The sequence below is a fragment of the Hemibagrus wyckioides genome, linkage group LG18, assembly GCF_019097595.1.
Source record: "Hemibagrus wyckioides isolate EC202008001 linkage group LG18, SWU_Hwy_1.0, whole genome shotgun sequence".
Taxonomy (NCBI): Eukaryota; Metazoa; Chordata; class Actinopteri; order Siluriformes; family Bagridae; genus Hemibagrus; species Hemibagrus wyckioides.
The window spans coordinates 10,015,142-10,086,728 of NC_080727.1; the positions used below are offsets into that span (position 1 = coordinate 10,015,142).

The 71,587-nt window shown below is 39.5% G+C and overlaps 2 protein-coding genes and 1 long non-coding RNA gene across 5 annotated transcripts; 2 read left to right on the forward strand and 1 right to left on the reverse strand.

Annotated features, from left to right (window-relative positions):
• The first annotated feature begins 11,413 nt into the window (after positions 1–11,413).
• dipk1b (divergent protein kinase domain 1B) lies at positions 11,414–24,856 on the forward strand. Its single transcript, XM_058414764.1, has 5 exons — positions 11,414–11,898; positions 17,612–17,746; positions 19,948–20,055; positions 20,499–20,642; positions 22,094–24,856. The coding sequence occupies exons 1-5, from the start codon at positions 11,788–11,790 to the stop codon at positions 22,904–22,906; spliced, it is 1,311 nt and encodes a 436-aa protein (XP_058270747.1). The 5' UTR covers positions 11,414–11,787; the 3' UTR covers positions 22,907–24,856.
• Positions 24,857–34,544: 9,688 nt separating this feature from the next.
• Positions 34,545–35,201, forward strand: LOC131368891 (uncharacterized). Its single transcript, XR_009207213.1, has 3 exons — positions 34,545–34,761; positions 34,901–34,942; positions 35,123–35,201. It is a non-coding gene; the product is annotated as an uncharacterized LOC131368891 (long non-coding RNA).
• Positions 35,202–37,785: 2,584 nt separating this feature from the next.
• On the reverse strand, positions 37,786–52,550 carry ppp1r26 (protein phosphatase 1, regulatory subunit 26). 3 transcript variants are annotated; one of them, XM_058415571.1, is made up of 4 exons: positions 52,403–52,550; positions 46,827–50,144; positions 40,117–40,213; positions 37,786–37,970 (listed from the first exon to the last, which is right to left on the reverse strand). In XM_058415571.1, the coding sequence occupies exons 2-4, from the start codon at positions 50,078–50,080 to the stop codon at positions 37,899–37,901; spliced, it is 3,423 nt and encodes a 1,140-aa protein (XP_058271554.1). In that variant the 5' UTR covers positions 50,081–50,144; positions 52,403–52,550; the 3' UTR covers positions 37,786–37,898. The 3 variants fall into 3 exon arrangements, with proteins under 3 accessions (XP_058271554.1, XP_058271551.1, XP_058271553.1); XM_058415568.1 differs by lacking the exons at positions 37,786–37,970; positions 40,117–40,213; positions 52,403–52,550 and adding an exon at positions 52,222–52,361 and having other exon boundaries at positions 45,595–50,144; XM_058415570.1 differs by lacking the exons at positions 37,786–37,970; positions 40,117–40,213; positions 52,403–52,550 and adding an exon at positions 52,117–52,253 and having other exon boundaries at positions 45,595–50,144.
• Positions 52,551–71,587: the final 19,037 nt, after the last annotated feature.

Consider the following 71,587-nt stretch of genomic DNA (forward strand, 5'->3'; position numbering starts at 1 on the left):
ATTTTTTATTTCATTTCATTGTCTGTACCGCTTATCTGATCTATCCTCGGGTCACGGGGAGCCTGTGCCTATCTCAGGCATCATCGGGCATCAAGGCAGGATACACCCTGGACGGAGTGCCAACCCATCGCAGGGCAACATTGGAAAATGTGTCTTATTATATTATTAGTAAAACTGTGCAACTGTTCATCTGAGATGCTTTTCTGCTCACCACAGTTGTACAGAGTTGTTTTATTGGTTATTTGATGTTAGAATTGACAGCAGATCCATGTCTGCAATTGCATCCCATGTGGACTCACATTTCACAGTGCTTAACCAAAGCCTTTTCCCCTATCTGAAGGGTAGTTACTATAAACAACTGTACACTGTTCACTCTAGTTCACTCTAGTGATTTGAATGTGGGTTGTTTAAGTCATATTCTTGTGTGTTGTGATGTCATAATTATACAAATACATCATTGTCATTGCCACCACATGCCATGTTCAAAGCCACTAAGATCTGATTTTTCTCCCATTCTAGTGTTTGATGTGAACAATTACTGAAGCTCCTGAAATATTATTTTATTCATTGCATAAATGTAATCTTTTGCAACAGTTACATTTGAAAAATCTACTGTGGGTTGAAAATAATAATTTGCTTTTTTGCTGCCACATATGGAATTGCAATGTATTGTGGCATGAGCAAATTGAATGCACATAAGACACACGCCATTTTTTGGCTCATAGTTGTTTGGGAAATGCCAGACCTTTTTCTCCTTGAAATGTACTTGTGGCTAAAAACCCTAGAGCAGAAAAGCACTTGATCCTGCACAAGGATGCTGATGCTGATGCAGCGAGCAGTGCTCATTTATATTTGAATTAACAAAATATGCTATAACTAAGGAGGCACTAGAAGAAATCACTGCAGTACTGCTTTGATTGTACAAAGTGGTTTATCTTCAAAGAAGTGTAGACATAAATGTATACAGCCCTTCTATTAGTCTTGTAAATCCTTAACAAAAGGAAGAATGCTGCATGTAAGAATGCTGTTCACTGTTTTCAGCTCAGCATTAAATACAAAACCCAGAATTCAACAGAAATTGGTCAAAGGTGAACTTGCTTGGCTTCACTGCCCCTGTCTGCAAATGCAGCCTTGGTTTCAGGACTGAACAACCACAGACTGGATTGCATGAATCACCTACAGCACCAAATATTTCCAGGACTGGCCACAAGTACTCCCTAGGGCTATGATCTCAGCCTATTGCTGTACACACTGATGACTGAAACAAAGCTAAAACTGCTTAATCCTACTTTTGGATGATACTACAGTAGTGAAACTCATCAGCAATAAGAGGTAGAGATGATGTCAGTTCAGTAATCTGGCTCTTAATGTTGGCATGATGATGATTTGATTATAGATTTTAGGAAAACTAAAACTTTTCAGGAATGCATAAGTTTTATGAATCTACACTATGTTGCCAAACGTTTTGGGACATCTGCCTTTACATACATATGAACTTTAATAACATCCCGTTCTTAATCCGTAGGATTTAATATGGAGTTGGGCTGTCCTTAGCAGTTATAACAGCGTCAACTCTTCTGGGAAGGCTTTCCACAAGGTTTAGGAGTGTGTTTATGGGAATTTTTGACCATTCCTCTAGAAGCGCATTTGTGAGGTCAGGCACGTTGGACGAGAAGGCCTGGCTCGCAGTCTCCGCTCTAATTCATCCCAAAGGTGCACTATCGGGTTGAGGTCTTTATGGACCAATGCAGTCAGGCAAGTACCATTCTCCTGGCAACCGCCAAACCCAGAGTCTGGATTACCAGACAGAGAAGCGTCTCCCCTGCTCTAGAGTCCAGTGGTGGCGTGCTTTACATCACTGCATCCAGTGCTTTGCATTGCACTTGGTGATGTAAGGCATGGATGCAGCTGCTTGGCCATCAAAACCCATTCCATGAAGCTCTCTATGCACTGCTCTTGAGCTAATCTGAAGGCCACACGAAGTTTGGAGGTCTGTAGCTATTGACTCTGCAGAAAGTTGGTGACTTCTGTGCACTGTGTGCCTCAGCTCTGTGATTTTACATGGCCTGGCACTTTGTGGCTGATGTGCTTTTGTTCCCAATTGCTTCCACTTTGTTATAATTCCACCAACAGTTGACTGTGGAATATTTACTAGTGAGGAATTGAATTCACTGAGCTCCTGAGAGCTAGAGACTTAGAGATAGTCCATGCTCACCACACAGAGATGTCATTAAGACTACAGTATGGACCTGCAGTGTATCAGACCACAAGACCCTAAGGTGGATGGTGAAAACAAGACAGAATAGCATAGGGGTCTCTCTGCCTCAGCTGCAGGACATTTATAACAAGTGCTGCCTCAGTAAAGCCACCAGAACTGTAGCAGACCCCTCACATTCTCTCACAAACTCTTCTCAGCCTATTATCTGGCAGAAGATGCTGAAATTATCCAGAACCTTTCCACCAGATTTATTAAAGATAGCTTTATTTCACAAGCTGCCAGGGCTTCAAACAACAAACTGCCTTGTCACTCTATCCTGTGGAAATATCATATCATATTCACATCATATCTTATTCATTATCATTCCATATTCATAGATCATGTGTTACTCAGAAATATCATTAACCTAACTAAACAGTATTACCTTTCATGCAACAACAACACAACAGACAACTTACTCAACACCCATAGAATATGAAGTTTGGACAATAACTTCTATTCTGTTAGTTGTATTGAATAGACACACTCTGCACACACTATTCCAGGCACCATGCTTTATGTTTTTATGCTTTATAGCATCACTAAAAGTTTAAACCCCTGATCCTTTCACTGGACTTATTGCTCATTTTGCCTTATCATAATTACAGTCTGGAGGTCTTTAACTCTAATATACACAAATGAACTCAGGAGCCAAACCCAAGGTAATAACAAGGAGCCCATCTTTAATTTCATAGATAGATTGATAGATTGATCCACAATGCTGAAAACCCTTTTGGGTACTTTGGACCAGTGATCTATTATGAACTTTTATTGCCACCTGTTGTTCAAAAGACAGACTGCACCATAATTTATGTTATTCAAGCAACAAATCAATTTATTCAATCAAAAATATTTACGTAGCACTTTAATAAGAATAGCACATGCACATCTGCTTGTTAAGGCAAATATCCAAAGCATAACATGATGCAGATACAGAGCAAGAGCTTTATTTACTGTTCACATGAAACATCAGAATGGGGAAAACCACTGCACCACTGCATTAGAGGTTTGAGCGTTTGAGAAACTGCTGATCTCCTGAGATTTTTTTTTTTTTAATAAAAAACAGAGAGTTCAGTCTAACAACAGAAGACCACTATAGACACTGGGTACAGCACGTCTGGAGAGCATAGTCCTCATTACTGAAGTGGTTGTGAGATTGAAGTGATGCATGATACAGACCACAAAACCATCCTCAGTTTTCCTAACCAGACACAATGGGCACTAGAGAATCAAACTAGAGTCAAAGTTCCAACAGGGACCATTTCTTTCCTTTCATACATGTATTGGTTTATTTTATTGTAAGTCTATCCTTATTCAAAGCGCAAAATCTTAATGAAAATTCAGCTTTCAGCATAGTTTACCTTGTTAAAGTGTTAGCAATCTTTCTCCAGCATTTTCATATAAGGTACACACTGTTAAATCACCACCAGGCTCCTGGAACCAAATGTGGTGAGATGGTTACTTGCTGATCCACTCTGCTCTTTGTTGAATCTGCTGTTTGTGATCACTGAGTACTTGGCCTTGGGAGGTTACAGTTGTTTGGAGGGTGTGCACTTTGGCTGAATCCATGGAAGCCTTCTGTAGTTTATTGGGACAAAGGCATAAAATCAAAATAGTCAGGAGTTAAAACCCTCAAAGAAATCACCAAAACAGGAATAGATTCAATTTACAGGAGATGGACAATGAAACTGAAACCAAATTGTTGGTGTTCAACTCACAGGTGCATCTCTGCCTAGGGCAATGTTGGCATACCACCACAAAGGACAAACCACATTCAACAGGAGTAACTGTCACTGCAAGAGAAAGTTGTGTGAAAGGGAGGATTGTATGCAAAAAAAAACATAAAACCACAGCTACCCATGCCAATGGCAAATGTCAGTTTCAGTGGTGCCAGAAGAGGAAATTGTGGGCTGTGGACAATGTGAAACATCTATTGCTCTATGATGAGTCCACCTTCATATCTGGAAGAGTTATGGTGTGGAGAAACTTCCAAGAAGCTTACAACCCAGACTTGTGTGCACCCAGACTTAAGAAAGGGGGTGGACCAGTGAAGGGTAGGGCTGCAATATCATAACATTTCCTAGGCCCACTATTTTTCCACTACCAAGGAATACCGAACCATTCTGGAGGACCATGTGTTCCCAATGGTTCTAACATTGTACCCTGAAGGGTGTGCAATGTATCAGGATGCTACAGCACCAATACACACAGCAAGGCTGGTGACAGAATGGAAGTAAATCTGAACATCTCCCTTAGCCTGCACAGTCACCAGATCTGTATATTACTAAGCCATTTTGGAGTGAGTTAGCAAATGTTTTCCTTCTTTTCCACTGTGCAGGACTTGTCAATGCCAAGAAGAAATGATGCTGTATTGGCTATAAAAAATGTTAAACATGATCATTTTTATTCTATGTTTCTATATTTCTGTATAGCTGTTTTGATACAATGTCCATTGTTAAAAGCGCTATACAAATAAATTGAACTGAATTGAAAAAGAAGCGCTAATTCATAGTAATAAATTATTGTTTTAAAACCTGGTGTTTCAATTTCATTGTACAACCCATATACAGTCAAAGAACAATGTTGATATACTGGGCAGGTATCTCAAAAATAGCAAATAAATAGGAAAATAATGTTGGTTCAAAAAGGCAAGGCAAATCAAGAGAAGAAAAGGTAAGGTCAATCACAGAGAACTGATCCAGAAAATATGGCTAAGAACCTACAACAGTGCAGCCAAATGGAAGGCTTTGAACTAGAGTTCAAGTTCATTTCCTTGATATAACATGAAATAGTAGGTATAGACAAACAAAATATTAAGCAGGTGGTCATGATGTTATGCCTGGTCTGTGTAGAGCCATGTAAAAATTGTTTACAGCCTAATTTTAGTGTGACCTGCTTTTAATTTAGGTTCAATACACATTGATTTAACCTGATTAAGGTCACAGTGGACCTGGAACTTGGCACATATGTGAAGGATACACCCTGGATAGTACATTACAGACCACAATGCAATTGCACATACTCCTTCATACCTCTGCTATGTAACGTAGTTAGTGCAGCTTTTGAGATGAAATAGTAAATATAGTCAGAGTTAGTTAGACAGACATTTATGAGCTACCACAAAAGCCAGCTGTACATATTGCACTTGCAGAATAGTCTACTGTCATACTTTGAGATGTGTCAACCACTGAGTGTCTGGCAGGTTGCCTCCAGATCCTTTTCCAGTTCCAACATTTTCTCTTGATATTGATTTGAAACATTCAAAAGTTGAATAGAGACTAGAAATATGACATTTTTAGAAAAACTGGCTTCTCTCATTATTTTCATAGTTTCAAGACTTTCCCAAGTGACCAAGTGTGCAGCTGCATGTGCAGATGATGTTCAAGTTACAAAACATCACAGACTGGAAAAAAAAGATCCTACACTTGAATGGAGGGAAGAACAGCATTAAGTTCAAGATTGGCAATTACAGACCAACCACAGATGAGCAGGATGTCTGAAAATGTCTGTCAAACCTGGACAAGACACAGGAACTGGGCAACAGCAAAGCTATCCACTACCCTGTTGTGCTGAGTTGATTTAATACTATGGGAGTAAGCGCACACCTGGTCGCGTGGATCACAGACTACCTGACAGTCAGACCTCAGTACGTGAGACTGGGGGATTGCAGGTCTGATACTGTGGTCAGCAGTATGGGAGCACCACAAGGGACTGCTCTCTCTGGTCCTGTTCACCGTGTACATGTCGGACTTTCAGTATAACTCAGAGTTCTGCCATGTGCAAAAGTTGGCGGACGACACTGCTATCGTGGGCTGTATCAGGAAGGGACAGGAGGAGGAGTACAGAAAACTGATACGGGACTTCGTTCATGGTGTGACTTTAACCATCTGCACCTCAACACCACAAAGACCAGGGAGATGGTGGTGGACTTCAGGAGGCCCAGGCCTCAACCTGAGCCTGTGACTATCAACGGTGACTGTGTGGAATTTGTCAAGACCTACAAATACCTTGGAGTACAGCTGGATAATAAAATGGACTGGACTGTCAACACAGACGCTCTGTGCAGGAAAGGACAGAGCCGGCTGTACTTCCTAAGAAGGCTGGCATCCTTTAACATCTGCAAAAAGCTGCTGCAGATGTTCTATCAGACTGTTGTGGCGAGTGCCCTCTTCTATGCAGCAGTGTGTTGGGAAGGACGCCTTACGTCTGGACAAGCTGGTGAGGAAGGTGGGCTCGATTGTAGGCTCAGAACTGGACAGCCTGACATCAGTGGCAGAGAGGAGGGTGCTGAGCAGGCTCCTGTCCATCATGGACAACCCATTTCATCCACTGTACAGCATCATCTCCAGACAGAGGAGCAGCTTCAGTGACAGGTTGCGGTCATTACCCTGCTCCACTGACAGACAGAGTAGGTTGTTCCTCCCCCATGCCATGCGACTCTTTAATTCCACTGGGGGTGGGAAAAGTCAGTGCTGACTCTACTCTCTGTCCTGGACTGTATAATAAACTACACACTACGCACAGTACACTCCAGTTTGCACAGAACTCTTCAATACACTGAGATTTGCACAGGACTCAAACACATGCAGTTTGCACATCACCTCACTAGGTCTGTATCTTTAAACTCTTGTTTTTTTGCACATCTTATCACTTATCTTGTATTCCTCAAATCTCTGTATTTATTCCTTAAATCTCTGTATTTAGTATTTTTTTTTTTGCTATATTTTGTTAAATTGTGTAATATTTTGTTATTTGTTATATATTTTTTGTAATATTTTTGTTCCCTTAAATTTGGGTATTTTAGTATTTTTTGTTATATTCCTTCTTATTTTTTCTATTACCTGGGCTTGTGGATACTGCTGGAAGCTGTAAATTTCCCTTTGGGATGAATAAAGTAAATCTATCTATCTATCTACTACTCAATGCCAACATATTGCTGTTTTTTTCAGTGTAGCTCTTCCAAACAAATAAATTTTGATTATGTTTCCATCTATCTAGATTTTGGACTGTCAGTTGATTGTTCAAATATCATCTGTTGTACTGCCATCTGAATGTTTTTTGTTATTTACGAAACTTTACCATTATTGGGAAACACACCACAGGTTAGGAAAGTTTTGTAATTCTGAGATAGTTTTGCCTGATGTGCAGATAAAGGCTGTCTTTATTTGTCACATAAACGTTACTGCACACTAAAATTCTTTCTTCACATATCCCATCCTTGGGGGTTGGGGTCAGAGCACAGGGTCAGCCATGATGCAGCGCCCCTGGACCAGGGTGGGTTGGGGCCCTTGCTCAAGGGGCCAACAGTGGCAGCTTGGTAGTGCTGGGGCTTGAACCCCGAGCTTCCGGGTCAATGGCCCAGAGTCTTAACCACTTGAGCTACCACTGCCCCAATTTAATTGCATTTTCAGCAGGATGTATGTGATGAGATAGACCTTTGGGATACTTCACTGTATTTACTTTGCACAAAAGATACTGTTGTCTACCAAGCACAGCATGATGATGTAAATAACTTCTGCAGTCTTGCAGATTATTTTCTGATAACTATCACTTTGATCTTCACTGTTTACCTCAGATACACTACTCACAAAAAGTTAAGGATATTCGGCTTTCCGGCGAAATTTCCTTTACAGGTGAACTTAATTTGACCTTCTCTACACTTCTGAATGCACCTGTTAAACTGTTTAGTGGTTCAATACTTTTTGCATAACTTGCTGTTCTCTAACAAGGTGCTTAATGGCAAAATTCATAACTGGTATTTGATCCATGAATCGACCAATAAATTTTCTGGTTCAATTAGAATTGGTATTTAAACAGTCCTCTTCATCATGCTGTTCACATTTTGACATCATGAGATCAAGATGACACCTAACAATTGATCAACAGTACCTCGCCATTGCGAGGCTTCAAACAGGATGTTCTCAGAGGGAAGTGGCCACTGAGCTAAGAGTTTCATCAGCAGGTTGCGACAGAGATACAGAGAGACTGGAAGAGTTACAGAAAGGCATAGAAGTGGACGTCCTTTGGCCACATCCCATGTTGATGACCGCTTCATTGTGAACAGTGCCCTGTGGAACCGGATGATGAATGCCACTCAACTCCAGGCACATTTAAGGGAGGTGAGAGGCACCCAAGTGTCACGTCAGACCATTCCAAACTGTTAACATCAGCATGGTCTGCGTGCTAGATGACCTACAAGGGTACCTGACCACACCACCAGGCACAGGCATCATCATCTTGCATGGACCAGGGAGCATTTATGCTGGACGAGGGACCAGTGGACCTCAGTACTGTTCTCTGATGAAAGTCGATTCATGTTGAGCAGAAATGATGGCCGCCAACGATGTTGGAGATGCCAAGGAGAGCTCTATGCATCAGCCACTGTTGTGGTGGTGTTACAGTCGGGGCAGGTGTGTCTACTCAATACAGAACTGCCCTACATCTTGGGAATGGTACAGTGACAAGCCTATACTACCTGAATAACATCATTAATCCAGTCATTGTGCCCCTGCATGAACAACACAGGCCTAATTTCATCTTCATGGACGACAATGCTCCAGCTCATCGAGGTCGCATCATTAGGGAACGGCTGCTGGAGACTGGGGTACCTCAAATGGAGTGGCCTGCACTTTCTCCAGACCTGAATCCCATAGAAAACCTATGGGATCAGCTGAGTCGCCGTGTAGAGGCTCGTAACCCTGCACCCCAGAACCTCAATGACCTGAGGGCCGCCCTTCAAGAAGAGTGGAATGCCATGCCTCAGCAGACAATAAGTCGACTCATGAACAGCATGAGACGTCGTTGTCAAGCTGTAATTGATGATCAAGAGCACATGACAAATTATTGAGACATTGACATTTTTTGTTGTGGTATACCCACCACTGTTGTTGCCCACCATCTTTATACCCACCATCTTTTGTTTCAATAAATTGTTTGAGATGCTTCTACTTAAATGCCCTACTTTCATGATATAATATCACTGTAGCATGAACTTTTTACATTTTCCATAAATTTCACACAAAAGCCAAATATCCTTAACTTTTTGTGAGTAGTGTATATCCCAAAGGACTTTTGAATTTGTCCAAAAAATGTTTAATCTGATTGGAGGATGGGTTACAGAGACGAAAGAATGAATTGATGATCAAGACAACGATAACTTCCCTTGTTGTTTTTCATTATTATCTATCTTGGTTAGATGGTTAATGTATTGTAGACTTTCAGTTTAAACACTTTTGAAGGACCTGCCATTTTTCTATGTTTGTGGGCATTTTCCTATGTCATGTTCCTACTACATAATGTTGTCACCCCTTTATCAAGTTATTGTTATAGATAGGCTCTGTTTGTGAACACCAAAACAATTTAATGTAAATTTCGAAAATAGACAGAAAAGTACATTTTCTGTTATTTGTTAGATGGCTAAGGCGATTGTGTCCTGAAAATAAGGATGAGCATTATGATCATATAGTACCTATCATGACCAATTATGTCACACGTAGTCTTCCGAGATATCCTATTGTGATTTTTTCATTCATAATAAATGACCAACTATGGAAGCAGCCGATTTATATAAATTTTGTAAATGTATTTAATTTCAATTAGAAATTAACTTAAATTAAAAAAAAGGTAATAGAAAAATTGTAATGTGTGAGTTACTAAAACTTTATAAAAACGTTATTTATTAACTTTATTAAACTTTACTTTATACATTGGTGTAATTTTGAATATATAATATTCATATATAATTCAATATTATATATATTTTGGGGACATAATCTGGGGATATAAGTCTTTGTTTTTAGTTCTGATTGCTTTGACTATTTAATTACACTGAATTTATTGTTAATTAAAATAAACACATTGTGTTTTGTTAGTTAAAATACTGAAAACTGTTTCAATTAAATAATTTTGAGTAATTATAAACATTTTATAGTAATTATATACTAAATAAACACACTAATAAAATAGGTCTGTAGTCAATGCTGAATCTGCATGGTGTGACCAAACACGTACATAATCAAATTTTCACACCAGTCCTAAAAGTAGGCAAAGTTGAAACAAATCAGAAAAAAAAAGAAAAAAATATATATATAAATATAATTTAGATTTAGTAATTTATTTGTTTAGGAAAATGGGCCAATATTACATATCTGTGAGTGGCAAAAATATGTTAAGCTCTAGGATTAGCCATTCATACAAAGGCCAAATTAGAGTCCATCAATCAATTGATGGAACCATTTCAATCAATGGGATGACAATCAGGGGTCAATGAGTGAGTCAGTCTACCAAGGAATGATTACAGAAGGACAAAGTTACTGTTTTGGAATGGCCAAGTTACAGTGCTGACCTTAATCCAATAGAAATGCTGTGAAAGGACCTGAAGCAAGCAGTTCATGTGAGGACAACCCACCAACATCCCAGTGTTGAATCTGTTCTGTACTGAGGAATGGGAAAAATATCTCTCCAAGCTGTTGTGCAGGACTGACCTACAGTTACCGGAAACTCTTCCTTGCACTTATTGCTGCACAAGAAATACTGCAAGCAAAGGTTCACATACTCTCATCACTCACAGATTTGTAATACTGGATACTCATTAATAATACTAATACTAAATGAATACTCATAAGTAATACTAATACTCATTTTTCTCAATAAAGGAATAGAGTAGAAGAATATTTTTGTTAGACTTGTATGATTGGGTTCAACTTGTGTGGAAAAATCTGATGAACTAATATCTAATGATCTAATTTCACTGGTTTTGGGTCATATTTATGCAGTTCTCAGGGGTTCATAAACTTTTCTAGCATCACTGTAATTGTCTTAATTGTGTAATTATTTTAGTTCACAGTGCAATTATTCCCTTTGATTTAACTAGGTTTTTAACATCCAAATTTGGATGAATTACTTTGCTTTTTTATTTCCTATCTTGGGATTTCAAAAGGAAGAAATGAGACCCAAATTTGAAACATCTAATTCTTTCCAGCTTGGACATGGCAAAAAAAAAAAATAGATGTAAGGTGCCTGAGTGAATGTGGCTTAAGGTTCCAGCCCTACCTCCCAAAAAACAGTTCCTTTAAGAGGTTGTTTTTCTTTGGGCGGTCTAACACCCCCCCCCCTCTCTGCATACATCAGCCTCCCCTTTAAAACCCTGTCGAATCACAACGAGGGAGAAAGAGAAACGCCGTTCGGCCATTCGTTTGTGTGCACGAGGGCAGGAGATCCAGTCCAGGCCTCGCGCAGACTATTTCTCAAGCAACTGACATTAAAAATAGAAGCTCGGAGCGCGGACGCTTCAGGAGACATGAGCGGTGCGAGTCTGCGCTCTGCATCGATGCGGCACTATAATGGACACGTTCTTAATATTTAGGCAAGGCCATTGTTTCATTCATCAAAGGAAGCTCGCGCCGATAAAAAACGTCGGACACTTCCATTGGAGTGTTTGTTGAACCTCTTCTCTCAGTCCCCTTCCTTGGCCATTGTAAGTCCGCTTGTTTTAAAGGAGGCGAACGCAATGTCCGGTCGCAGCATTTCGTATGGTGGTGAGAGGACGTGAGCGGCTCGCGGAGACCGTCGGGAGGATGCCACGCGCTTTGCGGAGGCTCGTGCATCTCGTGCTGCTGTGCCCGCTTCCCAAGGGCCTGCAGGTAGAGCCTGCCTTTCTCACCTTATTGTTTTCCTTCCCCCTGTCTCCTGTGGGCATGGTGAATATGACTGCACTGCATCTGGACATTTCCATTTCTTATACAATTACGCAATTAAACATCTGTTTTTCTCAGGAAGGTTAAAGGACGATTTCTGGGCTGTCAATTAGCAGCAGCAGCAATTGCATTATTATTATTATTATTATTATTATTATTATTATTATTATTATTATTATTATCAGCATGACTGATCCCATATTCACGTTTGTTATTTATTTATTGCCACATAATTTGAAGACTTTTGTAGAGCCGGTGAAACAATCACGGCACATTACTGTTGCTGTTTATGTTTACATAAACATATTAAACATAAAAATACATAACATTTAATAAAGGGTCTTTAGGGAAACTATATAATGATAAATATAGGAATATATCATTACATTATTATTACTATCTATTGTTATATTGACATTGTCATATTGCATACAACTCTTATAATTTAATCAGCTCTCACAATATTATTATTATTGTTATTATTATTATTAATATTATTATTATTATTATTATTATTATTATTATTATTATTATTAACAGGAATGACTGATCCCAAATTCACGATTGATATTTAAAAATACTTAAAAAAATCATTTGAAGACTTTTGAAGATATTTAGGTTTTGTTAACGATAAAAGTGGCAGTACAGTACATACTTTTTACTTTTTATGTTTACATAAACTATTTAATAAAGGGTGTTAAAGAAATTATATACCTGATAAAAACATCTACACAAGTATTACCAGGTGATACCAAGAGTAATTTATCATTATATTATTAGTAGTAGTATTTATTGTTATATTAATATTGTCATATTGCATATAACTCATATAAATTTAATCAGCTCTCACAATATTATTATTATTATTATTATTATTATTATTATTAACAACAACAATAATAATAATAAATTATTATTATAATAATTACAACAATAATATACAACAATAATAATGGAAAGAAGTTAGTCAAAGCACTTCTGATCAGGAACAACACAAAAACAATCCAATGAGGATATGTCTGTAGTGGTGTGAGTGAGACTTTGAGAAATTTGGAATATATCAAATTACTTTTGGCTAATGACCCAATTAACAGCTGTTGGGTTAGGATGGGGTTGAACTTGAAGGCAAACAATCTAGTTTGAAAGACATAACTAAAAGGGAAACCAAATTATTTAACAAGGTGTTATACAGGTAGGAAATGCAAATGTGGAATAATTCACCCTGGTAACTAATAATTTAATATGAAAATATCCCTATTTCTGTAACATTGCGAGTGCCTGCTTAGGCAAATCCGCAGTTACTGGCGTGCCTCTTTATAGTGCTCAGCCCAGCACAGACAATTAGGGCTGATGCACGGCACCTGTGCACGCTGTTATATAAGCCTCAGGTTTTCACTCACTCGGCGTGCGGACATAGAATCTGCGCCAGGTATCGGAGGCAATAGGCGCCGAGAGGTAATTTGGTAATTAGAGTTACACTCCTCTAAAGTCGTTGCTAGCGATATTTAATAATCTAAAGAACAGGGAAGTCCAGTGTGGCGTTGAACCTCCTTGGTTTGCGTCCCGCTTCGGACAGTTTCTTAGGTTTGTATTTTTGTTTGCCTATTTCTGCTCATTATTCTGCCCGGCTCCCTGATCGAATTTTCCATCTGCTTTCATCCATTTGGGTAACGGGTCTAGCTCAGTGCTCACCCCCTCACTTAGTGCTGAGCCCTTCTTCCCCGTAACAGTATGTCCGCACCAGAACGTGAATCAGCCGGCCTGGATAGGGCAGGTTGTGGCAGGTCAAGCCACAACTCTTGGCAAACATGAGCAGGCCCTGACTGCTTTATTTAATGAGATCCAGGAGGCCCTGTCCTTAGGCTTTATCCGCCCATCTACCTCACCAGCAGGTGCAGGTTTCTTCTTCGTCAAGAAGAAAGATGGGGGCCTGCGTCCCTGCATTGATTACCGTGGCTTAAATGCCATCACTCAGAAGGACAGGTACCCTCTGCCCTTGATGAACTCTGCGTTTGACCGCCTTCAACAGGCCAAGGTTTTTACAAAACTAGACCTGCGTAGTGCCTATAATCTTATTCGCATCAGGGCAGGGGATGAATGGAAGACCGCATTCATTACACCCTCAGGGCATTATGAATACCTTGTTATGCCTTTTGGCCTAATGAATGCCCCGGCGGTCTTCCAACGCTTCATAAATGAGGCACTGTGTGAGACCTTGAACCACTATGCATTCGTCTACTTAGTTGATATCCTGATCTTCAGTAATTCCCTGAAAGAGCATGTGGTTCATGTTCGCCGGGTTTTACAACTTCTCCTTCAAAACAGTCTGTACGTCAAACTCGACAAGTCACAATTCCATGTTGCCACCATTTCCTTCTTAGGGTTTGTCATATCACAAAAGGGGTTGAGTATGGACCCAGCTAGAATCCGGGCCGTCAAAGATTGGCCACAACCTACCTCCCTCCGTGCAGTCCAGCGATTCCTAGGGTTTACTAACTTCTTCCGCCGCTTTGTGAAGAATTTTAGTACCCTGGCTAGCCCACTGTGTGCCCTGACCAAGAGGTCTCAGGGCAAATTTGTCTGGACGGACGAAGCACAGCAGGCATTCAGGCTCTTAAAGGACAAGCTGATCTCAGCCCCTGTCCTTGGATGCCTGACCCCGGGTCCCAATTTATAGTCGAGGTGGATGCCTCCAACATTGGGGTGGGAGCAGTTCTGTCCCAACGCTCAGGCCCAAAAGGGGAATTGCATCCATGCGCGTACTTCTCCCACCGGCTGACCGCCCCTGAGAGAAACTATGATGTGGGTGATCGTAAGCTCCTGGCTGTAAAATTGGCCTTGGAGGAATGGAGACACTGGCTAGAGGGGGCCAGCCATCCCTCACCCTCACTGATCATAAAAACCTGACATGCATCCAACAGGCCAAGCGCCTGAATCCGCGACAGGCCAGATGGTCTTTGTTCTTTGCCCGCTTTGACTTCATATTGTCTTTTAAACCGGGGTCGAAGAATCTTAAGCCAGACGCGCTTTCACGCCAGTGGGATCCTCCATCACCTGACCCTGTTCCCCAGCCCATAGTTCCAGCATATAAGATAGTGGCACCTTTACGTTGGGGCTTGGAGGAGGTGGTCCGCCGGGCACTCCAGCGGGAGCCAGATCCAGGAGGAGGTCCACCAGGAAGGCTTTATGTTCCTCAGTCTGCCCGACCGCAGGTTCTCACCTGGGGTCATTCCTCTCCCTTTGCAGGGCACCCGGGGGCAGTCCGGACTCTGGAGTTCCTACGGCGTAGGTTCTGGTGGCCTGCTATGGACAGGGATGTCCGGGCCTATGTGGCAGCCTGCCAAACTTGTGCTCGTAATAAGGAGCCTCGGGCCCGCCCACAGGGCCTGCTTCACCCTCTCCCCATACCATCTCGGCCTTGGTCCCACCTTTCATTAGACTTTGTCACCGGCCTGCCGGTATCTCAAGGGATGACAGTCATCCTTGTGGTGGTGGACCGATTCTCGAAGGCTGGTAAATTTATCCCCCTCCCCAAACTTCCCTCAGCCAAAGAGACCGCAGAGCTCATCCTGCAGCATGTTGTCAGGATCCACGGCTTCCCCACCGACCTGGTCTCAGACCGTGGTCCCCAGTTCGCCAGCCGCTTTTGGAAAGCCTTTTGCCATTTGGTGGGTGCCACAGCTAGCCTGTCATCAGGGTTTCATCCCGAATCGAACGGTCAAACAGAGAGGGTAAATCAGGACCTGGAACGGTCCCTCCGGTGCTTTGCCTCCCCCAGTCCATCCACCTGGGCTAAACACCTAATGTGGGTAGAGTATGCCCATAACACACTCTGGCACTCGGCCTTGGGCATGTCCCCTTTTGAGTGCCAATTTGGCTATCCTCCACCCATGTTTGCTGAGCAGGAGGAGGAACTTGGGGTCCCGGCAGCGGAACAACTGTGTCGCAGGGTCTGGCAGAAGGCCAGGGCGGCACTGCAAGCGGCTGTCCGGAAAAGTGCCCGTGCGGCCAATCGCAAAAGACGTATGGCTCCCACATTCCATCCTGGCCAGCGGGTCTGGCTGGCGACTAAAGATCGGCCACTGCGGGTGGGGTCCAGGAAATTGGCCCCTCGCTATATCGGTTCATTTAAGGTCCTAAGGTGGATAAACCCAGTGGCCTACCGCCTCGAGCTTCCTTGCTCCATGAGAATTAATCCAACTTTTCACGTGTCTAGGCTGAAGCCGGTTCTCTGTAGTTCCCTAGCACCTAGCACTGAGCCAGCCCCCCCACCACCGCGTATCATTGATGGATCCCCTGCCTTTACGGTTTGGCGAATTTTGGACTCCCAAAATTTTGGACTTTGAATCCCGTCGCCATTGCCGGGGCATACAGTATTTGGTGGACTGGGAGGGGTATGGTCCAGAGGAGCGCTCATGGGTACCAGCTCGCCACATCCTAGACCCTGACCCTAACGTCAGGGGCCGTTCCTCGGGGTGGGGGTACTGTAACGTCGCGAGTGCCTGCTTAGGCAAATCTGCGGTTACTGGCGTGCCTCTTTATAGTGCTCAGCCCAGCACAGACAATTAGGGCTGATGCACGGCACCTGTGCACGCTGTTATATAAGCCTCAGGTTTTCACTCACTCGGCATGCGGACATAGAATCTGCGCTAGGTATCGGAGGCAATAGGCGCCGAGAGGTAATTTGGTAATTAGAGTTACACTCCTCTAAAGTTGTTGCTAGCGATATTTAATAATCTAAAGAACATATAGAAAGTTATTTACTGTTGTGGCAGGCTGAGAATCAGCCCACTGCCACTTCCTATTTATCAAGCCAGACCCCTACTCGGTGAGGGAACTGCTTAAACGGCCAAAGCTTGCCGTGACAAGCAGGCTCTCCCCCTCGCCTTGTGGCGTCTGTGTGCACTGTCTGACGCCTTCCCAACCCACTTTTATTACACCAATCCAATACACCAATATGGCCTGATAGCGTAGTGGGTAGCACGTTGGGAAGTCCAGTGTGGCGTTGAACCTCCTTGGTTTGCGTCCCACTTCGGACAGTTTCTTAGGTTTGTATTTTTGTTTGCCTATTTCTGCTCATTATTCTGCCCGGCTCCCTGATCGAATTTTCCATCTGCTTTCATCCATTTGGGTAACGGGTCTAGCTCAGTGCTCACCCCCTCACTTAGTGCTGAGCCCTTCTTCCCCGTAACAATTTCACATACATCCATAACTGTCTGGATTTTTAGAATTTACAGTTTCTGTGCAGAAGATTCAGGATACCTATGTACATAATTTAATGGAGCGTATTGGTCTATATATGTTTTTATGCAGTGTTATTATTATATTATGCATTATATTATCTTATGTATAGATAGACAAAATATCTACCTAAAGGCAGATGGCACACAATATCCTTTCCACTCCAAACATTTTCATACCGTTTAACTCCAACATTTTAAACCAGCAGTATATTTGTCACATGCTTCAAAGTTTTTTTAACTCGTCTTGGATATATTGGTGTAATTCATTCACTCTGTGTGTGTCAACCTGTGTTTAGGGTTGTCCTTTTGTTACTCGAGAAGAAGGCGTTGAAACATTTGTCCTCAAAATGAAATCTGTTTTCTGTGAATTTCTCAATCACTGTCTTTTTCCTGTTTCTTTCTTGAAATTTGTGCAGTCCCGTATGCCTGCAGTGAAGGTGAAGTACCTGATGGTGGCATGGTTGGGTGTATTGGTGACCAGCTGGGTTGTCTACATACAATACTCCTCCTACTCTGAGCTATGCAGGGGCCATGTCTGCACTATGCTCATTGTAAGCTACTGCACCACAGCTCCCAGAATATTAAGCTATCAAACAAAATGGTTTATCTTACAAAATACAGTAATATAATAATATATAGGTATATATATATAGCTACAGTAGGGCTGCACGATTATGACAAAAATCATAATTGTCGATTATTACCTTGAAATTGTAATTGCGATTGTTAATTACGATTATCACAATTTACATTAAATGGTGTTTTGAATAGCTTTATACCATTGTTTGAAGCAACTGCATGCCATATAAATATTTTTTTATCTGGTGACTTTTCTATCCTATTTCTTTGAGGGTGGAATCATCAGAGACTTCTGAGTATCTGTATCTCTGAGACTTGATGGTCAATTACCATAATAGTATTTCTAGTGCTGACAATTCCTTTATCAATTGACAGAACAGCCAAAGATGGAGTCTGTTCTGGCCCATTGTTCACCTAAGTCATGTATGTATTTTTAATTAAATACTACATTAGGTGAATAATGCAGTGTTTGGACTGTAATGTTGTAGTGCTTTAACAGTTTATATTTTATTTAGATCTATCTTTAGGCTTATTTAATTTAAGGCTTTTGTACATCTTGGGTAGGGAATAATATTCAAAAGGGTCCTATATGTCAGGGGTTTTCAGAATCAAAGACAGTGGGCCTTGATAAGGATACGCCTACAGACTGTTAGGCCAATTAAAAGTCTTTATTCGCCCCTCACAGTGTAACATGCAATAAACACCCCTTAAGCACGCAGAATAATGTAAATAGATTTTTTTTGTAATCGCAGCTTTGAACCGTGGCACCTGTAATCGTAATCGCGATTAGAAAATCGATTAATTGTGCAGCCCTAATATACAGTAATACATTACCATATGTGGATTCTTTCATGCTGTGTTTCAGTTGGTTTTTAGTGGTTTCATTTAACATTAACCAGACTGAATATGGACCAGGAAACTTAAACAAGACTGCTGCATTGAGAAGATCTCATAATTAAAGAGAGGCTATGTCAAGACTCTGGGTCTCAGATTGCACTTTAACTTGTCAATAAATGCTAGTGCTTAACCTTTCAAGATTTTTGCAGTACAAGTACAAGACAAGAGCCAGGTGAGAGCCAGGCAAAAAAGTTATTATGATGAATCTTCATAACATTATTCATATTTTTCACCATACAGAATTTTGTAATGCCGTCATTGTTTTTAAAGAATATCCTCCTAAATAATGCAGACTGAACAAAGCAAAAGTTTCTTTAGTGTTTAAAATACTTCAATATTTATGAGCTGTGCATAATAAATATCTTCAGCTTCATCTAGTTAAAGCTCTAGTGTGCTGACCAGACTGATGCTTTGGTCACCCAGAAAGTGACTTGGCTAAAAAGTGATAGCGGACGACATAAAAACATATGGCTAGCTAGTTAGTCACAAAAGTGGGGGAGGTGGTAGCTCAAGTGGTTAAGGCCCTTGGTCAGAGTTCAAGCCCCAGCACCGTCAAGCTACCACTGCTGGGCCCTTCAGCAAGGCCCCCAACCCCCACACTGCTCCAGGAGTGCTGCTTCATGGCTGACCCTGCGCTCTGACCCCAACCCCAAGTATGGGATAATGCGAAGAAAGAATTTCACTGTGCAGTAATGTTTAGGTGACAAATAAAGGCTACTTAACTCAAGTGTATTAACAGACAGATTATATCAAGTCCAGGAAACAGGACAGTAGAAACTAGAATCAGAGTTTTAGAGTGAATATATGTGAATATGTTTGTAATACTTTTTACACAGGAACTCACATAGATATTGCATTGTGTGTATTCATATAGCTTTATATTTAACATTTACATACACTTTCACTTTACATTACACATAATTACATATATGCACTTTATTCACAAGTTATTTATTTTGTCTATTTATTTTTCCACTGTACAGCTAATTATTTCATGTTCTGCTTTATTTTGCACAACTATTTCCACTTCATCTTATTTTATCTCACTATTATTTTTATTTTATTATGTTCTCATTTGATTTCATTGTATTCAGTTTATTTTTTTTAAAATTCTCCCTTTTTTGATCCAATTCTCTTTGGTTTTTTTTTTTTTTTATAAGCAGACAGCCATAAAAAGCATTTCACTGCCTGTCCTACCGTCTATGATTTTGCATGTAAAATTTGATTTTGTATTATAATCTGAAAATTTTGTCATGTGTGTTTGTGTGTGCATCAGTGCGAGCACTACCGTAAGGGGATTATCTCTGGCTCTGTGTGTAAGTCTTTGTGTGAGGAAAAAACTCTAACTCTGCAGCGCTGCCTCTCCACATCACCTACGCATCAGGTAAACACATTCACACCCCCTATCACTCATTTAAATGGCAACAACTCATTTTGACTTAGTTATTACGATATACTACATACGACCTACTCCTTGTAATATGCAATAAGGTACACAGTGTATGAAAAACACATTTTAGGTTTGGATAAGGAGTGCGAAGTAAACATAGTACTGGCACAGCTAGCATATTTATGTTGGTAATAGCTGAGCTACAGCACATTATATTACCAGCTATCTGCAATACTTTTGCAGGTAGTATTACTAGTCAGATGTTTGAACAACAAATAGTGTCTTTATAAAATCCTTGTTCGCACATATGCACTTCAAATTCTTTAGCTTTAATTTTAAAAGAGACACAAAGTTTCCTGTTGGTTAGTGTGGTTAAGGTTAGGGTTAGATGCATTATCAAGGATAGGAAGACAAACGTGTATGTATGTGTGTTGCAGGTATACAGTGCCGTGTGGAAAGAGAAAGCTGTGGTAGTAAAGTGCGGATTACATGATGCGCAGCGTGATGCCAGTCTCTATGATAAACCCACACGTGGCACGTCCATGGATGAATTTCGAGAGATGCTGCACTCTTTTCTTAAGGTACTTCTGTTCATTGATTTCTTTCGGGTTGCCATCTGCTTGCTATTGTCTATAACTACTGTTATTCAGCCACAGCATTAAATTTAAACATCATAGCAATGACAGCAATAGTGTACAAAATCTGCAAACAAAAACAAATCCAAAGATCTAATACAAATTCAAGCCAGTGGAGCTTTTTACATCTGAATTTCTGTCAGGGGCAATGTGGTTGAGTGGACCCAAATGCAGAGAGGAGAGGCAGATGAGAGTTTTTAATAAAGCTGAAAAATCAGACACAGTAACACTAGAGTTCCAGTATACTCAGGCAAAGTCACAGAAAAGCACTAAGCTTAAATCTAGAGTCCGTAAACAGAGATACACCGACCAGGTATAACATTATGACCACTAATATTATGAGCACCATTATGGCCTAATATTGTGTCGGGCCCTCTTTTTCTGCCCCTCATGCACTGTGTATTCTGACACCTTTCTATCAGAACCAGTATTAACTTCTTCAGCAATTTGAGCAACAGTAGCTCGTCTGTTGGATCAGATCACACGGGCCAGCCTTCCCTCCCCATCAACGCATCAATGAGCCTTGGCCGCCCATGACCCTGTTGCCGGGTTAACCGCTGTTCCTTCATTGGACCACTTTTGATAGATACTGATCAAGAATAAAGTCACAAAAATATAGAGCCACAAAAGTATAAATCCATAACGCAAATAAGCCACGATGTATTTGTAGCGTTAGCCAAGAAAAAAACATGATACAAATCCTCAGTATCAGTAACATAACTAAGTCCAGAATCGAGGCACGAGGCATAAATTCCAAAGTGCAGAGAGAGAACAAAAACCAAAAAGCCAAACCAGATTGAAGTCGATAAGCCACAGCAAAGAAATCCAACGGACAAGATGGGAACGTGAGTTGAGGGGAAACGAAAGGTCAAGAACAGAAAACACAGCAAGAAAACAGGGCACTAATAGCATGCAATAATCCAGCAAAGAGTAGAAGGGTGTGTGGCTATATATATATATATATATATATATATTGGTAGAAATGAGTGGGGAAGATAGAGAACTTTTTCAGCGCTTCTGCAATGAGGATGCTGAGGCGGGATCAAAAATCCAGGCTGGAATGTGGTGCAGGAGCGTTGTTGGCCGGGGACCAGATCTATCTAGTTTTGTATTTTATTATCATTTTTTTCAACAGTATTCAAGTAAACAGTCAACGGCCTGTAGCTAAAAGCAAAATCTTATCTTTAAATTTTATTTTGTCCATCAAACCCCTGGCTGTACATTATGAATCCTCAAAGATTCAGTAAAGTGTTAAAATTCAGTAAAATTTAGTAAAATGTTAAATGTTGTGGTTTGGAATAAAATTTTTCCAACAGAAAAAATAATCTTCTCACTCCTTCTCATGTCTTTGACTTTCTTTTCTTTATGGTCTGTCTCTTTATCTGTCCTCTCTGTAGAACAGCCTGGGTGAACAGCTGTCTCTTGGCTCACTTGTCTCGCGTATTATCTCACTGGCTGATGTCAACGCTGATGGTAAAGTCTCTCTAGCTGAAGCAAAGTCAGTGTGGGCTCTACTACGCATTAATGAGTTTGTCTTGACTCTGGTACTACAGGATAAAGAGCATGCACCCCGTCTATTGGGGTTTTGTGGCCAACTTTACACCACAGAGCATGTGGCCCACAGCACACTCTTCAGTGTAAACATACCATCCTGGCTTCACCCCCTGGTGCCCACAGCTCTAAGCAGTTCGCTAAACCACTGGCTGGCTCCAGCCTGGCCACGCCGTGCCCGTGTCGCGATTGGTCTGCTAGAGATGGTCGAGGAACTCTTCCATGGTGCCTATGGCACTTTCTACATGTGTGATGCCACACCTCAGCGAGTGGGCTACAGTACCAGCTATGACTGCAAGATGCCTGACCTGGGAAGTGTGGTACCGGAAGCAACCGTACGGGCTTTCCTGAGAGGACGAGCTTGTCAAGTCAACAGTGATTGCACATTTGGGAGCGACTGCACAGCCACATGTGACCGCCTGGCCAAACAATGCAACATGGAAGTGGTGCGACCAAATTTGGCTAAAGTGTGTGCCCTTCTGAGGGATTTCCTATTTTTTGGGGCTCCGTCTGACCTAATGGATGACTTGGACAAGCAACTGCGCACCTGCATGACACTGAGTGGTCTAGCCTCTCAAATGGAGGTGCATCACTCACTTGTGTTAAACAACCTCAAAACGCTGCTATGGAAGAAGATCTCAGACACCAAGTATTCATGATAAAAAATTCTTGTTAAGGATGGTCAAAACATGGACACAGAAATATGGAAGGAATTCCTCTGACGAAAGGAAATGCCAGTACATTGACCAGTAGTCTTAACACAGAATAGAATGGCAAATAGTTTTGTAGATCGGACATTAACAAGGGACGTACTTTCATCCTAGATGTAAATTTGAATGGACTATTCTTGAGCCATACCCTTGAGTAAAGCTTTAGTAAAATGTCTTTAATAGTGTGCCTCAGGAAATCTCTTTAATGAACCAGAAATATAGAGGGTAAGGGGGCTTATTTTATCTACTTCCCATAATCCCAAATTTTACTCCCTACTCCTGAAGATAGTCAGAAATACAAAGGGAGGTGATAGTTTAACTGTTCTCAAAACTCTTCCTCAGATAGCCTGCATTTTCCCCCATTCCTAGCTTCCAACAGACTTAGTTAAATAGTCCAACATTGGCTTTTTACCTTCATTTCTATGAGTTACTGGGCGGACGTCTTTGGTAGACAAAAAAAAAAGAAAAAAAGAAATCTCAGTATTAAAAATGGGTTACAAATAACATCTATAATTGGTGACCAGTTGTTGCAAATTGAAGTGGGTCAATAAAACTCAGGTTTAATGTTGTGCAGTTTCATTAGAAAGCTGGTGTGTTGTTCCCAGCACAAATGGCCGTGGAATCTGCACACTTTGGCTTTCAGTTGCTTCTGTCTCTCAGCTGTCTGTATTCTGAAATGTGATCTCTTCTTTGATCCATTATTTACTTAATGGCAATCAAAAAATTATATGTAAAATAATTTTTTTTGTGAAGTGAATATTTGTCAAAAATCAAAAATGTACTCTTTTCTCCCTGTTGTCACTGATTGTAGATGGATGTCCAAATGCAGGCTATTTATTAAGTCAAACAAAATGGACATGAACTAAGATTTCAAGGCAAGAAATACACACACTAGAGGTGATAATAGTTCACACAAGACAAACAGTTGACAAAGATAACAGAAGAAATAGTGTTATTAATGAGGTGAAACAAGGTACAGGAACAGGTTATCATATGGACATATGATCAGGTCATGTGATGTGCCAGGGATGAGAAATATAGTTCCTGCTCTGTTGCTGGGACTGACATGACACCTACACACTAATGCCGAAGAGACAAAAGACAAAATTTCTACTAAATGTTAGGATAGTAAAAGTGGTAATGATTAGCTAATATTAGCAAAATATCCAACGTTTTATCACATGTCTCCTTAGAGGGCAGTATGCAAATATGCAAAGATACTTTCCAGGTCATAGGTTTACATGGCAGTCATTATATAATATTAAACAGAATATGCACTGTTGTACTGGATAGAAATTTAATTCCAGGCAACTTCAGTGACTTGACTCTGTTGCAGTAAGTATACACAGGAATAGTTTTTATTCTGACTGAGCTCAGTCAAATAATTAGTGGATTATTTGGCTGTATGCAAATGTACCTCTTGTGTCCCCCCCACCACCACCACCACCACCGCCTCCCAACTACAGCACACCACTGTCATATTTCAGTCAAAGCCCTGATGGCAAGTTGGTGAGGAACACATGTTGAAGCTTTATATGAATACAGGTTTTGTTCTAGCTGAAATGTGGACCAGCAAAAACAGTTCGGAAAAGCAACTTTGTGGTGTTAATGCACATTGGGACAAAATTAATCATTAAAAAAGTTTTTTTTTGGTTTGTTTGTTTTTAAATTATGTTGTGAAACGTAATTTTTTTTTGTGTGGCTGTCATTAGTATTTTCATTGCGTCACATGGTGAGCTCCATGTCATATTTCGATTATATAAAGTGGTGAAGCAGAGTTTATAGTAGGCTTACTTTATTATTTATGACTACTCCATCTCTGCTCTGTTGTGACCCGGTTCATTATGTAAGCCTACATATATTTGTAAATAAAATGTGGTTAAAATACAACCAAATGATGTTGTCCTTCAGCTGCTCTCTGTTCAGGGTCATCACAGCGGATCATACAATCCACACAATTTGATTTGGCACTGGTTTTACCCCACATGCTGTTGATGCTGTTGTTCTTTCGGCTGCTCCCTATTTGGGGTTGCCACAGCGGATCATTTGGTCCTCATTTAGTCCCCTTCCAATTAACTCCGGGCAACTTTGTGCACTGGTGCACAGTCATGTTGGAAGAGGAAGGGGCCAGCACCAAACTGTTCCCACAAAGTTGGGAGCATGGAATTATCCAAAATGTCTTGGTATGCTGAAGCATTCAGAGTTCCTTTCACTGGAACTAAGGGGCCAAGCCCAGCTCCTGAAAAATAACCCCACACCATAATCCCCCCTCCACCAAACTTTACACTTGGCACAATGCAGTCAGACAAGTACCGTTCTCCTGGCAACCGCCAAACCCAGACTCATCCATCAGATTGCCAGATGGAGAAGCGCGATTCGTCACTCCAGAGAACGTGTCTCCACTGCTCTAGAGTCCAGTGGCGGCGTGCTTTACACCACTGCATCCGACGCTTTGCATTGTACTTGGTGATGTATGGCTTGGATGCAGCTGCTCGGCCATGGAAACCCATTCCATGAAGCTCTCTGCGCACTGTTCTTGAGCTAATCTGAAGGCCACATGAAGTTTGGAGGTCTGTAGCGATTGACTCTGCAGAAAGTTGGCGACCTCTTCGCACTATGCGCCTCAGCATCCGCTGACCCCGCTCCGTCAGTTTACGTGACGCCACTTCGTGGCTGAGTTGCTGTCATTCCCAAACACTTCCACGTTCTTATAATACAGCTGACAGTTGACTGTGGAATATTTAGGAGTGAGGAAATTTCACGACTGGATTTGTTGCACAGGTGGCATCCTATCACAGTTCCACGCTGGAATTCACTGAGCTCCTGAGAGCGACCCATTCTTTCACAAATGTTTGTAAAAACAGTCTGCATGCCTAGGTGCTTGATTTTATACACCTGTGGCCATGGAAGTGATTGGAACAACTGATTCTGATTATTTGGATGGGTGAGCGAATACTTTTGGCAATATAGTGTATTTTTGAACACAGTTTTTCTTCTTGGGTCAGTTTTCAGTGTCTTGGTATGGCAGTCCCTCAAGAGCTCTTCAGTTTTCAGCAGTTACTGTGCTTATGTCAGCTTCTGGCAACCTGAGGGCAACCAATACCTATTTACAGTATATTGCAGTGTTGTATGGGTAACAGCAAGCTGCACATAAATATTTCCCAAAATGCATTGTTTTCTACAGTACGGCTTTAAGGGAAAAAGTTCTGTTACTGTCAGAATTTGGCCGTTTTGTTACAGTGTACATTATCAATATTATCTCTTGAGTAATAATCTCCTAATTATTATTATCAAATTATATCACCTACTATTATTATAAAAAAAAATATCTTTTCTAATCCTTTTGATTACATGAATTGCCCTTTTTTTGCCCAGTTTTGCTACAAAAACATGTTTTAGTACAGTTTATAAATGCAGCCTTATAAATATAACATTAAATATTGAACACAAATAATGCAGCTTTAAAGTGTTGTTTTAAAACATGTAGTTTCTTTATTACACTTTTAAGCCTTAAGAAAATATTCTCAAAATTTGTGTCTGTGGTAAACCAAGTGAACGACTGAATACACTTACAAACATTTATAGAAAATGAAAAAATACTAACTGAAAGACTCCAAGAACAACTGAATGAATAAGAAATAATAGGAATAAATATGATTCAAAATTTAGGTATTTAACAATGAATATTAAAAAAACTAAATAAAAATGAATACTGTGTGTGTGTGTATGTGTGTGTGTGTGTGAGTGTGAGAATGATCAACTCGAAGTCTATCAGTTTCTTAAGAAGAGTTGAGACACGAGGGATGACTGATGTCTTTCGTGTCCTTCCCTGTCCGTTTAGATAGGACTTGTCCAGCTTTGGTGCTTCTCTCAGGATTAGAAGACCTTGCTATATTTATATAATCTAAATAATGAACATTTATTATAGACATTATATAAATAAAGCAATGTCTTTCTTATATCAAGAACGCTTATATCAAGATCCACATTCAAACATCCAACTTTAAAAATATTTGGTTTATTAGCCTGAAGAATTTTATTCAACATTTTGATTTGATCTTAACGTGTTTCCTCCTGTAATTAACTGAAATATTTTTTTTTCTGACTCACCTGCACCTGAATAAATATTTCATCCTATAAATCTATAAAAAGTGAAACATTAAAAACAATGATCCAAAATGACAACTTTATTATTATTATTATTTTTGCTGCTCACTATTTTAAAAAAGGAACAAAAACATTTTTATTATTATTATTTTATTTTATTTTATTTTATTTTATTTATTTTACAGATTTTTATTGATCATTTGGAAAATTATTTTTGTCTCTCTCCAGCTGTGATTGCTTTCTCTCTAAAACCAAAAATGTTTCTTCCACTGCTTCTTTTCCCCTTAGCTTTTCCTTTCCCTTTCCCTTTCTCTGGCTCGCTGCTCTTTTGTTTCTCACAGTCGTTTTTCTCTGTGTCATGGAAGTTCACAGACTGTGTTCCTTTCTTAAGCTATTGGAAGGTAGCCTGGAGCTCGGGGACATTTTGCTGAAGCTTGCCCTGATCCGTCTCCTTCTCGGTGACCTTTTTAGCCTCAGACTGTCTTCCCATTACAGCGTCACTGGTCTTCTTCTTCCAGCACCTTCAGGCTGATTTGCTCCTCCAGCTCTCAGGCCTTTAGGTTGTCCTGCTCTTCATAATCTCCAGCCTCTGTTTCTGCATCCATCTTCAGCATCAGACAGACTTTCCGTCTCAACTTCCTTATCCTCCATCTCGCTCTGCTGCAGGCCTTTCTGTCTTTTATTTTGCTCCAGATCCTTTATCTTTGCCAGTAATCGCTCTGTCAGCTCCAGGTGGGTGATTTCTCTCTCCTCCATCTCTTTCTTAAATTCTCTCCGCATTTGTTCCTGCAGATTATTCAGCTCCATTTTTCTGAGATCATTCTGTCTCTCATTTTCCTTCTTAAGCTCTTGTATCCACTTATCCATCTCTTTCTTCTGCTCTCTGACTTGTTCCACCATGTTGTTTTTCTCATCTGCTGAAGCCACATCCTACTCTGCTTTTCCCAGGAAGCCACCATCTCTTGGATTTCTCTCTTTGCTGTAGTGCGTTTCTTTCTCTCGTTCTCCAGCTCGCACTGCTCTCTGTCAACAAAGAACATGGCTTCCACATCACCTAACTTAAAAGTAACGACACTGTTCCTGTCGTCTGCTCTGTCTCTCATTTTTGTGTCTCTCTCCTAATTTCTGTGAACGTGAGCTTCTTTCAGATTCTTTACTGTGCTCATTAGATCCATCAAGAGCGTCTGATCATCTCTCTCCATCTGTTCCTCCTTAAAATCTGCTAGAGCTCTCTGCATTTCTACATGCAGATTAATTCTCCGCTCTGCCTGAATGAGCTTATTGAGTCTCTCTCTCTCTCTCTCTCTCTCTCTCTCTCTACTATCCTTCTCAAGCTCTCTCAACGTTTCCTTCTCCGCGTGCATTTTAGCCAACTTTGGAGCGCCGTTTCTGCCAATGGACTAGAAGAGCTGCAGTTCCGGGCCTCAGCCACTAGAGGGCCTCAGAGACTTGCGGCTGTTTATGTTTCTTAAGCCATCTCATGAGGGATAATCATGCTGATGAATATGATTCCATCTATTTCCCGAGATGTGACCTGAAGTTTAATTTTATTCCAGGGATTTATTCTATAATTCCTAAATATTATTATTTACATTTTGTAAACATGCCGATTTACAGTTTAAAAAGTTTCAATAAGCCATATCAGGGTTTCCTATATATTATAATTCATAAATATTATATATTTAAAATGGCTTTTGCTTTATAAAAAAATAGAAAAACAAATAAAAACTAAAAACAAATTTATCCAGTAATCTTTACAATATCAGATGTAATATCATCATTGTTCTAAAGGCAGAGCTGTTGAAATAATACAATTATAAATCCACAGACGCAGGAAAATGGTTTAAAAGCTGCAACATGTTGAACAAGTCAGGAAATGATGTCTTCACACCAAGAAGAAGAAGAAGAAGTCTATTCCTTATTCTTACTAATTCCCTTCAAATAACGAAATTCCCTTCAAATAGACTTCAAACAGGGATCATTTTTTTCTATTTCAGATATTTTATTACAGACATTTGTCATTGTCGTGACCACATGCTCCTAAAATAATCCAATATAAACCCTACATTGCCAGCAAGGTAGTAACCCTCATCACCGAGGAACCTGATGGTGTTACTGAGAGAGAAAAACAACTCCAAAGTGTTTTCCATTTCACTCAGAATTGATCAAACTCTCCACACTACAGGAGAAACATCATTGGAAAGCCTCCACTGAGGAAAATAGTCATTCGTAGCACGGTTGCCATTTTGTGGGCCAAACAAACAATAGGAGATGTGTTTACTGTAGATAACTAGCTATTTTTATATGTGACACCAGAAATCAAACCACATTTGGGTTTTATTTTTGCTGTTCTTACCAACCATTTGAGGATAACATGCCAAATACATGCTTAGAAAATCATTAAAGAGTGGGGGGAAAAACACTTGTCAACATTGGCAAGTCTGGATATGTTTTCTTACATTTACATTTTTGGTATTTGGCAGACGCCCTTATCCAGATCAATGTACAAATGTGCTTTGAATTCTCTATCAGTGAATACATTAACACTGGTTCACTAGATCACAGACTTAGGATACCTTCAGCTTGACTTTGTCAGGAGGAATTATAGCACTTTTTTAAATACATAAAACGAACAGATAAAATAAGAGCAAGTTTAAGTGTTTCAGGAAGAGATAGGTTGAAGACGGCCAGTAACTCAGCTGATCCAGGGGAAGTTCATTTCACCAGCGTGAAATGGTGAAATTGGTGCCAGAACAGAACTGAGTCTTGATGTACATCATTATCATTTACAAATGAATGGTAAGCCTACCCCAGATTCTGAACAAAGTTACACATAGCAATACTTGTTTCATGATTCAGTGTGGCATTGCACAAAGAAATGCCTTACGAATCACAATTAGATCTTGCCCGATTGCCCTCTAATGTTCAGACAAGGAACCGTCCAAGTGGTCCATGACAGTAGACCCCCATCCTCAGAAAGACAGTTCGGAACCAAATGCAGGATAAAAGCGACAGTGGACTTTCTTAACAAAATAACAAAACAAACAGATACAGGAAAATACTAGGAGTTAAACAAAGCAACAGACACAGAAACAAAACAGGGAGCACAAAAACAGAAAACAAAAACAGACCACAAAACAGGAACAGAAAACAAAGACTTGGCAAAAGATAGGCACAAAACAGCAGGTATATATTGGGGATCAGGATCGAGGATCTGGTGGGGCAAACACATGTGACAGACAAAACATAAAAAAGAGTGTTGTTCAAGAAACAAACAATAACATAGAAAAAGCCCTGCCAGATGTTGCCAGCCCTCTAGTGTTCAGGCAAGGAACTGTCCAAGTGGTCCATGATATACACTGACCAGTGTGCAGTCTGGAAATAAGCGGATGTAAACAATAAGAGGATTATTGTAAACATATGTAAGCATACATTAGCTACATATTGAATATGAGTATTTGTGTGTGTGTGTGTGTCTTCAGTTCAGCTCAGTCTAGTTATGGGTGTTGAGAAGTCTTGAGGCTTGAGGAAAGACATTGTTACATAGTCTGGTTGTAAGGGCCGAATGCTTCGGTACCTTTTTCCAAACAGCAGGGGGGTGAAGAGTGTGTGTGAAGGGTGTGTGGGATCATCCACGATGCTGTTGGGTTTGCGGATGCAGCATGTGGTATGAATGTCCGTGATAGAGGGAAGATAGACTCAGGTGATCCTCACTATCCGCAGTAGTGTCTTGCAATCAAAGATGGTGCAATTCTTAAAGCAGACAGTGATGCAACTGCTCAGGATGCTCTTGATGGTCACTGTGCAAAATGTGGTCAGAATGTGGGGTGGGAGATAAGCTTTCCTTAACTTTGGCAGAAAGTAGAGACTCTGCTGGGCTTTCTTGCTGATCGAGCTGGTGTTGAGGTAAGTTCTCCACCAGATAAACATCAAGGAATTTGGTGCTCTTGATATCCAAATGGGATCTGTCAATTTTCAGAGGAGAGGGGTTACTCTGTGCTCTTCTGAAGTCGACAACTATGTCTTTAGTTTTGTCGATGTTTAGAGACAGTTTGTTGGCACCACAGCAGGCTGTTAGCTGTTGCACCTCCTCTCTGTACACTGACTCATCATTCTGGCTGATTAGACCCACCATGGTCGTGTCATTGGCAAACTTCATGATGTGATTCGAGCTGTGCTTTGGTATACAGTCGTGGGTCAGCAAAGTAAGCAGCACTGAGCCCACAGCCTTGATGGTCAGAAAGTACAATAAGACTGGATATATATATATATATATATATATATATATATATATATATGAGTGGAGAACATGACACTATGTATTCCCATTATGTGGTTTTGAATATTTTGGTTGATTGAATATTATTATCCTGTGAAAATTGTATCCAGAGCCTATGCAGTATAGACCTTAATGACTTGAAGCTTAAAACAGCATATTGCTATCTAAAAGTATAAAGTACATCAATTACTATATGCTGTATAACTGTAGTTGTTTAATTTGTGTACACTTTATTGCCAAAAGTTTTAGGACACCCTTCCAAATCACTGAATTCAGGTGTTGTTTTTCAGGGGTTGGGCTCGGCCCCTTAGTTCCAGTGAAGTAAAATGCATTAAAGTTACAGCAACACAATAAAAGCTAGCTCTGGTTAGCTCACTTTTCTATCTTTTCCATGTGGCATCAGACTTACACAAATTGCACTGCTACAACATGACTGTACATTCTCTATGAAAAAATAGCCAGTTATACAAATTAAAATTCTACACAAATTAAGCAGCATTTAGATTTTTTAAAATAATAATTCTGAGCTAAATAAAGCACTACAGTGATCAGGCATAACATTATGAGCAGTGAGAGGTGAAGTGAATAACATTGATTATCTCCTCATCATGGCACCTGTTAGTGGGTGGGATATATTAGGCAGCAAGTGAACATTTTGTCCTCAAAGTTGATGTGTTAGAAGCAGGAAAAATGGACAAGTGTAAGGATTTGAGCGAGTTTGACAAGGACCAAACTGTGATGGCTAGACAGAGCGTCTCCAAAACTGCAGCTCTTGTGGGGTGTTCCCGGTCTGCAGTGGTCAGTATCTATCAAAAGTGGTCACAGGAAGGAACAGTGGTGAACCGGTGAAAGGGTCATGGCCGGCCAAGGCTCACTGATGCACGTGGGGAGAGAAGGCTGGACCATGTGATCCGATCCAACAGATGAGCTACTGTTGCTCAAATTGCTAAGGAAGTTAATACTGGTTCTGAGAGAAATGTGTCAGAATACACAGTGCATGGTGGGTCAGGGCTGTTTTGGCAGCAAAAGGGAACCAACACAATAATGGGCAGGTGGTCATAATGTTATGCCTGGTCGGTGTAAATAAATAAATAAACAAGAACATGAAGCAAAGGTGGTTTATTTACTTACAGCTGGATTAATACAGTAACCATCACAGGAAATGCAATGTGCTAAATTGTTCACACACATCTCAAATGATTTATTATGTATATAAAATGAAACGTATTTGAATGATCTAGAAAAAAAAAACAATAACAAGGAAGAGAGAAAAAGTTCATTGAAATGAGAAGAACAGTAGAGAAGGAGAGAGGAAGAGGAGAAGAGTGACTAGAACTTTTCTAGTGTGATTATTCCAGGGACATGTTTACAGAATTCATGTTGGCTCAGGTTTATACAGATAATAAAAATGTCTTTTTCTTCTTCTTTCCAGATGAATACACATGTGAAAAGTTATAGATGAGATTACTGTCTCACATCTCAAGGGTCTTCATCTGATCTTTGCTGTTAGTCTTTGATCAAATAAAACACATTTTTGCATTATATCCTCATCACAGTTACACAGCCATCTGAGAATCCTGAGCTATAGTTCACACACATGTGACATACCTGCATTTCAAACTAAAACCTTCTCATTCCCACTCACTTAACTGGATGGAATTTAAGTTGTTAAATTGTTCACAAACCTCACAAAATGTTATTATGTGTATAAAACGATATATTTCTTACTGCTACTCTTTGCCAAAGCATAGGGGATACAAAATGAACTACTGTACACACACACACACACACAGGTTGTTTTACTTTTTATTCTCTTTTAAAGTTGTCATTTTTGTAAAAGAAAGTAGTTTTCCATATGGAGACCAACTTCCCCATAACATCACACCTGTTTAATATTTCTAACAATGTTTTTCTAGCAAAATTTGATAAAACACACACACACACAAGGGATGCTGACTCTGCCTTCTATTCTGTAGGGTGTGGAACTCTTCTTGAAGAACCTTGATGAGCGGGTGGATGACAAGCCTCTGTGCATTGTGTTCTTACAATTTGGCATCATCACCAGCGCAAACGTCACTTACACCTGATAATCCTTTTATTCCTATCCCAATAACCAGGTTCACTTCCCCTTAAGTGGAGTGTGGATGTATTAAGAAAAGCTTACAGAATGCCTATTTTTCATCATGTTTAGCATGTTAAGCATGTCCTAATGTGTCTCGTACAGGTGAAGATGGAAAGGAGTTGGCTTTGTCTGCTTGGCATCTTCTGTGGATGCCATGAAGGCCAAACAGGAGATGGATGGCAGGATATGGGGCAGGAAGCTGGTGCATGTTGAAGTGGTTCAGTGTAACGAGAAGCGCCAGGCTCACCAGACAAAAAGGACCATTAAACCATCAACCCATCAGGTGTCACATACTGTTCCTGTGGTGGGCAAAGTCCCAGTTGTCAACACTGTTCCTGTGGTGGACAGTGTCCCGGGTATCAGCACTGTTCCTGTGGTGGACAGTGTCCCGGGTATCAGCACTGTTCCTGTGGTGGACAGTGTCCCGGGTATCAGCACTGTTCCTGTGGTGGACAGTGTCCCGGGTATCAGCACTGTTCCTGTGGAGGACAGTGTCCCAGTTGTCAACACTGTTCCTGTGGTGGACAGTGTCCCAGTTGTCAACACTGTTCCTGTGGTGGACAGTGTCCCAGTTGTCAACACTGTTCCTGTGGTGGACAGTGTCCCGGGTATCAGCACTGTTTCTGTGGTGGACAGTGTCCCAGTTGTCAACACTGTTCCTGTGGTGGACAATGTCCCGGGTATCAGCACTGTTCCTGTGGTGGACAGTGTCCCGGGTATCAGCACTGTTTCTGTGGTGGGCAAAGTCCCAGTTGTTGACACTGTTCCAGTGTCCCCAGGATGTACCCACATATCCACCAGCTGGTAAATGACTGACAATCGACATGCTGGAATCAGCTCCGTTAGATGACCAGGTCCAGATGGCGTGTGAGATTCACAGTCATATACACGCAAACACACACATCAGCATGGCTCATATACACTCCACCTCTGCAGCTCAGGATTTTGATTAATCTATTTTACTTCCCCATTACGATTCGGCAAATGTTTCATTGTGTACACTGAAACCATTTACAGGCACCTGCTTTCAACTCCTCTTGCCTTTGTTACTCGGTAAATTGCATAGAAATAGTCTTGTACCTGAATCTCACTCATATTACATGACTGAATGACTGGGACGATTCACTCTATTTCTATTCTCACCCTTTCACTCTTTCTGCAGATGATTACTTGCTGCCACTTGTAGAGCAAATCCACCCAACAGAGGCGAATAAGATCACCTGGATGCTTGTGTCTGGTGAGAATAACTATAACATCATGAACATGATCAGCGATCCAGAGCTTCTGTGTGCCAAGGTGAGCACAACAAAACCCCATTCAGCATTCATTTACACATATTCACAATTACAGACATCACTCTTCTATTTAATCTTTATATACATATCACCTTGACACACACCTGATATATGAGTATGTGTGTTTGTTTGTACTGTAGGTGGATAAAACGGACAAGGCGAGGGAAGCTGGTCTCAAGCCGGTAAGGATCTTTAATTTAAAACTGGTCATGTGCTCATAATCACTTATTTGATACACAGTACAATTTTGTATTCAAATTCAGATGGCATTGTTTCATCAGATCACAGTTATTATCTCTAGGTAGCTGTGCAGGACTCGAGCATGCTGTGTAGACTAAAACCACTCTGCATTCCTCTTTCAGGAAACCTTGAAGATGTTATTTAAGGACTGCAGCACGAAGAAGAGAAAGAGAAAGAAGAGAACAAATAAATAAACTTTGTAGATATTATGTATTGGTTTGGATTATTTTCATTTTATTTAAGAAAAAAGAGTTTAACAAAATAATTTAATGAGAGACGTGTAAACTGTACAATTATTATCTAGGACTATTTTAAATGTTAATTATTAGAAATGAAATAATAATTGTGGTTTATTTGTATTGAAGATAGAAAGTTAAATGTCTGTGAGGAATATTTTCTTGAAAACCAACAATGTTTTTAATATTTACACGAATTTTAATTTAAATTGTTTTTTAAATAGTCCATGATTGTTTGTGTTGGAGTTTTTTTTTTCTTTCTAAGCCAGATGTGTCCGAAGTCCAAAACAGATGTTAACTACTCTGTGGTTTCTCTGTGAGAAACAAATTGCAATATCTCCTTTCACCTCATGGTGGCAGCAGACTTTGTTAACGCTAAATTTCAAGAGCATTTTCTCTCTGACTAGAAATGCTAATTACCTTAAAGAATAATATGTAGTCATGGCCAGAGATGAAAAGCAGGAGGGGAAGAAGAGGAGATTTCAAAAGAGCTGGAAACCATTGAGCATGAAAACCTTGAACAAAATGTCCTGAAGTAAAGTGGATTTTCAAGCAAGTATTAATTTGATAAATTTTATAAATTTAGACAATTTGATTATTTATAATGGGGGCTTAGGGGCTTAATTATTAGTGTGATTGCCTCACACCTCCAGGTTGGGGGCTCGATTAATGCCTCCTCCCTTTTTGTGCCGAGTGTTCACGTTCTCGTCATGTTTCCTCTGGGTTCTCTGGTTTCCTCCTCAGTCCAAAAACATGCATTTTAGGCTGATTAGCATCTCTAAATTGTCTTTAGTGTGTTTGAATGTGATTGATCAGTACCCTGTCCATGGCCTTATGCAATAGGTCCCTTGGAATAGGCTCCAGGTTTAGCCACAACAATACTAAGCAAAGACAGAACCCAGAGAGCACAGGGAGTATAAACAAGCTGATACCAGGCTTTAGTCCAGCATCTGAGTCCACTTACACAATGTTACATAGTGTCTTTAGTGGTTTTAAAGTGTTGTGGAGTAACTTCTGATTGTCCAGAGTTAGAGAGACAGACTAAGCTGTCCCTTTAGTAATTTAAATAAAATGTAATTTTCTAAAGCAGGGGCTTTCAATAGACTCAGATGTGGCTCCTGCATAATTGGTATGAAAACCTGCACTTACACCAGCCTTTTCCGGATAAGATTGGACACCCCCGCTCTAAAGATTTAGGTTATATTGTGAGGTGTTATAATCGGTGAAACGGTCACTTTTCTTTCCTAAATGAATTAAGATTTTGATCATAATAATATTCATGGTCATAAGGATTTTTCAGATGCAGTTTTGTTTGTACTTTACTTTAATCTTCACAATCATTTTCATGTGCATAATGTTTTTATATAAAATTACTAAACAAAGACAGAACACTGACCTCAACCCGACAGAACACCTTTGGGATGAATTAGAGCGGAGACTGAGAGCCAGACCTTCTTGTCCAACATCAGTGTCTGACCGCGCTCCTAGAGGAATGGTCAGACATTCCCATAAATACACTCCTAAACCTTGTGGAAAGGTTTGCTCTCCATGATTTTCTTCTAACTCCGTATGAAAATTAGTTCATACCATCAACTGTCATGAAATTTGGCATAGTGTTAGCTATGGTTTATACAATCACTTCACTTATGTTGGTTTACTGTTACTAAGTTATTACGTTGCTTAGACAAATGAGTAAAAAATCTAAAAAAAAAAAAAAAAAAAAAAAAAAAAAAAAACAGACTGCAAAGAGTCTCACCATCTCGAGTCTTATCATAAGTACAAATATTATGGGGGGATATTAAGGTCCAGTGAACTTTTCCCAAAAATATTTTGTAGAGATACTAATTTAAAACATCAGCTGTTTACCATTTCTGCAGTTGCCACTAGACATTTCAGACATTCAGACATTTTGGCTTCACTTTTGCCTCCCTGTTAAAATAACCACCCATAAATACAATCATTTCACACAGTATTTCAGGCTGAAAAGTTATGTGTAAATATCACATACCATTTCAGACCAATGTTAAATACATAAATATTAATTACTTAAACAATTACTCCTATGTTTATTCCTAGAGGAGACTGGAAAAGGACAGCATGTTAATCCAAGACTTTATCTTGTTAACCAAACAAAAGCATTGGCAATATTTTAGCAATGTGAAAACTCAAAAATGTAAATTAAAAGAGACAATTAATAGATAAAATTAAAAAAAGATTATAACCCATGGACACATTACGATTGTGTTGCGGCTGTTATCAATAAGAGCAGCACCTTTGTCAGTGGGAAAAGAATAATAATGTTATTATAATAAGAATTTCTAACACGCCCACAATGTATTCTATTTGGACATACAGGATGTTTTGACCTGGAAAAAACTAGGCATAAACAGTTTTACACGTTTCTTTTTAATAAAACCCAAACATCATTTGTAACATTAACTGCATCAACTTTTTTTTTTTTTTGAAGTACAACATTGTTTACAAATGAAGAATGGTCAGAAATGGTCAGACGGCATCTGCATACATAAGCATAAAATCTTTCCACCGCCAAGTAACTGAAAATCAACTGAAAGATAAATTGTAAGAAGGAACACACAGAACATAGAACAGTATAACAACCACAAAATGGTACAGTTGCTTTCTCTCTCTCAGGTGTGTATCTTCATAAGCTCTTCATTACACTGCTAAACACAAACTGCAGTTTCCTCTTTGCACCTTTCAGCTCTCTGCATCTCTGGAACATATACATACCGACACTTAGACCTCTCATATTGTATAGAATTATACATGCTGTACATTGGTGACCCTTCCAAGGCCCTTCATACTCAAAATGCTTAAGGGGTCCTATATCAGGGCTGAACCTGTGCTCTGATCAAAAGAATAGATGGGGAGGAAGGGTGGATTTTGGGTTTGAGCCTCTTGCCATAATAGTTTCCAGCTCTTAGTAACCAAATGTTTAGTTAATAGATGAATCTAGGTGTCAATCTTAAAAAATGCATTGAAAATATATTGAATATGTTCAAAACTGTATACGAAACAGTCTAAAATGTCTAGACGAGTAGTTTCTCCCACTGGTGCTTCAGCACATTAGTTAACAGCCAACATTTCTGCCATCAAGGACACATACACCACAATTACCTCCAGTTTTCAGTATTATAACCTGGTTTATATTTCCTGAAATATAAATGTACTGCAGAAAACTGCATATAAGTACTAATATGTTTGTTGCAATAAAAGCAAGTCCATGTTTATGAAGCTTTATATTCTTAGGTGGATTGTCATTACACGCACTGGAAACTAAATTACACTGAAAAAATTCAATCTATGTCAAATTATAAGTATACACTTGTATAATTCTACTGTATGTGCATACCTGACCAATAATACCCACGTTTGGTGAAAATTCCGTTCCCGTTCTACTCCACCTTTGCTGATGTAATATAATAACCTCAAAATGTTGGAGCATAGCTGCGGGGAAATTGTCCATTAAGACACAAAAGCATTATAGAGGTCAGGCACTGGGGTAGGGAAAGAAGGTCTGGTAGTACTAAAAGTTCTTCCCAGTGATATGCAAATGTCCCTGAGTAGCCTCTATTCTAACTTGAAGGGTTGAGCATACTCAAGCATCCAACTCTTCACTGTTTCCATATATATAATCCCAATCTCATTTTTCTACTGAACATGGCATTAAGACATCAAAAATGATTTACTCTTAATAAATTGTGAAAGATGCTTCTGTTGATCAGGTGGATATCATTGCTGATGGGCAAGAAAACATTCTCCACACCATTACATCACCTCCACAAGCTTAGAATGTTGACACAAAGGAGTTATGGTGTCCTCAGTGCTTAGAAACACAGACAGATATTTATCCATCATGCAGTACCATCAGGGAGGTTTCTGATTGGCCCCAAATTTATTCTGCAGCAGGACACGAACCGAAACATACAACCAATGTCATTAATAACTATTTTCATCATCGAGAAGAACAAGGAGTCCTGGAAGTGATGGTTCGGCCAACACAGAGCCCTGATCTCAACATCATCGAGTCTGTCTGGGATTAGTTCCTCAAGAGCTCTTGGCTGCCATTATAGAAAGGACATTATTTACATTTACATGATTTACTGTCCAGTGTCACCCAAATGAGGATGGGTTCCCTTCTGAGCCTGGTTCCATTTAAGGTGTCTTCCTCATATCATCTCAGGGCGTTTTTCTGCACCACTGTCACCTCAGGCTTGCTCATTAGGGATAAAATAGTAACTTTAAACTTTATAAAAGAAATTTCTTTATGTTTATATACTTCTGTAAAGCTGCTTTTAGGAAAACGTCCATTGTTAAAAGTGCTGAACTAAAAAATTGAATTATATGCAGAGATATAAGGATCTGGGGCAACCAAGATCCACGGAAGATCTGTGGTTAGTTTTTCAAGATGTTTGGATCAAACTGCCTGCTGAGATCCTGTGTGCAAGTGTACCTTTAAGAATTGATGCTGTTTTACAGGCAAGGGTGATCACACCAAATATTGATTTGATTTGGACTTTTCTTCTCTTCATTTACTTTCCGTGTGTATTGCATTTCAATATCAATTAAAGGATTCATTACCTGTTGGTAAATGTGTTTGGACACCTGACCAAAGAAAAGAGACAATATGGGGCAAAAACCTTTTCTTTGTACTAGCAACACAATACATGACAATGTTAACCTTAGATGTTTATCAGCACAAACAAATGTTTTCACAAAGAGCAGACACATTCAGTCTGAGATATATTATTCCTAAAAAGTATTCAGACTATGCCATAGTTTATTTCCATACTAAATTGCTTGACTGAAAGGGCACCTTAGCCTTATTTACTCTCAAGACACACTACAAGTATTTGTACCTGCTTATTGTGTCTGAATTTCTGGCTCCTTTCCTCTGTAGTAAGGGCAACGTAGGGACTGAGAAGCACACCTGGGTCAATACTGGTGGACAGAGATCTGGTGGAGCAACACAAACAAATGCACACATATTCACATACATGGTGGGAATACTAACGGATCCATCAGTAAAGGTTCAAAATGAAACAAATTAAAGGAATACTACAGTCAAATTAATGTTTAACACATGACTATGTGACACAAAGTTAAATATGAAGCAAGCTCCTACAACAGTCTCCTGATGAGACCAATGTAAATGTGAGTGACTGCATTACAAAAGCAGTTTTTCAAAGCAAATTTATATTAGTAAGCTGCATTAAAGTTACAGCAACACAATAAAAGCTAGTTCTGGTTAGCTCACTTTTCTATCTTTTCCATGTGGCATCAGACTTACACAAACTGCACTGCTACAACATGACTATACATTCAAAAATATACAAAATAGCCAGTTATACAAATTAAAATTCTACAAAAATTAAGCAGCATTTAGATTTTTTAAAATAATAATTCTGAGATAAATAAAGCACTACATACATCAGGCATAACATTCTGATCACTGAGAGGTGAAGTGAATAACATTGATTATCTCCTCATCATGGCACCTGTTAGTGGGTGGGATATATTAGGCAGCAAGTGAACATTTTGTCCTCAAAGTTGATGTGTTAGAAGCAGGAAAAATGGGTAAGCGTAAGGATTTGAGCGAGTTTGACAAGGACCAGATTGTGATGGCTAGACGACTGGATCAGAGCATCTCCAAAACTGCAGCTCTTGTGGGGTGTTCCCGGTCTGCAGTGGTCAGTATCTATCAAAAGTGGTCCAAGGAAGGAACAGTGGTGAACCAGCGACAGGGTCATGAGCAGCCAAGGCTCATTGATGCACGTGGGGAGCGAAGGCTGACCTGTGTGATCCGATCCAACAAATGAGCTACTGTTGCTCAAATTGCTGAAGAAGTTAATGCTGGTTCTGATAGAAAGGTGTCAGAATACACAGTGCATGATGGGTCAGGGCTGTTTTGGCAGCAAAAGGGGAACCAACACAATATTAAGCAGGTGGTCATAATGTTATGCCTGATCGGTGTATACTGTATTTCTGTAATGAGTCCATTCTTCAAAAATATATTTCAAAAAAAAAAAAAAACCCAATCAAAAACCCTGAATGGATGTAACATGGCCACAAGTGACAACAGAAGCATTCACACCACATCCACAAGAGACAGACCACAAGTGATATAAGCATCTTGTCCAAGTAATTCCGGGTAAACTGATTTTCTGGGTTTTTTTTTTCTCAATATAAACAGAAATCTGGTCTGTGGTAATCATGCATAAACAAATACGACGCAAAAAATATTAGGCTAGGAAACACTTGGAAAATTAATCCTTTAACCCTCACCACTCTCACATAATCTGCTAAAACAAGGATGTCTGCGGCATTCCATTCGATTCAATTTTATTTGTATAAAACTACCCGACAGAAATCTGGACGTGGATTTAGATTCTCTAATGAGCATGACAATAGGCCCCTGAGATGAAAATAATAAACCTTTAGAGGACTAAAACTCAAAAGGGTCACACTAAGTGTCTTGAAGGAATGTTCTGTATTAACAAAAAAAACCCACAAAACTCTCTATGATTACAACAGTAGCAGTTTTTCCACATCTACTTATGAACAAATGAAAGTGAGAGTAACCAGTGGCAAAAGAACAGGCTTTCTTCCTTGCATGTTTCATAAGAGCACTCATTTGCTATTAAGAGCAAATTATTTTGTTAAATAAATAATAGTTAAATTAACTATTAAGAGTCAGCTGTTTCCCCATCGTATCTTTTAGTTAAGCATAACTTGGCTAAGATGTATGATTTACTATCTGTCTAATTACCTCAGATGTAAACTACATTTATCAGACTAAATGAATCCCATTTATAATGAGTTCCTGTCTAAATTTTTTTTAAAAACATAACCCCTGTAGCTGTGATTTGCTGGAGAACATTGACATGCTCCCCCCATCTATTGATATACTGTATATACAACAATCAACCATAATATTAAAACCACTGAAAGGTGATGTGTATAATGGCACCTGTCAAAGGGTGGAATATATAAGGCAATAAGTGAATAGTCAGTTCTCACAGTTGAAGTGTTGGTAGTCGGAAAAATGGGCAAGTGTAAGGCTCTGGATGACTTTAACAAGAGCCAATGTGTGATGACTGGGTCAGAGCATCACCAAAACAGCAGGTTGGTATACACTGTTCAGTACCTACCATAAGTGGTCCAACAAAGCACACCCTGACAGGGTCAAAGGCATCTAAGGCTTGTGCATGAGCCCCGAAGGCTAGCACATCTAGTGCAATCCCACAGAAGAACTACTGTTGCACAAATTTTTGAAAAAGTTAAGGCTGGCTATGACAGAAAGGTGTCAGAACACACAGTGAATTGTAGCTTGCTGTGTATGGGGCTACGAAGTTGCTACCAAAAGCACCTACAATGAGCATGTGGATATCAGAATTGGTTCATAGAGAAATGGAAGAACATGGCTTGGTCAAGGTGTTGACAATCACATTTGATCCATTTGATCCATTGGTTTGAGCTGCCAGGAAGGATATAATAACAATTATAATCACTGATTATAGATGCACAAACCAACTTGGTTCTACTCCTATCAGCCAAGAACAGAAATCTCTAGGTCTTCAACTGTCCAGTTTCAGTGAATCGGAGCCCATGATAGCTTCTTGTTCTTGTCTGGAGTGGAACCTGATGTTCTTCTGCTATTGTAGCCCATCCGCCTCAGGGTTTGATGTATTGTGCACTCTGAGATGATTTTCTACTCACTACAGAATTTCATCAGTGATATTCACTTAGCTGATGGGCTAACCAGTAAGAGCATATGACTGAATCATAAACTGATTCATTCCCTGAGCCCATGAATGCTCAAAAAAAAAAAAAAAAAAATCATTGCAAAAACATTGTGACTTCAGTGTAGAAACAGGGCTCTTCAGTTGAAGTGTGTTCATCCCTGTACCATAGCTTCAGAAGCACCTTAACCTGCACAGCGGATAAGAGACACTTGGCCGAAACAAACTGTATGAAGAGCATGCGGAGAGCATCTAAACACATGATATAAGTGAGTTTGAGAGATCCAAAAGTCATGACTAAAATGTTAATAATGCAGCCCTATGCACAGGCAAATGTTTGAGCATCACTGTTTATTACATTTTTAAGACACTTGGTGTATCTGGCCTCTGAATGAAAAAGCTGGACAAAAAGCTCATTTTAATGCAAAAACAGTGAAAGATGACACAGCCGAGAAGAGTATCCTTCACATGTACAAAACTAAAATAAATAACATTTTCATTGTAAAATGCATAAACAAAAATAGCTGACACACAAAATGGAAACAAAAATCCCAGTACATCTTGCATTAAAGTTATCTGTCTCTATATTTATATACGGGCAACGAATGCTCTGGTCTCAGCTTTGTCTTCTTGGGATCCATTCTGCACACACTGTGATATCATTTCTCCCACACACTATTCCAAGAGGCTGGGAAGGTAGTCTGCTCTAATCCTCAGAGATCATTTAAGTGAACAGCCTGTCCTAACTTTTCCTCCGCTGACGAAAATATCAACTTTGACAATGGCTGTTAAGAGAGCTATGATTGCAGAAATTAGAATATTATAAAAGTCCTTTCTGGGTGCTTTGCTTTATTTAGAATTTTTTTTCATCGCATATCCTGCTAGTACATATTCCTATTTCTACTTAAGGTCAGTCTGATAGGACCACACTGTACAGACTGCATTTACACCTACCTGAAATCGGATCACAGTGTGCACCTGATGACCTGTGAGTGCTCGAATACCAATTGCCAAGCTTGCTTTTTTACTATGGTGAAATGCCAGCTAATAATGAGCTAATCACAGAAAACGTGTATTCGCGCAGTGTACATGTAGCTGTTAACTAAAGGAATAAGGACAGAGATCAGAAACAAATAAGTGACAGTATGTTGGGGCCAACACAGGTAAATCTGTAAACAGCTGAGTGAGAAAAAAATGACTCCATACATTATACACACACACAATATATATAAGAAAAAGAAAAAAGAAGGTATGGGGGGGGGTTACACATTAGGGGCACGTTATCAGTTTCTTCAGGGAAAACATATCTTGATCCTTTGTGATTCACTGATAAAATGTGACAAAATACCTGTACTGTTATGAAAATAGTTCTGCATACATAGAGTGAGAAAAGAACATTCATTCATTACACTTTTCAGTCATTCTGGTCAAACATGCTAGATCCAGAGTCTATTCAAGGTACACTGAGCGTGAAGTGAGAATACACTCACATCTACGGTTTGGGTACAAACACTCAAACTTCTCAATCTACTGAACCAGTACAGAGTACAGTTTAGAGCTGGCTGTTCTTTTAGTGTACAAGGGCCTTCGTCATGCACATCTGGCTCAGGTGATAAAGAAATGTAGTGGTAGGTGGTATGCTTTTGTAAATCCAGATGACAGCCAAATGAAAGAAAGTGCTAGGTTATATCTGGTTTTAAATGATCTAAATAGATGTTCCATTAAGAAATAAGAATATGGCTAGTATAAATGTATAACAAAACACGGCAGCTTACAGTTCATCTAAACAGCAATAAAAACTAAGCACATGTTTTGTCACTTTGATAGTGGCCAAGTTTCCATTAAGCAGCTTGTGGGACCATCATGTGGTACAGAGAGACACTGTCTGATTTTAAATTGCACTAAAAAAGGGAATACAAGAAGTAAATCCTTTACCCCAGTATTTCTGATGGATGCTATATCAATATGGGAATGTTGACACTACCAAAGTCTACCATCATACTAAGCTGATAGAGCGAGAAGAGAAAAAGTGCTGAGGTAGAATTATTTTTTTACTTGTTCTCAGGGTGTTCATTAATGGCTTAATAAATCCCACGGGTGATAATGTGTTATAGCAGTCAACAAATGTGCAATGCAGAGGGGGCTTCCAAAATGAAGGCCTAATATAGAGTCTTATGGGTCTATAAACACACTTATATAGGCATGATCATAGCACAGCCTGATTCAGCTCAAACATCTCAAGCTTGTGCTGAATCAGGTGTATGTCAAACCTGCGAAAATGTCAGTGTTTGCAGACTTGGGGGTTCCTCAGGTGAAGGCCAGAGGAACTGAAGCATTTTAGCGGATTAGGAAGGATTAAAAGACAATGAATCTAAATGAGATAAACTTCAGTCCGACACACACAGACAGACTTTGTCGTATTTCATTTTGTGCTAAAGATTCATACCAGAATAACTAGTTCTTGATAAAGCATGTGTATATTTGAATATTTACATTTTGTGCCCCAATTATTTTACCACTATAACCATAGTGTTCAAGAAGGACTGCTCTTTATTCTGCATTTAAAAAAATCATTTTATGTTAAGAGAAACAAAACAGAAAAGATCACTTTTAATTATGATATTTTATGAATGACAGTATGATGAAATAACTCTAACCAATGCCACTGTTTGCTGTTTACAACAAAATATCTGAAACAACATGGAAAAGAAAGGGCTGAAATAAAGCACACAAAACATTTTCTGGATTAATTTAGAATGATGGCTGAGCAAATGGAATTTCAAGGGTGCAAGTGAGAGAACAACTGGGACTGTACCACTACTGCATTATATCAGCATATGACATGATTCACCTTAATACAAACTACAGAGAGAGAGTGCAAGGATGGAGTGCTAATGTGAATTCTCTCCTGTACAGAGCCAACATGGACCCAAAGCTTTTACTCCGAATAAAATTTTAAAATCCTCTATCATCAAGGATTATAGAGCTGGCTGCAAACTGACATTTTTACCGATAATAATCATCTTCCAAAACTTTTCTCGGATTAATCTATATATAACTATATTTGCTCCATCGATCAAGCTGAGGATTATCATGCAGGCAGTTGCCTTAAGAGCTACACCCTTCAAAAAGGTCTTTGTCTCACTGGGCAGCAAATAAGCAAAAAAGAAACCTTAGGAGGAATCATGATCAGGTCAACCATTAAAAGTTATCACCCACCACAACTTTTGGCACACTGGTCAAGTGATAGGTTTGTTCATCATCCTTTGCTACTCTATCTGCTTGGCTGAGGGAGGTTCCCAAATTAACGGCAGCCGTCATTCTGATGCTCAGCACTAGAATACCGTCTGTGAATTACAGAACTAGACACATTAGGATATGTAATCAATCTATGAAGAAAAATATTTTTAGCTACATTACAAAATGCACTTATTTTTGTAAATAACTCCTCAAGCAGACATTGATCTGACTGATCCATTTGGTAAAACTTTCATTAAGCTCTGGTCCAGTGAACAGAATTAACGAATTACATACACCAAGAAGAATGCACGTGACGATGCCCCTGAATTAGGCCAAAACGAATGAGCTCTGAGCGCTTTTATCTGAGAAACACACACACACACACACACGTAAACAACGAATCCTAATTATCACCATAACTGTGCTAACATAAAGCAGTAATTTTTCATATGCCAAAACTCTCTGGAGTATTAGAGGCCATATGGAGTGCTGTAGGTGGAAAGACATGCACAGGGTCTATGCTGGCTCTTTGCAGGTTCTGTCAGAACAGGAAAGGAAAGAAATAGATAGAGAGGGCCTGTACTCACTGGCTGCATTGCTGCTGTCTCCTATCTGTCTTCTCTTCACCTGATTCTACATCTGTCTCATCTATGCACCTTTCCGACTCTTCCTCCCTCCCTTCATTTCTGGTATCTTTCTGTGTATTTCTAAGCTGCAGGTGAGTGGACTTGTGAGCTGACAGAGCTACAACTGAGGGCTGATCTCTGCGCAGGTGCACCAAGCCTGCACCTGCACGTGGCTGGGATAGGGCAAGGGGTAGGGGGACACATGAAAGGTGAGAGGGGTAAGGAGGCAGGTGCCTAGATAGGTGTGCAGGGTTTGAGGATGTGTGTCTGGTGTTAGAGATCAGATTAGGTGGTTGGTCCCATTGTCCTTTCTTTTCCCAACTGTTCAGGTCAAATGAATCAGACCTGCTCTCAGCAGGACTTTCCTGGCAATCTTCCTTGGTAACCAAGAGAGTCTCTGAAGAGGAACTAAGGAAGTGTTTTCCTACTGGGGGGGGGGAGGGACACACAGTGCTGATAGCCTCTATAAGAGGAATTCTACTCCTGTTCTGCAAGCTGCTTGACAGGTCTGCTGAAGATTTTTCCCTAGCTGTACTTATACTGCAGTTATCATGCTTCATCAGAAACAGGTTCTGGTGCTGCGCTGCACCCTTGGGCTCCTGTGGATCAGTTACATTAACAACAAATGTTTCAGAATCTGTTCTGTCTGTGAACTTTCCTGTTACCTTTTGAGCCCAATCTTTGTCTGTTTCTAAGCTGATATTCCTGCACTCATGCAAAGTCCTCTCATGCAATTTATCACCAATCCTGTCGTCTTCCAAACTGCAACAGCTGGCATATGATGAAGCTGGCCCCTTAATGTTCATGGGAATGCCCTGTGTTTGCTCTTCCTGACTTGGGTCAATGCTCAGTGACGCCCTTGTAAGATCAGAAGACTTTGTCTGAAGCTCCTCTATTTTAACATTTTTGTCTCCAAATGTAGTGAAGGCAGCTTCTTCTGCACCTCCAGCATTATCCTGCTTCTGCGTGGTCACTGATGTAGAAGACCCTTTTGCCTTCTCTGCCAAGAACCGACGGATCTCTTGCTCGATGCTGTCATCGCTGTCCACTGAGCTGCTGTCCTCATCGACATGTGTAGACTGGACTCCATGGACTGCCGTCTTATATTCAGAGCCCTGGGCTTCCTTTGTGGAGACTTTAGGTTTCTTGCTGTTCTTCTGTGATTTCAAACATTTAGGCTTAGCACCTTTGTCCTGTCTGGATATGCTCATCAGCCCTTTGCTGCTTTTTAGAACCCCGGGTTTCATGGGCTTAGATGCAAGAACCAAATTTTGATCCTTGACAGATTTATGTTTTTTCAAGGTGTCAGTACCTGGTTGTTGGATAGGTTTATGGCTCTTTCGTGCCTTAAGTTTCATGTCCCGGACTTTTTTTTTCACTTTTTTCTTTGTCTTGAGCAAATCTTTTATTGCCGCATCAAGATCCTCATCACTGTCCAGAGAGCTACTCTTATCACTGCTGTAGTTCCTCTCCGATCCAATAAAATACTTTAAGGGACTGCTTCCAAGGCTAGAACCCTTGTTCATGGATGTGGCTCCTTCTGTAATGCTATGAAGGGGAGAGTACTGTGTAGGGTTGCTTTTCTTTACTGTATTTGGGCTACAAGTGTGCCATGTAACAGAAGAGAACTCACTCTGGGTTAGGGGTTTGGGTTGAGGATCCTCTTTTACTGTATTACCAGCAATTCCTTGTTTACAATTCATGCCATCTGCTTCTTTCCGTTTCCTTTTCCGTGAGAAGGACAGCCTTAGTGCTTTGTTCTGATCCTCCTCAACTTTAATGTGCTGTGGGCCTTTAGTAACTGTAGATACTCCAGGGTGGTCAGCTGCGGTTGCCTGTTCATGCAGCTTTGCTTTATGCTCCAGAAATTTACGAATCTCTTGCTCAATTCCATCCTCACTGTCCACAGAGCTTTCATCACTCTTCTCATACTGCTGCAGTGAAACTCCAGTGGGAAGGAAAGACGCAGTCTCTGTTGTTGGGGTACTGGCCAGGTCCAAGTTGGGCTCAAATGCTGCAGGCATGACAGTTTTAGAGATGTCCAAGATGGCCTCGGCACACATCAGCTCAGCAGTGGTGTTGACTGTGAGTGTAGAATGAATTTGCCGTCCATCCTGTGGCTCTTCGGCTCTAGTGGAGCACAATGAATCCCCACTGGCCACCATACATGTAGGCAACATGCTGAAAGAGAGGCCTACAGGTTTAGGTGAAGGACACTTTATTTCTTTAGGTTCTACTGTATTTTTCTTTCTGTTCTTCTTCTTAGCTAGTTTTTTAAGAGGCTTAACACCAATGCGATCAGCAATCAAACAGCTTTGCGTTGGGTGAATTTTGTGTTCCTTTTCCTTCTGCCTTTCCTGCTGGTAGTTCCTGATTGCCTCCTCAATGCCATCATCACTACTAGAGTCCAGCACGTCGTTCAGATTAAAGCACCTCAAGCCTTCATGACGCTCCTTCTCTTCTTGCTGAAATTTCTGTATGGCCTCTTCAATGCCATCATCACTGCTTGAATCCATTAAATCTTCCTCTTTTATTCTGAGTGAAGCTGATGTACAATCCACTTGTGGCAAACAGGAAGATGTTCCAGAAGAAGGTGGAGCTTTTGTAGGCAAAGTTTTCTCTTTGATTGTTTTTTTCTTTTTCTTCAAGCCTACCAATGGCTGGATTCCTTTTGAACCTTTCAGTGTAGGGTTGCTAGTAGTTAGCACCTTGGTGGAATGCATGAGCTGTTTAGGTGCATCTGGCATACAATTTCCTTCCTGTTGAACTTTTGGTATCTGCATTGGGTCCTCCACTGGCTCCCTTTTAACCTTTTGGTCCACTTTCTCCTTCAGGTACTCCTGAATGGCCTCCTCGATCCCTCGGTCCACAGAATCATCGCTATCTGAACCTTCAGTGGCGTCAGAGCCGAATGCACGAAGCTTACTGCTCTCTGTCGCTGCTCGGCGACAAGACTTGTGGCCACCACATGTCGGCTTGGGCAGGCTGAGGGCAGACTGGGCACTAGAGTTGACCTCATTGCTCATGTCTGAGGACTGTGTGCTGCAGAGGCTGTCGATGATCATCTGGACTTTGTGCGGGATGGGAGTTCCGCTGGATGATACAAAGTCACTGTCTGAAGCACTATCATTGAAGCAAAGTGGCAGGCTCAAGCTCTTACCGGACCTCCATTCTGAGTGAACTGCCACCACAGGAGGAACTGTTTTCAGAAACATTATAGAATGAAAGAAGAGGGGGGAAGGTGGGGCCTGGGACGTCTACCTGTGACCTCGTAACATTCTAAAAAAAAAAAAAAAAAAGGGAAAGAGAAAAAAAATGATACAATTAAAAACACATATTGATTTTCATTTGTTATAGCATTCAATGTATGGTACACAAACTCATGTGAATATATTGATATTGTAAAATATTACTTTTGGAACATTGTCTGGTCACTAAATGCTAGATCAGAGCTTAGTATCATTTAATCACTGAGAGGTCAACAAGCCAGAACAATCTTGTAGAGCAACACCATCTGAAAGTGTTAGCATAGCTGAATAGAATGCGTTGTCTTTTTTGTAGTAATCCATAACAAGTGGATCATTTTTAAGCTAATGTTAGTTCAATTCCGAAATAAATCTTCTGACAGATTCTTCAATCAGGTTATAACCAAACAGCATCAGGTTGTGGCTACTCAGGTCTTTCTGAAAACAAACAGTACATCTCTGTCACCAAAGAGGTCAATAAAATCACTTTTGGTTCAGCTACATGGACAGTTTTGTTCATGTTTTACTACATCAACAATTCCAAGTAACACTAGATGCAATCAGAAGCAGACATTTAGGGAAGAGATTTAGACATCAGGCATTTTGTGCCAGCTCCAGTAGACGGAGGCCAACCCTGCGAGGATCCTGAGGCATCCAGAGATGGACCAGCTCCTAATGGATTCTGTTTGGTGAAGATTTGGGTATTCAAAGCAACCCTATGTGAACTTTGAGGACGACAACAACCTCTTAATCAATACACACACTAACGTTCCACATATGCTGTATCTGCATCACAAAACTGACTGTACATGACTGCAGAAAGGACACTGCTCATAATCACACTCTCCGGTGTTTAGAAGCATTTCTAATCACACTCTCCGGTGTCACCCAAATGAGGATGGGGTTCCCTTTTGAGTCTGGTTCCATACCATCTAAGGGAGTTTTTTCCTTGCCACAGTCGCCTCAGGCTTACTCACGAGGGATGATTTTGTCGAACATCTAGGACTTTTGTACTATGTTTTTGGTTTCTCATGTTCTGTAAAGCTGTTTTGGGACAAAGAAGAAATTCTAACAACCAATACCTGACATGTTCAGAAGAAAAAAATAGATATTTAGATTTTCTTTTTTCCTCAAAAATATTTCTTTCACCGAAAACTTTTTTGTTTGTTTGTTTTACATAAAATCCTTGGGTGTTAATGGGGGGGGGACGACTCATGTTAATGCATGGGCTCGTGCCAAGAACTAAGATAACAGTGTTACGTGAAATATTAACATTACAGGGAAATATCCGTCACGCGCATTGTCTATTTCCGCCGCAAATGTTTACTTTACTCTGCGCGGGTGAATCCAGCAGGTGAATCAAGTCACGTGCAGCGTTATGGCGATCAAATAATAGAAAAGTGTATTAAATACAGCAGAGGGTTAGTAAGTTAAGTGTTTGCTATTTGCATTGCCCATTCTCACTTACCGCGGCGAATATCTGCGACGAAACGCAATCTAATCGTTTAAACCTAATTCACTCTTCACGATTATCAGACGCCAAGAGTGAAAGTTGTTTCATTTAAATAGAAAAAAATAACTCATTGATAAAATAACCTCTGAGGTTTTGCCGTCGTAGTGGCTGCGTTGTGGCTCGTGCTCACCTCTCACGAGCCTTTAGCATACGCGGCTTCGAGCTCCAGAAAAAAAACATGCTTAAAAAATTTGCTTATTCGTTTACACGAGCTACTTTCATATCTACATCATCGCTGTTAGAAACGCGGACTACTCCTTACAAGTATTTAGTAACGTCATTATTTCATAAACACCCAGGTTTCTTTGTTTAAATTTCCCCAATTCGGTAGGCTCTAGAGCCCGAGCCTCGCACCGCGCTGTCGCCGTATCGCTAGCGGCTCAGGCTGCGCCGCTCGCCGCCCAGCAGAGCTAAGACACACCGCAGAGGAACCGGCTTCCGTTCCGCTGCCGATTGGTGCACTGATAAACGTCCACGTTTATTACCGGCTTACCTCCTTTTCCAAAAACGCTACCTGTCAGATACACAGCTACAACACACCCCAGACAACGTGCTAGGTCCATGATAAACGAGTAAAATAACAAACGAAGACACTAACTTCTTCACGTCCTGGCGAGGGGCGGAAGCCTCAGGACGGAAGGCTCAGCGCGGGCCTCTCTCCGCCGCGCGAGCCGGCTCATTTTCTGGACCCCCTCCCTTTGTAATCGTAAACATGAGCAAACTGAAACCGAACACGGCAAAAAAAATAAAAAATACATGAGCAAATTCGACGTGCTTACCCGGAGACTGATGGAACGCTCGCGTTCATGTGCTGGTATTGGAGTTTCGAAGAGACTTGCTGAATTATTACATAAATTCTGATTTTTTGTGTCTTCACACGGCACTGGCGCGCGCAGAAAATGCACGTTCTCGAGCCGCCGCGCTTCCTACTTACCATGGAGAGCTCACTTAAAGCTACAGTATCCCTGAAAAAGCAACTCTGGGGATGGGTAAAACTCTTCATATGTGCAGAACACACAATATTTAGCAAATATTACATAAATCCTTCTGCAAAAGTAAAATGATTTTCTTTGATTTATAAAATGATTTATAATTCTACTTCATTAAGTCAACCCCAGTATATTGTCAAGTGGACAATACCAGGAGCTTCTTATAATTCAACATAATTTCTAAATTCCTAATTCCAAAGCCATGAAATGTTTAATGATGGACACCTGAGCGCAAAACTGACCACTGCACCACAACAGCAGTTCAAAGTAATTCTATCCACTGCAGTCCCATATCTTCATGTAGTCTTTTTATTCCTGGTTGGAATATGGAAATTATAAGTTGCGACTTAAAATAGAATACATTATTATTATTATTGCAACTAGTGGTCAAAAATGGGAACTGTAACAAGCACCAATTATGGTCCGTAGGGACAGGAATCACGCCGCCCCATGCTTGCTTTATGAATATTTCCAGTGGTGGAGAAGCAGTGGACAGACAGTTAATGACAGGGATGTCACAGCTGGTGTCTAGCTGGAAACTACTCTGTAGCCACGAAGATCTTAATTTATAGCAAATAGTGTGACTGTACTTAGTCCCTAGTTTCTTTTTGTCGTATGTAGCTTTGTGTCTTTATGTAGCACTAAGGTCCTGGAGGAAAGCAGCAGCTGTATATGGTTGAAATGACAATAAAACGTCTAGACTAAATTTGCATAAAACAGGGATGATGTGATCAAATATTCTGGTTTTAGTAAAGACTCTGGCTGCTGCTGCACATGGGGTAGCTGAAGGAGGGGCTATCCACAATTAGTTCTAAATGAGAAAGTCTATTTTTTTTACTGTATTAAATAAGAATCTAGGTTTATTTTGTTATCTTCTATTAAAATTCAAATTCAAATTTTATTCATCACATACGAAATCATATTCATCACAGTACGACATGTAGTGAAATGCTTTTTACGACTGTCCTACATGTGAAGAAAGAAAACAGTAAAAATTGTAAAGTGTGTGGACATGAAAAATAAAGGGATATAGTTTAAAAAAAACAATATATATATATATATATATATATATATATATATATATATATATATATATATATATATATATATATAAACAGTAAAAATAATAATATAATATAAAAATATAAAATATATATGTAATGTAATATAGTATAATATATTGTATATATAAAAATAAAATAATATATAAATAAATAATATATATGTGTAAACTTTATAATATATAGAAAGATACAATATATACATATATGTAGATGTAAATGGACAAATTTAAATCGTATGACAATAAATAAATACAGTATGTACAGTACAGTGTGCATATATATATATACAGTGTGCACACAAAGATGTACAGAAAGATGTACAGTGAGTGTGGTTGTCGTGTGCACAGAGTAGTGCAGAGTATGCAAAGTAGTGCAATTATTGCAATTATTGCGTGTGCGACAATCAGCTGAGGTAGAATGTCATGTCATGGAGAAATATGCTGACCTAGCAGCAGTAGGGGACTTTCTGTAGTTTAGAAGCCTCTCTTTCCATGCAATTAGAAATAGTACTAATTTGTTTAGTCACCATTTATTTTATTTTTTTTTCCAAAACAGGGCTTTTTTGAGTCAGTGTTCCACAACACTAGAATTTATTCAAATCTTGTGGAACACTGACTCAGACAGTGGGGATTTTCACTAAAACTGGGTACGGTATCTGATATAATTGTATGCTTGATATGGTAGGATGAACAAAGTGCATATATTATGACCAAGACTCTAAGAGATTGTGGGTTCAGTTGAACGGTGCTAGAGGACAGGAGGGAGTGTGCTGCAGGGTGAGGTATGATAAGCGCCTAAAGTCGGTGGGTGCAGGACAATTTGTGGCTTTGTAGGCCAGAATTGGTGTTTTACATCTGATAAAGGCAGCTACAGAAAGCCATTGGATGAAGCATAGCACTAGGATAGTGTGGAAGAATTAGGGGAGATTAAGTGTTTGTACAATTAACATAGATCTGGATACTGATATAAAACCCATCAGCATAGTGGTCATCATTAAAATGGAGTAAGTTTAGAATCACCAAGACTATTCCTAGATTAACTCCGTAACCAGGCTAGAAAGTCCTTGTTCATGGAAGTGACCAAGAACCCACTGACCACTCCAACAAAGGTTCTTAACAGAGAACTTGCTGGAAGGACAAATATCCCAGAAATACTCAATTAATCAGGCCTTTCTGAACTTTTGGGGCTTCTGGCAAGAAATAGGTAATCCTCATCAAATGGTAATGCCACCCCTATGGTGAAATATAGTTGAAATATGGTGAAATATATGGGTGCTTCTCAGTGGCAGAGGCAGGTGGTGAAAAATATTTGAAATATGGTGAAATGTAGGGCTGTTTCTCCGTGGCAGAGAAAGAGAGACTGGCCAGAATTGAGCAAAGCGTGTATGAGGCCCCTGAAGGAAACCTGCTCTAGAGTGTATGCCATGTACTGGAGTATACATTTCACCACAATAGCAGTCTGAAGCATACAGCCAAGACACACTCTTTGGTTGAGTCTTTGATTGTCCTTGTATGGCACAGCCCTCTTCCCACTAAATGTGATTGAGTTTCAGAGGATCTGCAAGGAAGTCTTGAAAAAACTGCCTAAACCCAGGTGTATAAAGAATGTAGAGACTGGAAGCTGTAATTGCTTCTATAAAGTACAGAATAAAGGGATTAAGTACTTATGCCACAGGATAGCTACCATTCTTTTGACAGTGACTGTAAAGCTTTCTGTGATTTATGGGCTGGGACAGAACTATTTTTATAACTTTATCTGGATAATTCAAAACAGCATTTAATTTAGGAATCTATTACTGACCGGTGCCTCCAAATGGATAATGCAATATGTCTGGTCTGTGTCAGGGTTTACCTTCTTGACAAGCCAGAGCAGCCCTGTTACAGATATAAAATAAATACGAAAACAAAAAAAATTTGGAAATTTGCTTCGACTTGGGTGCTTTTCTGTCCAACAAGGAAGAGAATGGTAAAGGAGATTTAAAAAAAATTGAGTCTAAAGATCACAGTTTTGGAATGACCGTTTATTGAATCTTTTGGTTGAGGGCAGCTAGTTTAATGCTACTGTCACAAAATGAGAGGTAATACAAATGATTCGAGAGTGGTTTTATTAATCCACAGGCAGGGAGACAATTGACAATTACAGAATGGATGGCAAGAGTCACAAAAAGCAGAAATCAAAACAAAAATCAAAACAACAGGTAACTAGCATGGTCAAAATTGGGATAAATAAAACAGTAATATAAGACTTGGAATTCATCAGGGGCAGAATGCACAAAGTTAATGCTAAAGAAATGCTCTCTTTTACAGTGTGTGTGTGTGTGTGTGTGTGATTGAAAAACTTTTGAGTTCCTCAATAGTCTGGTGATTGCGAACTTGTCAGTAGTGGTTTATTTTGGGTAGTGTAGGCAGTCTGTGGTTCTTGGTGAATTGTTCTGAAGCAGAATGTTTAATAATTCCCTAACAACTACAATTCTTTTCTTTTTTAGTGGAGGCCTTCCCCCACTCCAAGTTCTCAAAAATAATCCTAAGTCTGTTTTTTGATAGCCAGCCTAGTATTGCTGATAATTACTATGCAAAGTTCTGAGAAATCTCTGCAGCAAGAAAACAGAGATCAGATGATCAGCTGTGGTTGGTTGAGACGAAAGTGAAAGATTTTAGACACACACACCATAAGCATGTTTGGTAACCAAAGGGAACTGCATACAGTGAAAATCTGATATGCACAGTAAATTTGGTGGTGAATAATTCATACTTTGGGGATGTTTTGTGGCTGGTGGTACAAGCGGCTCTTGTGACAGTTGCTGGCAGAATGATTTCTTCTAAATAATGATATATTTCAACTCAAAACTTTGTTGCCTCTACCAGAAGATTGAGACATGGACATTTCCTCAAATTTCCTATAGTTCAACCATATCCAACCATTCTTTCTTAAGTAGAATTTCTTGATAGATGTGGTGTAAAGCATGCCGCTACTGGACTCTGTTTGATGGAGTGACCAATCAAGCATCTCTGTCTGGCAATATATTGGACGAGTCTGGGAGAATGGTACTTGCCTGGCTGCATTGTGCCAAGTGTAAAGTTTGGTGGAGGGGGGATTATGGTGTGGGGTTGTTTTTCAGGGGTCGGGCTTGGCCCCTTAGTTCCAGTGAAAGTTTGAAACTTTTAATGCTTCAGCATACCAAGATATTTTGGACAATTCCCTGCTTCCAACTTTGTGAAAACAGTTTGGGGATGACCCCTTCCTGTTCCAACATGACTGCACACCAGTGCACAAAGCAAGGTCCATAAAGACATGGATGTGCGAGTTTGGTGTGGAGGAACTTGACTGGCCTGCACAGAGTCCTGACCTCAACCCGATAGAACACCTTTTGGATGAATTAGAGCTGAGACTGCAAACCAGGCCTTATCACCCAACATCAGTGCCTGACCTAACAAATGCTCTTCTAGAGGAATGGTCAAAACTTCCCATAAACACACTCCTAAACCTTGTGGAAAGCCTTCCCAGAAGAGTTGAAGCTGTTAGAGCTGCAAAGGGCGGACCAACTCCATATTAACCCTATGGATAAAGAATGGGATGTCATTAAAGTTCATGTGCATGTAAAGGCACTATATAGCGTATATAGTGTATGCTTCCAAATTTTGGCACTTTTTTTTGAAGGGGAGTGGATCACATCCCCTTAATTAATTGCTTAAATCCATTAAGTTGAGCTAGCACTGACATGCCAGAATGAACAGAGCCAATTAAGTATATTTAGTTTAATTTGGAATTGTCAGATTTTATTCAGAGACAATGGTATTGGAATTAAGCAGAAAGTGGGAAAAAAAATCAGAATTAATAAGTGAATAATAAGTCAGCTTCAACCCCATCACCTAGTTATGTTTTTTAACTGCTTGATAGAATGAAGATACTTTTAGGATAAATCTATGTGAATTCATCTACAAATAATTCAGTTTCATAGTACTTTTGTAGAGCAACTACAGTACAGTTTTCCTGCTGAGAACTCAGCTCCATTTCCATTTTTGCTCCATTCAGGGTATACCTTACACCTCATCATTTTCATGTAAAGCTTGAAAGGATAAAGCAACTACTAGATATGATTGAGTGAATGATCTGCCAACTAATCGAGATCATTCATCATTCTAATAGAATTTAATTATGTAGAAATTAATGTTACAAAGAAATAAATTGTTTTTCATATTTATGTACACTGATCAAGCATAACATTATAACCACCTGCCTAATATTGTGTTGGTCCCCCTTTCGCTGCCAAAACAGCCCTGACCTGTCAAGGCATGGACTCCACTAGATCCCTGAAGGTGTGCAGTAGTATCTGGCCCAAGATGTTAGCAGCAGATCCTTTAAATCCTCTGTGGAGGTGGGGCCTCCACAGATTACACTAGTTTGTTCAGCATATCCCACAGATGCTCGACTGGATTGAGATCTAGGGAATTTGGAGGCCATGTCAACACCTCAAACTCGTTGTTGTGCTCATCAAACCATTCCTGAACCATTTTTGCTTTGTGGCACAATGCATTATCCTGCTGAAAGAGGCCACAGCCATCAGGGAATACCGTTTCCATGAAAGGGTGTACATGGTCTGCAAAAATGCTTAGGTAGGTGGTACATGTTAAAGTAACATCCACATAGCTGGCAGGACCCAAAGTTTCCCAGCAAAACATTCCCCAAAGCATGACACCGCCTCCACCGGCTTGCCTTCTTCCCATAGTGCATCCTGGTGCCATGTGTTCCCCTGGTAAGTGACGCACACGCACCCGGCCATCCACATGATTCATCAGACCAGGACACCTTCTTCCATTGCTCTGTGGTCCAGTTCTGATGTACCCATTGTTGGCACTTCCGGTGGTACACAGGGGTCAGCATGGGCATCCTGACTAGTCTGCAGCTAGGCAGCCCCATATACAACAAATTGTGAAGCACTGTGTATTCTGACACCTTTCTATCAGAAACAGCATTAACTTCTTCAGCAATTTAAGTAACAGTAGCTCGTCTGTTTGATCGGATTACACGGGCCAGCCTTCGCTCCCCACGTGCATCAATGAACCTTGGCAGCCCATGACCTTGTCGCTGGTTCACCACTGTTCTTTCTTTGGACCACTTTTGATAGATACTGACCACTGCAGACCAGAAACACCCCACAAGAGCTGCAGTTTTGGAGATGCTCTGATCCAGTCGTCTAACCATCACAATTTGGCCCTTTGTCAAACTCGCTCAAATCCTTATGCTTGTCCATTTTTCCTGCTTCTAACACATCAACTTTGAGGACAAAATGTTCACTTGCTGCCTAATATATCCAGCGGGTGACATGATGAGGAGATAATCAGTGTTATTCACTTCAGCTATCAGTGCTCATAATGTTATGGCTGATCGGTGTATCTATGAAGTCAAACAAACAAAAACCTGCTCAAGGTACTACTGTATATTTTACGTAACGTATAGAGCTTCCATCCATACCTCTAAATTCATTCCAAACTTTTTTTGGTTTTTCTTTCAATTGCTTAGAGTTTACATTAACAAAGCATTTTCTCTCAGCCATCTGAAGGAACAGAACTCGGTGTGCTATAGAATTCCAGTGAGTTTTTTGAGTTAAATCACAAGGTGGTGCTGTTTAATAACATTATGATGAAATCTGCTGGAAGCAGAGTCATACTGAGTGTGAGTAAGAGCACTGCAAATGCTTGTTATATGTATAGCACACATGAATTAGTATTGATTCTGCTGAAGCAGGGGTAGAAAATTTGATTTGTCAAGTGATGCAGATATTATTATACCACAAAGGCTCTACTCTATTTACAGCTCTTCAAACATACAGTACTTGCAGTTATCCAACCACATTGCTCTGATTCTGCTAGCCTGTATGAACAATATTATTATTCACAGGAACACCATTTGCAAATTACAATACAGCTGCCTTTTGAATGCAGAACAGTTGTTTTGCTTTGTTCATGAGAACACGAGTTTTCATTGAAATTCTGCTGAAAATCCTCAACACAGGGAGAATTATAAAAATAATCTCATGGAAGAGAAACAGGTGCGCAAGACAAAATAGTGTCTAAACAGTTGGTTTCATTTGATTATTTGGTTAACATTTTGTTTTTTTTTTATGCATTTAACTCTATTTAAATCAAATTAAGTCTTGAATGAAGTGTATCCTAACACTCTTAGTAGCTTAGTAACATATATCAGATCTAATTCAGTTTAGAATATCAGGTTATAATTCAGTCTCTTTAAGTATCCAAGACAAGACATAGAATTTAAGCTGCCTTTTTAGGGTTTTTTTTTTGCAATACATTTCATAAAAAGTTCTTTTGTGTCATTTTATTGTGACAGTTCATGTCTTCATTTGGTGAACCTGGATGTTTGTATAGTTATTATGTATTATGAATATAGACCCCTTTGGTGCAAGGGCAACTTGGCTTCAGGAGACCTAATCAGCCTAGCAACCTGACGTGACTTGTTTATAATCTGACTGATGAATCTATCACGAATTTTATTCAGGAATCAGACTCACATAAGCTAAAATGTATATCTCCAACAAGAGGGCAGCTTAAACTAACACTTTTGATTGTGTCATTCTAGAAGATCATTATGGCTTGATACCCTGACAGTGGCTAAATGATCCTAAATGAAGTCATGGTCCAGCCTGAAATGACTGGGCATATATATATATATATATATATATATATATATATATATATATATATATATATATATATATATATATATATATATACTACCAGTCAAAAGTTTGGACACATCTTATTCCATGGTCTTTCCTGAAGTTTATTTCTTTCTACATTGTAAAACAATGCTGAAGGCGGCCAAAATACACAATAATGTCCTCTGATCAGTTGATATTGAGATATGTCTGCTACTGATGCTCTGTAAAGCCTTCATAACGACTCTAATCTGAGGTGCTGTTAATTGGTGATTTGTGAGGCTGGTAACTCTAAATGAACTTCTCCTCTGCAGCAGAGGTAAGTTTTGGTCTTGCTTTACTGGGATGGTCTTCATGTGAGCCAGTTTCATCATGGTGCTTGATGGGTTTTGCAAATGCATTTGACAATACTGTTCTTGCAAGAACTATTCCAGAACACCTGACCTTCGTGTCTTAAAATAAAATCTGACTGTTTTTTGTTGTCATTACATATGGATTACTTAAGTCCATGTGTGTTATTTCATATTTTTGAAATCTCCAGTATTGTTCTAGAATGTAGAAAATAAATCCCTAAACAAAAAACATTGAATTAAAAGGTGTGTCCAAACTTTTGACTGGTAGTGTATATACAGATTTAAAAAAGAAAGAGAGACTTTTTTTCTAGTAGAGAGAAATATTTGTTGTTTGTGGCCACAATCATAATATTTTATGAGTACAACATGAGCGACATCACAGCACTGAAAGCTGTAGCTACAGAAACAGATACTATAACTCTTTATTACGCTGAACAAAGTTAAGTAAACATGTCCATTATAGGCAACTTCTGAGCAAAAATGTGGCCTATTGTTAAATAGCTAGTTTCATAGTGTAGATTTTATGTGAGCTGAGTTAAAATGGGCATTGCAGAGATGGAGCTCCTTGGACCAATGATTCCTCCTAATTTGTTGTAATCACAAACAACAAATTGTTGGTCTGAAATGATGTATGAATTCATACTCTGCAGGAAAAATGAACATGTTTATGAAAACTTTTCCAATTCTGATACCACAGCACAACACAACATTTTAGAAAACAAATTCTGGCTTGCTGTTCAAAATCACTATAGACAAACCGGTTATTTTGAAGCCAGTTGAGGTCATTGCGGTTGTGAAAACATTAACATTAGCAGAGGCAATATAGTATGCAACATAAACAGATACTTGCACACACACACACACACACACTATATGGCCAAAGGTATGTGGACACCTGACTATCACATCCATATACAGGTATGTAGCATTATAATTTCCCTTCACTTGAACTAAGAGGCCCAAACCTGTTCCAGCATGCTCCTGTACACAAAGCTAGCTTAATGAAGGCATGATTTGCCAAGGCTGCTGTTGTTGAACTTGAGTGTCCTGCACAGAGCCCTGACCTCAACCCTACTGTAATCATTTAGGATGAACTAGAAGGCAGTCTGTTCCCCAGGGTCTCCTCATTCAACAACAGTGCCTGACCTTATTAATGTTCTTGTGGCTGGATGAGCAAATCCCAAGAGCCATGCTAATCCCTAGTGGGGATCAATCCATTCAATCAAATCTACTGGAAATCCTTCCCTGAAGAGTAGAGGTTAGTTTAACAGCAAAGAGTAACTAAATAGGAATGAGAAGTTCAAATTACACATATGGGTGTGGTGGTCAGGTGTCAACATAACTTGCGTTATCATACAAGATTCAAGATCGTTCAAGATTGAATGCAATATGAAGAGCACATCTATACTGTACTGGACAATGGTCTTAGGCACAAATGTTGTAAAGTTAAGATAATAATGAAATTAAATGTTTCTACATAAATACTTTGAATGGCAGTAAAAAGTAATAAAATAAACAAAGCTAATATTTGGTGATAAACATTTTGTGCATTAGTAGTCCCAGTATACTTTGTGCAGTTTTATGAAAGGAATTAGCTGCTAGGTTTTGTTGTATCTTAGAGAATCTGCTACTGGTTTTCTCGAGAGTTTGTCGTGCTTGCTTCTTGTTTTTGCATGCGAAACCCAGCATCTTTTATTATGATTTTTGTCTGAAAAATGATGGATTTTGTGTAACATAAAGTTTTGTTGCCAGTAGCCTGGAGATCATTTCACAAGGCTCTTCTTACAAAACAACCCTTGTGGTGCTCCTCCTGTTCCTCCTGACACAAAGGAATATATACTGGTTTTGCTGCTGGGTTTTTGCTGTTCTACAGCCATATCCAGCTCTCCTTGTGTAACGGGCCATTTCCTCCATGCTCTTGAAACTGTGCTGGGAGAAACACCAAACCTTTTTGCGACAGCATGTATGCATGTGCCATCTTGGAAAAGCTGGACTACCTGTGCATCTTAAGTTGCAGGTACTGCCTCATGCTACAAAGCACAAAACTAGACAAAAATCAGTCAGGAGGGATATGGAGAGAGTAATTGTCTGTGGCCACCACCTGTAAACCATTCCCTTTTTATGGCTGTCTTGCTGTTGCCTCTCCAGTGCCCCTGTCATTTTCATTTGCACTAAAGCTGGTGAAACCAATTCACATTATGCTTCAGTTACAGATCAGTTATGCCTCCTAACAGTGCATGATTAAAGACTGGGCTCTTGTCTATCCTCATATGTACAACTTCACATTTAGGCTCACTCTCAGAAGTTCTATGTTGATATGTGCAATGGCTTTCCTACAGAAAATATTTAGAATGTATATGTCCATGAGGCATGATGGAATACATTAGCTGTAGTTGTTATGCTCTCTAAAAGAATTACTTTTTACTTTTTAGAATTATTAGTTTTTACTAATGGTAGTTTCTCAAATTTTTCAGTTTATTCCTGAGAGAAAGAAGGTGGAGAGAGTGGAAGAAACACAAGAAACAATACCATTTTACCTAAAATGGGCAATTTATTACTTATAATATGATGCTTTAAGATCTTTTAGTTAGTAGGCAGGTGAAATAGCTTACATTATAAATAGGACAAGACTTTAAAGGTGCCATTTAAAGTTTGTTTGGATTGTGTCTGCCCTAAAACAGAGTCTTGGTATGGGGTAACACTGCGGTTTTGAACTAGAGTGGCTTGGAAAAGCCTGCTGTGATGTATGATGTGTGAAATTCTAAATGTCACATGCCACTGGCTTACACCTGGTGAGATTAGCAACATGCTATTATTATACCACAAAGTCACACTTGCACCTGCATGAATAAAGCTCTTGGTCTCTTAATGATACTCTATTGGTAGAAGGGGATTTTTCAGATTTAGTATTTCATAACTGTTGCAAGCATAGAGCATGTCATGGCTCAAAAGCTATTATGAGTAACACTGTAATGCAAATGAAATATTGATGTTTCGTTTTATGGTGGCATCTGCAGTACGGGGTCATGAAATATTAAAACGTGGCAGAAGGAGGCACAGTCTATATTTCAGATGTGTGTGTTTGAGGGAAATGAAATGAAGCATAGCTTTGCAGAGAGACAGAGGAAGAAACAGAGATAGAGACAGAGAAAAGAAGAAAGAATATCCTAAATATTGCTCTGTAATCTGTTTAGTAGAATAAAGAATAGGAAATGGTAATGGTGATACCTAGCTGTTTATTTCAAGCTAGGTATTTGCAGGGAGTGTAAAGGGAAATCAGTTATAGAAAAATCCTCCTACTGCTAAAGTTGTCTCCTACAAATAAACAGTATTATTCCTCAGTATTTTGTATCTGATGGAATCACTAGTTTTCACATTTTCACATTCACATGATCACATTTTCTGACCAGGTCATAAGAACAGTGTGATTATATAGTGTAGGTTTGTAAAATAGAACAAAAGAGATACAGTATATCCATTTTCTCCAAGCAAGGGATAGCTAGAGATCTCTTCTCCTAATTTTGCTCCAACAGAGATGCTGTCATGCAGTGTAGGGTTTACCTTGTGGAGATCTTATGATCTGTCTAGTTTCAAACTTACAATACCTGTATAACATGTATACAGTTAGCACCAGCACTACTTTTCTTCTCAACCATCAACTCACACACACATACCCAATATCTGAAACTAACCACCTGTAGGAAAATATATTTTGAGGTCACTCTAGAATCTACTGTAAGATTGCTCTTTGAATAATCATTTACATATCCCAGCTCTCACCACCAAATGTTGATCAAATCAGATAGTGATCAAGAGCTGTGAACTAGCTGACAGTTATGGGGCCAACTCCGGGGATCTTTCCCACATTCAATGCTTTGTTTAAGAGTATAGGCTTCTGTATTGTCACACCTTCAAGGCCTGCCCACTCAAAGCCTTTAAAACTGCAAAGTATGTGCCTTTTCACTGGACTCGATGACTACAGTACCACCGCAGTGTGTTCTGATCTCCAATAAAACATTCCTGCTGAACACTACTTTCGAGTCCCCTGGTCTGCTTTGGTGAATTCACAACACTCCTTGCCTTAAGTTACCATTTACTGTTATTTATAGTTTCTATATAAATAACAACGTAGAACATGGTCCCATTGGTAGTAGACCATTAAATTTTTAGGTGTGCAAAACTATTTCATTTTAAAGTAAATTAAAGTAAATAACACTTATTATATGGTTGCATATCTCTTGTTTGCATCAACGTAGTGATCCACTGACATCACCGAACTGGTGCATTTTTCTTTTGTGATGCTTTTCCAGGCTCGTAGCTTCTTTTAGTTATTGTTTGTTTTGTTAGGTTTTTCTCTCAGTGTCCTCTTCTGGAGGTTAAATGCATGCAGTATTGGATTATGATCTGGTGTTTGACTTGGTCATCCTCCAGTTTTTTCTCTTCAATGAAGCCCTTTGTTGTGTTGGCAGTGTGTTTTGGATCATTGTCTTGCTGCATGGTGTAGTTTCTCCCAATTAGATTGGATGTATTTCTCTGTAAATTTGCAAACAGAATGTTTCTGCTGATCTCTAAATTCATTCTGCTGCTATCATCATTGGTTACATCATTGATAAAGATTAGCAATCCAATTCCAGTGGTAGCCATGCAAGCCCAAGCCATAACAATGCCTCCAGTGTTCTTAAATGATAAGCTCGTATGTTTTGGATCAAGAGCAGATTCTTTCTATACTTTGGCATTTCCTTTACTTTGGCCCAGGTTAATCTTGAGCTTTTGCGGTTCATTTGATTCTCACTGCCAATGAGTGGTTTACATCTTGTGGTATGGCCTCTATACTTCTGCTCCTGAAGTCTTCTTGGAATGGTGGAGTGTGATACCTTTACCTGCTCTGTAGAGGCTGTTGGTGATGTCACATGGACAATGGCAGCTCAGCAAATGAGCTCAAATGTCAAGCTGCCACTGCTGGACCCTTAACCCTTTATTGCTCTGTTGTATAACTGTGATAAATGTAACCTGCTCTGAACAAGGGTGTCTGCCAAATGCCATAAATTTCACTGACTATTGTTTGGGGGTTTTCTTTACAACGTTTCTGTCACCAGCTGCAGTTGTTTTCCCTGGTCTTACTGCCTTACTGCCATACAAGCCTTACTGCTTGAAAAAGATGGTGGGGAAGAAAATGGTAAAATGAAATAGATGAAAATTGTTTACTCTGTTGTATGAAACAAAAACTGCTGCTTATGACACAGTTCAACACAGAGGTCTGTACTGAAGGTCCTACTTGCCATCAAACTTATCAAGTTCCTCATAATGCTGGATTAACCCATGGTTATAGCAAGGGTATAGTTTAGAGAGCTATTGATTGTTTAAACAGTCAATCAAACGGGGCACACCTGGGCAACAATATCAGTGTTCAGATAATGACCAGGTTTAATAACTCTGGTGACCTCTATTTCATTGGACTGGTTGAACACACCATACCACTTTGATAATAGTAGAGAACCTGTATATCTATACAAAGTATTTAAATTTCCTCAGGCTGAAAACCAATCTTGTGCTATTTTATGGATAGTATGCAGTAATGGGTAAATTGTCTGTTCAGCTTTTTGCCTTTTTAAACCAGCATGACCTTGATGATACTGTTTATTTACTGTAGCTAAGTTTAGCTAGGGAGGACTTAGGGACTAGAATCTATGGATCTTTCTAAGAGATTTTACACAGTAAACCAAGAGAAAGGAGCTATATGGGCCAGGGTGAGGTGGATTGAGTTGGCTCACTTCACCATGATATTTGATAGCTTTTGCAAATACTGTATATTTGGCGATGTAAGTTAAATTACTGCTTGAAAAAAGATGGTGGGGAAGAAAATGGTAAAATGAAATAGATGAAAATTGTTTACTCTGTTGTATAAAACAAAAACTGCTGCTGCTGACACAGTTCAGCACAGAGGTTTGTACTGAATGCCCTACCTGCCCTCAAACTTATCAAGTTCCTCATAATGCTGGATTAATCCTTTTTCATATTCATTTCAAATGTTCAGAGAAGCAAAAAGAGGAGACTCTGCAACAGTCTTTACCTGGGTGAGTCCTGGCTACTGTTTTATTTAACACTTACACAGCTTGAATGCCTTCAGGTGAGTGCTCCCAGTACACCTACACAGATGACTCTTGGTTCTGCAGACATAGTCTTACATATCGAAGTTGCCCTGGAGAAAGATCTAACTACCCTGAGTCACAACTTCCATCAGCGGCACCTGTGTTGCTCCTGGCTGATATGTCTAAATAAATATTCTCTCATCACTATCTGGCATACTCTCCTGCAGAATATGCTGCACCTGTTTGGGGTCACAGTACCTTAACTAGATCAGATGACATTGTGCTATGGGACTAGGCTCGGCTATGGGACTAGACTAAGCTATAGGACTAGGTAGTGGCACTATAACACCTGTACCTGTGTTGTCAGGTATCACTCAGCTTTGCTGATGGCAGAATCGTGACATAATATGTCCCAGAGTACCCTTATGCCTGTGTTACCTTCTGGCTCTTCATTTATATACACTAATAAGACATAACATTATGACCACCTGCCTAATATTGTGTTGGTCCCCCTTTTGCTCTCAAAACAGCCCTGACCTGTTGAGGCATGGACTCCCGCTGAAAGAGGCCACAGCCATCTGGTAATAACCATTTCCATGAAAGGGTGCACATGGTCTTCAACAATAATTAGGTAGGTGGTAGGCGTCAAAGTAACATCCACATGGATGGCAGGACCCAAGGTTTCCCAGAAGAACATTGCCCAAAGCATGACACTGACTCTGTCGGCTTGCCTTCTTCCCATAGTGCATCCTGGTGCCATGTGTTCTTATGGTAAGTGATGCACATGCATACAGCTATGTAGCCCAATTTGCATCAAACTGTGATGCACTGTGTATTCTGACACCTTTCTATCAGAATCAGCATTCACTTCTTCAGCAATTTGAGCAACAGTAGCTCGTCTGTTGGATCGGATCACACGGGCCAGCCTTCTCTTCCCACGTGCATCAATGAGCCTTAGCCACCCATGACCCTTTCACCGGTTCACCACTGTTTCTTCCTTGGACCACTTTTGATAGATACTGACCACTGCAGACTGGGAACACCCCACAAGAGCTGCAGTTTTGGAGATGCTCTGATCCAGTCGTCTAGCCATCACAATTTGGTCCTTGTCAAACTCTCTCAAATCCTTATGCTTGTCCATTTTTCCTGCTTCTAACACATCAACTTTGAGGACAAAATGTTCACTTGCTGCCTAATATATCCCACCCACTAACAGGTGCCATGATGAGGAGATAATCAGTGTTATTTATTCACTTCATCTGGCAGTGCTCACAATGTTATGCCTGATCGGTGTATATTGCTGGCAAAAAGGCATCAGTAACTGAGATAATCACTCTGTACAACTGTGGTAAGGAGAAAAGCATCTCAGTTACTGATGCCTTTTTGCCAGCAATATAAGGAGAAAAGTAAGGAGAAAAGCATCTCAGAATACGTCAATCCTTGAGGCAGATGAGCTACAACAGCAGAAGACCACGTCTGGTTCCACTCCTGTTAGCCAGTAACAGAAATCGGAGGCTGCAGAACTGACTGTCCAAGACTAGAGAGTTGAAGACTCACAAAGTGTAGCATGGTCTGATGAATCTTAGTTTCGGCGGAGGCACACAGATGGTAGAGTCAGAATTTGGTGCCAAAAGTATAACTCCATGGACCCAACCTGCATCACAGACCAGGTTGGTGGAGGTGGTGTAATGGTGTGGGGAATGTTTTCTTGGCACACTTTGAGAACAGTATCATCAAACCATCATCATTTGATTGCCAAAACCTATGTGAATATTGTTGCTGACCATGTGCATCCCTTCATGGCTACAATTTACCTTTTCTGACTTCCAGCGGAACAGTGCACCATATCACAAAGCAACTGTCTCAAACTGATTTCATGAACATGACAATGGTGAATGTATGTATATGCTTGTTATAACCATCAATAATGCTGTTAATAATAGTAATGATGATGATGGGCAATATAGAAAACCTGTCAAAACACACTGTAACTGTAATACTTGGATTTGCCTGTATATTGCCTGTAATCGTTATAAAAGTATATAAATGTCAATAAAGAAACTTAAGAACAGTCTTTGTGTGATCCATATAGACCCTTAGCAGAAAAACCGCTATACATTAGAATGTAACGAAATTAAACATGGCTAAGCTTTCACTTGTATGATACACAAGCATAAGGCATGATTTCTTTCTTGTTGTGCCTGATCCAACAATCACTGGCTGTCAGCGTTTTAACTATGTTAAATGTGTTTAACCAGTTGTGAAGCCAAACTGATCCATACACCAGACAAGCGTCTCCTGTTTGCTCCTGAACATGAAAGCTAGTATGCTAATAGTGGCTCATGAAAACTAAAATGTTAATAGAATCACAGATGGTAGCCTCTCCTAATTCAAGATACATTTATATTTCTGGCATTTGGCATACAATCTTATCTAGAGCCACTTACAATTATCTCATTTTATACAAGTGAGCAGTTGAGGGTTAAGGGCCTTGCTCAGGGGCCCAGCAGTGGCAGTTTGGTGGACCTTGGAAGTAAACTCACAGCCTTCAAATCAGTAACACCTTACCCATTAAGCTACATCCCTCAATAAGAGATAAATAGGCAGTGATTTTTTTAACTTCTTAAAGTAATAGGCACTCAGATAATATTAATACACACTAGACATAAAATATCACACTGGGGGGCAGATTTTTCATTTATTAGGTCTTTTTTTTGTGTAACAGGCAAATACAGACAATCTGCACCTGACATTGTGACACAAGCAATTATATCACATTGACCATCATTACTGCAACAAATCCTTGCTAGAAGATCAGCATCGAGCCAAGCACAAAGATAGAATTAAAGCAGACATCATTCTATTAGTGTCAAACAAACAAACAAACAAACAAAAAATTCAAACTGCACCTCGGTCACAAAGTATAAGTTCACATCCTACAACGAGTAGCATTAGCAGTAGTAACATTAGACAGAGTCAAGAACAACAGAGTAAATGCTATGTTTTGCAACACTGAACATTAAGAAATAAATCAGATGATCAGTGTACATTTAGTCTTTATTTTTTCAAACAGTATATACAGTGCTTTTTTCATCATTTTAATCAGTGTTTCAAAACGACAGCTCTTTGTAGTGACTTTGTCTCTTGGTCCCTATCATTGGTGTATGGCCATCATACTTCACAATGTCTGTTACAAAATAATAATAATAATAATAATAATAATAATAATAATATTAATTATTATTATTATTATTATTATTATTATTATTATTATAAACAACTATGGAATTGTTCCATTTGTCATTACATCATATTTCTTGGCACCTCTGCCCATATTATGACTTCACTGTCACCTCTGTATAGTGAGAATCACTTTAGATGTTTCTGCTGGTTCCAGTTAGAGATAATCAAAATCTTAAATAGGCAAGCATTTATTTTATAGACTTCCAACCAATACTTAAACTCTACACTGCATCTTGTACTGCCTGGCATATAAAGGGGTAAACACCTTCAGGTTTCCTCTTTGGTGTGATTTTGTAAGCCTTATTATTTTACATAACCCATACTGACACTAACAAATATTCATCAAAGTTGCATAGAAACACAAAATAATGTATAAATATATTTTTTCAACAAATATTTATTTGATTAAAAAACACCTTCAAACATAAAAATGAGAGCAGGTTTAAATGAAAATATGCAATCAACTTATGCTCCAAGGATGAAAGCTCCTGCCCACTGGTACCTTATTTACAGACACATATGATGCACTCCGTTATATCCTTCTATACCACTAATTTATGTAGATGTTGTGAAATTAATCTAATTAAAGGAAAGCATTCATTGAGCTATTACAATCCAAGGAACCTAAATGGAGAGGGCTTTAATAATAATAATAATAATAATAATAATAATAATAATAATAATAATAATAGGCAGAGATGTAAAGTACAATCAGAAGTCACAAAATCATTTTCTTTTGACCGCTGGTTAAGTGAACTTAAATGAATGCTTAAGACTGAAAAGCAATCTAACCAAAATCAATCAATCAATCAATCAATCAATCAATCAAACTTGTTGTGTTTTTGTGTTGGTATAAAATTGTATAATAACATAGTAAAAAAATGCAAAAAACCCTTTTTTGTGGTGCACCTTAATAATAATAATAATAATAATAATAATAATAATTATTATTATTATTATTATTATTATTATTATATAATTATAATTATACATTTATCAAGCTGAATATCAACTGTTGCTGTAAATGTATGCATAATAAGACTAACTAATGTATGTATTGCATATTTATGTAAAGAAGTTACTGTTGTGTATAAATTGTGTATTTTTGTTCTGTTTACAGCATTCAGTAGACTCCTTTATCCAGAGTGAATCACAGAAGAGCTTTGAGGTCTCGAAAACCTCATAATACCTTTTTCTGAAAGAAGTTTGTGAAATCCAGTTGTTCTCATTACATTACTAGCAATATTTAAAGAAAAAAAATTACAGAAAGCGAGTCAACACAAACCAATAAAGTAAACCAAATAAAAATAATAATTCATTTGTGATTAAAAAAAGCCATATAATGGAGGGTGGACTGGTCTGTGTCTGCATAGCCGTACACCAGAGCCCCAGCTGAAAGAATGATTTAGCTTTCATGTATTATTATTAATAATATTATATTTTGTTAATATATACTATTATTATTTTAATATTAAAAACATTGAGTTGAACTAACTGCTATTCCTTTCTTTCTACTTTTCACTGATCTGACCTTTCATGCTCCTAGCTGT

Bases quoted from the DNA above. Each gene is read 5' to 3' on its own strand.
- dipk1b (XM_058414764.1), top strand. From the start codon at position 11,788: ATGGTGGTGAGAGGACGTGAGCGGCTCGCGGAGACCGTCGGGAGGATG. The intron at 11,899-17,611 runs GTAGAGCCTGCC...AAATTTGTGCAG, and splicing joins CGCTTCCCAAGGGCCTGCAG to TCCCGTATGCCTGCAGTGAA. The intron at 20,643-22,093 runs GTACTTCTGTTC...TCCTCTCTGTAG, and splicing joins TGCTGCACTCTTTTCTTAAG to AACAGCCTGGGTGAACAGCT.
- ppp1r26 (XM_058415571.1), bottom strand. From the start codon at position 50,080: ATGTTTCTGAAAACAGTTCCTCCTGTGGTGGCAGTTCACTCAGAATGG. The intron at 40,214-46,826 runs GTGAGTACAGGC...TTGCTCCACCAG, and splicing joins AGACAGCAGCAATGCAGCCA to ATCTCTGTCCACCAGTATTG. The intron at 37,971-40,116 runs GTACAAATACTT...TATATGTTCCAG, and splicing joins AATTCAGACACAATAAGCAG to AGATGCAGAGAGCTGAAAGG.